Here is a 72,089-nt window from a genome sequence, read left to right on the forward strand (position 1 = left end):
TACACACTGGTCACAACAGCCCGAAAGCTCCATCTATATTTCGAAGCTCATACAGTCGCAATCCTCACGAACAAGCCTTAGAGACAAGTCCTACTCACACCCGAGGTATCTGGAAGATAAACGAAGTGGGCCATTGAACTCAGTGAATACGACCTCCAGTACAAGCCTTGGACGGCGATTAAGGCCCAAGCCTTAGTCAACTTTGTAGCAGAATGTACCTTCAGCACCGCAGGCCCCGAACTGACTGAGCTTGAACACAAAGAGGAGGCTTCGACCAGTGCGAAACCAGCCCCGGTTAAAGCAAGGCCAACTTGGGACAAGGAGCCCTGGATCCTCCATGTAGACAGCTCATCCAATCAACAAGGAAGCGAAGCCGGCGCTGTTTTGCATGGGCCGAGCGTGGTGAAATTGGAGTATGCACTTCGGTTTGAGTTCACGACATCCAATAACGAAGCAGTGTATGAAGCATTGCTAGCTGGGCTCACACTAGCGAAAGAAGTACAAGCGAAACACATCATCATCTGCAGTGATTCCCAGCTCATGGTCAACCAGGTCACCGGCAACTACGAAGCTTGCGACCCCACCATGGCCACTTATTTAGCCAAGGTCAGGGAAGTTCTACGCAACTTCCAATCATACTTCATCAGGCAGATTCCAAGGTCTGAGAACATTGAGGTCGATGCCCTGTCTCGATTAGCCAGCACAAGCAGCAACACCATGGGGACCGTGTACATAGAGAACCTGCCTCAGCCCAGCATTCTCGGGGGGGTGGGCAAAAGAGGTTGCTCCTGTTGCACAAACAGAGTCGAGTTGGATTGACCCACTTGCGAGTTACCTACTTCACGGAACCCGACCTATAGATCACAATGCGGCCAGAAGGGTAGAACGACAGGCAGCCAAGTACGTCATGATAGACGGATGACTGTACCGAAGATCCTACACGCTCCCCTACTTGTGTTGTTTGTGACCTTCAGAGGCTGAGCTCGTTCTCCACAACACTCATGAAGGCTTGTGCAGAGGGCACTTAGGGGGCAGGGCTCTCGCCCAGAAAGCACTACGGCAAGGATACTACTGGCCTACGATGAAGGCAGGCGCACTCGAGCTCATCAAGAAATGCGACAAATGCCAGATGTACGCCAACATCCATCACCAACCTACTGCCGACCTGAAGTACCTCACCAGCCCATGACCCTTCGCACAGTGGGGAATCGACATTCTTGGACCATTCCCATCAGCGACAGGACAGAGGAAATTCTTAGTAGTTGTAGTGGATTACTTTACGAAGTGGGTAGAAGCGGAACCCCTAGCAACAATCACGGCTCGAACTGTACATAACTTCTTTTGGAAGAGCATAGTATGTCGCTTCGGATTGCCTTGAATGCTCATTTATGACAACGGTAAGTAGTTCGAAGATATCAAGTTCCAGAACTGGTGTGCTGAGATGGGAATACAATAGAACTTCACTTCGGTAGCACACCCCCAGGCGAACGGGCAGACAAAAGTCACGAACAGATCCATAATCCGCGGACTGAAAGCTCGCTTAGCCCGAGCTAAGGGGCTATGGGTAGACGAGTTGCCTAGCGTACTATGGGCTTACCGAACTACCGTCAAGACCGCCACAGGTGAAACCCCCTTCAACCTCACCTATGGCACGGTAGCGGTAATCCCAACCAAGATCAAGGTACCTACATTACGCCTGGAAGCCTACGACGAAGAAGGAAATGGTGACGAGCTCCGCACCAACCTCGACCTGGTAGAAGAGGTACGAGACCTCGCATATATCCTGACCACAACATACCAGCAAAGAATAGCTCGGTATTATAACGCCCGGGTCAGGAAGCGACACTTCCGTGTTGGGGACCTGGTCCTTCAGAAAGTTATGGTACCTGAGCCCGGTGTAGGTAAGCTTAGACCAAACTGGGAAGGTCCCTACCGAGTAAAGCAGATACTTGGGGAAGGTACGTATGAGCTCAAAACCCTAGAAGAAAAGCAAGTACCTCGAGCAAGGAATATCAGCAATCTAAGTCGATACTACCTCTGATTATGAACTGTAAAGGCACCAACCCCAGAAACAAGTAAACAGGTTCTAGCACTCATATTTTGATTTCTAGCTCACAGTCTACCATGAGAGTACTAACTTAGCCATTGGAGTAACCTCATCGGGTTAGCCACCCTAGGTCCTCTGACATTTAGTTCCTTGCAGGTCTCTAAAGAGCAACGAAGCTCATCAATCCAGCTCGGCACCTCACAGGCAGAGACATCGACACTACATAAGACCTAGTTGCCTCTTCGGCATGGGCAAAGCTTGGGAGTGGATTACAAGTTGCTCTCAAGGGCCACAACAAGACCTAGTTGCCTCTTCTACATGGGCAAATTTTAGGAGTGGACTACAAGTCACTCCCAAAGCCTAAGGGCCACAACAAGACCCAATTGCCTCTTCGGCATGGGCAAATTTCAAGAGTGGACTACAAGTCGCTCTCAAAGCCTAAGGGCCACAACAACACACAGTTGCCTCTTCGACGTGGGCAAAGTTCAGGAGTGGACTACAAGTCACTCCCAAAGCCTAAGGGCCACCACAAGACCCAGTTGCCTCTTCGGCGTGGGCAAAGTTTAGGAGTGGACTACATGTCGCTCCCAGAGCCTAAGGGCCAAAAATGCCAAACTGACAGAGACCTAGGTGCTACATAAGACCTGGTTACCCCATTGGCATAAGAAAGTTACTTCGAGAACTTGAGGCATAGACAGCTTGGGCATAAGCCCTATGGCATCTAGCCCATTGCGGCACATAAAGCAGATCGGACCCGTAAGGGACAACCGACATCCAAATAAGTAGCATGTGTGTGGACAGGTCAGGTATACGCCCCACGATGTCGCTCACCTCGATGAACGTACGTGGAGTTACCCTTACTAAGCCTTCACAGACAGTTCGGGGTAACAGACACTTAGAAAATTTTCTATTACGATTATCTTACTTATTGACCAACTCGGTAGCTCGACAGTTTAGGTAATCTGCACATTTGTTGCATAGATCGGAAGCTATCTAAGAACATCTTTGACGCAAAAGATTACTCAAAAGTTGGTATTTTATTCACAAAAGTAGCAGGTACAGATCTTGTTCTAACCCGAGCTCAGCGGCTTCGGGACGTACATTCGATACAAGAAAAGAAAAAGGTCATGGTTCATGAGGATCGGTCTCCATATGATCCTCCGCGACCTCTTGGTTCGAAGGACACTCCTCAACCTCGTCGTCACTCCCTTCCTCTGATGAGCTGGGCTCCGCGTTGTTTTGATTTGGATATGGCTCTGAGATCGAGGCCGGGGAACTTCTTCTTCATCACATACTTACACAATTTGAAGCCGGAATGATAGGAGCTTGAACCATACTCAACTTGGAGGTCGTGGAACTCTAAAGACTACTTGAATTGCTCCACGGCCTGGCTTTGTGCCTCTTCCACAACGGCCTCGAAGATCTGAGTTCACTCTTGAACCATCACATGGAAATCTTCAACTTCTCGTCGAAGCGTCGAATTCTCCCCGGTCAACGTAGAGATTTGCTCCTACTGTCTCCTCTCCTCCTCGGTCAAAATAGAGATATGCTTCTGCTGTCTCCTCTTCTCCTCGGCCAGCGAAGATCTGCTCCTGCTGCTTCTCCTTTTCCTCGATTAGAGACAGAATCAGCTCTTTCTGACCTTGAGCCACCTTCTTGGCCCAGAGCACCTCGCCTTGAGCTTTATCAAGCTCGCGATGCAATTTATGCACCTCCTCCTTGGCTTTCTCGAACTCCTGCAAACAGATTTGCGACTGGCACATCAGTGCGTGAATGGAGGAGTTCACCTGGCAAAGAAAGAACCGAGGTAAGAACTTTTTTCAAAAAGATCACAAAAACGAAAGTGCAAGGTAAAAGCGCTTACTGCCATGCAGAGACCAGTAGCCCGACCCCCAAGCCGATGCATAGGCATCTTGGCCCACTCTGAGACCTCCTCGGAAAAGACGGCCTCCTCGCACTTGCGAATACTGAACTTGTAAGTCAAGATACTCATTTTCGGAGGCTCGCCTCGGGGTCTGGAAGTGCTCGCCGACTCGGGCAACTGAGCAACTTCCGACTGGGGTGCTGGGGTGCTCCCTGGTTCCTCCTGTCGAGCACTCCCCTCTTCTTCCAAATTCACCATAGGAGGGGGAGGGCGAACTTCCTCCTGAGGGAGCTCGGTGGAGATCGGCTCCGCGGAATGGGCCTCGGGCAGGATAGGGGTTGAAGGGCTAACCTCCCGGCGAGGCTTCTTCACTTTCCTCTTCTTCCCCCTCTGACCACTGTTGAGAAGGTTCCTGGCATCGACATCCGGCATGATGGCTACAAAAATAGAAGGTTAGCCACAAACTAATCAGAGCATTAATATGTAAAAAACCAAAGCGACCTACCAGGACTCAAGTCGGCCTGCACGAGCTTATCTTCGGCAAGATAGTCACTATAGAGGAAATCGAGCTCCGTCCAAGACTGGAGCGTCTCCCTTGTCTTCAGGTCCAGCCTAACACAGGAGTCCTGAATGGCAGCTCTCTAATGAGTAGGGAACGACTACCCCTCGGGATTACGGACCACGAAGTAGTTTCGTTTCCATGCAGGGATCCTATTGGGTAGTTTGTGCAAAAGTTTATAGCCCGGGCAGGGAGACAGATAGTAGGTCTGCCTATGCTCGGGGAGGACACAAGAAGATTTCTTCTTGATAGACAAGATAGAAGAAAAAATGACGAGGTCAAGAGGAAGACAATACTCGTGAAAAAGGGAAAAGATTTCTACTACATTTCGGATAGATTTCGGGTGTAGCTGATCTATGGTGATGTTGAAAAACTTTAGGACCTCTATAATTAGGGGGTACAAAGACAAGCGAAGACCAGCCACGAGCTGTTCTTCAAAGATTACGATCTCATTGTGATCGTGTTCCCAAGGAAAATTGCTTACTAGGAGATTATAGGAGAGCTCGCCCGGGAGGTTGTACCGATGAACCTAGTCTCGAAGCCTGTCCACAGTCATAATAGAAGGGCCAAAGTGATCTGGCACCCGAGCTTGGAAAGAAGTGGATGCCAGGTTGCCCGAAGCCTCCCACGCATCCCAGGGTGACTGCGCCTCGGGAAGGTCCCAGACTCCCCCTGGATTCGAAACAGCCTCATCTCGGCTATCTACCTGGGCCGAGGTACCCTCCTCGGCCTCATCTAAGAGGCTATCAAAGCTAAAGGAAGACATTGACAACCAGACTAAAGGAAAAAGCTAAACCGAACTAAAAAGAAGCTAAGGAAGACTCACCAAAGAAGGGTGATCAAACTGGAAAAAAGTAGCGAACTAGAAAACCCGAGCTAAAGAAGCTAAGTGTGACCTCATATTGAAGGCTAGTAAGCTTGTGGCGAAGAAAATGAGCCTCGGGTCCCCCTATTTATAGCCACTGTACCGGAAAAGCAACGATCGATATCAAAGCAATCCAATGGCTCCTAAGAAAACTGGTTGCACGACCCTCGAGGACGAAAACAGTTTAGCGCATTCTTTGGTGTCCGCGGAGTCTATAAATCATTTGATGTCTGCGTGTGAACCGCACACGACCTATCTGATAGAGCAGTCGGACTTCGGGCCAAATCCACTTGTCACATCGTGAACTCCTCAAACCAGGTCAAGACCCCTAGCTCGAGGAGTGGGGGGCAATTGATGAAGGGGAATTTGGCCCGACCTCGTGACAGGGAGACACGTGGACATGACTCGGCACAAGCGACAACTCAACATGATCAGATCGGCACGTGGATATAACTTGGCACAGGTGACAGCTCAGCATGATAAGTTCGCTTCAAAGTGACTTCGGGTACCTTGATACCCAGAACTAAGGACACCCCGAGCTAAGAGCATCCCAAACTAAGATTGTCTCGATACCAAGTTGCGACCAGGATAACGGAACCGAGTTCACTACAGATCAAACCCGAACAGATGAACCACCTCGGTCAAGACTACCTCGACACAAGATCAAACTAAGACCACCTTGGTCCAAGGGCACTTCAGCATTCGTATAAGAATGGACGTAAAGAGTACGAGCTCGGGAAGCTCGCCACTAGTCAGCTCGCCATTAGGCAGCCCGGTACCTTATAGGCAGCTCGCCTCCCATTCAAAATGACCTCCACATGACAACCCCGAGGATCTCACCACCGTGTTCCGCATCTTATGGGATCGTACCTCATAACGGCTATATTAGCTCACCCACTCCCCGGTTCAGAGGGCAGTCTTACCGGTTGGTAAAATTTTGCCGACCTAACACGCAAGCGGATCCCATCACATCGAGGATCCAGGAACCGCTCCACCAACCCACAGAGACTCTGGTATATAAAGACTTCACCCCCCAGGGGCGAAGGTATGTTCATTTTTATTGTTTCGTGTAATCTTTGCTCTCTAGCTCTCTAACTCAATGTTATCATTTTCAAGCTCTCTACTATCACTGTGTTCTAACTTAACCATCGGAGTGTCCTTATCGGGTGAGCCACCCCGAGATCTCTAACTCCTCTCTTACAGACTATCCAGTTCACGTCGTTGCTGGCAGCCAGATCATCTCCAGCAGGGAGCAGCCGGATTACGCTACATCAATTACCTATGGAAGTTGAAACTTCGTCTTCATACCCTCGCTGTATACTATTCTTTCCTATGGTCACCGAGCTGAACCATAAAGCCAATGGAAGAAGCCTCTGAGAATGAGAGAGGGAGAGCTGAGAGATTTGTGCCGAGAGAGAGAGAGAGAGAGAGAGAGAGAGAGAGAGAGAAGCCTTTGTACTGAATATATCGACCTCCATGATATTATTTTCTTCAGCTGAAGCAGCAGACATGACCGCACAGAATGAAGACTCTCAGGCAGATCAAAGAAGAAGACTTTCCCTGACTTCTTCTCAGCTGGAATTCCGCTAAATTTGATTGGAGCAAATTACTTCAGGAGTTTAGGGGAGAGATATCAGTACTCTCTTATATGACGAAGAAATTTCTTGTGTTTTTATCTTTTGACTTCTGAGCTTAAATGGAACTTTCCATCTCACACGCCCTTGAAAATCCGTGAAAACTACTCCAGTTCAAATGCCACCCTTTCAATTTATTTTGCTTCTCTCTCCGTAGTCTTACTCTCTTCTTTGGTGTACTCCTCCCTCTATCGAACTCTGCATCTCGAGATCCTTTTGAACAGAGAAAGAAGAAAAACTCCAGAAGTAGAAAGGGTATTAGTGTCATTTTGTCAAAAGATAAGTCACGTTGACGTGGTGTTACATGTGAGCGGATTGTAACGGAACTCTAACAACAGGGGAGTAATTAGTCAATTGTTAAGAAACTTAGGGGTTAGTGTGTGCTTACTATCACTAGTTACTAAGGAAGCTTCTTATTTTTATTTTTTTTTATGGCAGCAAGAAAGAGGGGAAAATGAAATCCATTGATTAGAACACATGATGCATGGAAATGAAATTGGGGTAATGGGAAATGACATTTATTATTTTTTTCATCTTTAAATAACGACATTCTACAGCAGATGGCACATACAAACGTGGGCTCCCACCCCCCACCCAAAAAAGAGGAAAAAAAAAAAAGAACACAAGAAACAAAAAGATGGGTGGAATACTAAACCCAGTAAAAGAAACGGAACAGATAGCTTTTCCCTCTGTGGAAGATATTTCTTCTTTTTTTTTTTTGACAAATTAGGACATCTATGGTACACCCGCCACCTATGTGAAGATGGTGTTGGAAATTAGGAATAAAGAAAGATCAATCAAAGAATCGCATCATCGGAGCCTCAGGATGGATCAATATTCTGACTCCAACCATCAGAGGTTGGAGGAAAATGGTTAGCGACGAGAGCGACTCTGCCAAGTGAACTCCAATCCAATGCACATGCTCAATATGAAGATATACCAACCTCATGACTGCTATCAAGCAACGCGCTTCAAACTTCTGATAATTCCTCCCAAGCCTTTCCAGAAGATCTGCAAGCTTCACCCATATGAAAATGTTCAATTGCTTTTATGTCCAAACAGATTTCTCAGGCCTCGGAGGCAATATATCATCTCATTTTCGCTCTCGGAAGTTCCCCCCGGATGCCTAGTCATATGTACAGATGATTATCCCGTGTTCCCTGCAACCTCAGCAGCTCGCTGTCTCATCATCTCCATTACTGCAGCTCTCCGCCGTGAATCAGACTGCTGCTGCAATCTCCTTAAATGCTCTTTGAGATCCCTGGACAGCAACAAATAGGTCGTTGACATTTACAAAAAGATCACAAAAGAAATTAAGCATTATTCACACAATTTCAATAGGGAAAATTTGTAATACGCACTTGCAACGTGGTACATGGCATTCAGATTCTTTGCAAGCTCGTGCATGCAGTTGGAGTAGATACCACATTTTCTTACAGAGCAAACAACCTCCAGAAGCACGGGTTTTGCATTGTATACCATGGCGGAAGAGTCCTTTAACCTTGCGGCAATTAGGATACTGACAATGTGCAGATCGACATTGAGAAGCATGTACAAGAAGATCAAGCATTTTCCTTAGCTGCAATAGCATGCAACCACAAACGTAAGTGCATGCATAATAAAGTTTTATTATATGTAAATCATGTGGTCCAATTAGAAGAAAGCAAGATGGTATATCAGCACTAGTAGATAAACTTTATGGGGTAGGGTGGGGGGTGCGAGGGACAACAACCACTTTTCGAGCAAGGCCTTCTAGGATTTTTTTGCTAGCAATCCAACCCTATTGTAACCACAGAAAGATGACCTGCCGGATCCAAAATGTGCACTGAGGAATTTGGATATGCCACGTCTACCATTGTCATCCTTATATCGACCAATAAGAATTTAATTTTCCGCATGGGAGCCAACGAAAACAAAATTTTCTACCAAAAGAGAAGGCAAACAATTGTCACATTGAGTAGGTTTGAAAGTTGTGGATCAGCAGGGCAACAATAACAAGAGCACCTCAAGATGAACCATCACATCTCATCATCATCCAACCTTGTCCCAACTATATGGGCTTGGCTATGTAAATCTTGTTCAGCCATTCTGTGCTGTCCGGTACCATATCTATTGTTAAATATTGGGCCTTCAAAATCATTTCCCATTACCCCCCTCCCCCTCAGCTTGTCCCTGAGCCTAACTTTGAGCTTTTGTTAAATTTTGATGGGAGTTATTGAGCAAATTCCAATGGTCAGAGATCGGCAGAGATTGGTAGCCTCATCACTATTTCAACTGGGGCAGTCTTATGGGCTTATTACAATGGACCGATTGGTACTGCAAATGCTTGGGTTAAAACTGGTTGTCTGCATTCAGGCTACCACTTTAGTAGTTGAGGGTGACTTGAGATTCAAGACAAGAAACTTATTTGGTGGGCCTCAAACCTGGATGCAGGGCCTTGGAGAATGGCCCATCTGGTGAATGAAATCCGAGATCTCTCAGGCTTCTCTCTTGCTTATACAGATGTATTTCCAGGGAACTGAATGTAAAGGCTTATTCCTTTGCTAAATCGGGGGTGGATAGGATTTTTTTGTATACGCTAACGCCATGTCTTCGAAATTGAGATCCATTTAGATATTTTTTATTTGTATATCCTCTCATGCATGCCTCTCCCCCTGCTGCATATTAATGGATGTTACCTTCTCTCAAAGAATAAAAAAAAAAAAAAAAAAAACCTTCCTGCCCTTTTAACTTGCAACTGATCACTTCTTACCAATGCTGTAAATGGTCTCTGCACATGCCCAAACCATCTTTGAAGTTATTTTATCACCTATTGGAGCTACTCCTAAATTCTTTCAAATAAGTTCATTTTTTATCCATCCTATATGGTTTTCTAACTCATCCATCTCAACATTAACATCTCTACCCTACTCGTTTTTTCTGGACATGTTTCTTGATTGCCCAACACTCCATCTGGTATTGTTCACCTTCTACCCATTTAATAAGTTTTTCCTTTTAGACAAAGTGTTGTTCTCCCATCACATAAAACTCCAGGCGCACCTCCTCCATTTTTCCCAGCCTGTTCTAATTCTAGGGCAGCATCCTCCTTAATCCCTCCCTTGTTATGGATTAGCAAACTAAGGTTATGGAAGATGAACTATCATATCTATAACACCATAAACATGTAATAGTCACAGTTATCCCATAGAGATCATGGCATACAAAACATGATCAAGATCAAGCAAGAGCTATAAGCACCATATATAGAAGGGGATTTATGAATTGAAGGCAGCAAAATCTCCATTGCCAAAAAACCAAAACAAACAACCATCTTTTTGGTAAAAGAAGGTGTGAGGAACTAAACCAGACAATAATTTTTAAGAAAAAGAAAAATACCTGTAAAACACGTTTCTGCCGAGCTTCTTTGTTTTGTGCATCACGATCAGCCATTGATGGATGATTAGTCAACTTATGAGGATGGCTAATACCTTCATCTTTTTGGTAACAAGTATTGCATACATCATAATCAGGGCAGATTTCACAGCGCCATCCTTGACCAGCCTCAATGTCATGATGGCAGATGTTGCATGTAGTAACAAAAGCAGGAGCAGTTGGATTGTGAAGATGATATAGGACCATCATAGAGGAATGCTTGGCTCGGCGTAGAGTATCATACTGATAATGGTTTCCTTGACAAAGACTCAGGAATGCCTGCCTGGTATCAAAGAATTCACTCTCAAGAATTTCATCTTTATCTTTCGTATCTGCAGGTACATCATTCACTTCCACCTGCATAAATTTCTCAAATCAGAGATAATTCTAGCCAATGCCACAATTTTCACCTTGTTTTGAATTAGGAACAAAAAAAATATTAGGAGTTCCTTGTATATTATCAACTTCAACCAAAGTATGATATTAGAAGTCCAGTGCAACTGAAATAGTAGGGTAGATCTTAACAATAAAATAGAAGTATTTATAGATTTTTAACATTTATCCAAGAATAAAATTTTCATCTAGAAACTCACAGGGTAAAGTGTGTGTTTCTCCCTACTATTACTAGGATGTCTATCCCTCTCTTCAAGTTTTTGTTCTGCATCATGACACCTACAATGAAGCGTAAAAAAAAAACATTAGATCCCACATTTAATCCACATGAAAACAAATCCGGTAAATATGGCATCTTTTTCTCAATCTCTATAAAGATGATGGCAGAACACGACCTTGATGATCAAAAGGTGAACCAATAAGCATTTATCAAGCAACAAAAATATGCTTTACCAGTTACTAGTGCACATATAAAATTATAAACTTAACAGGACTACTTGAAATAAAATGTTGGATGTATAACTTCAGTTAAAATCATTCCTGGATTGCTATGAGATGAAATGTGAAGAAAAGAGAAAATGCCTACTGTGACATAGAAATAAACTAGACAAAAAAAATAGTAGTATCTAATATTGTATATTATTTATAGCAACAGGTTTGACATAGTGTCAGCAGTATGGGAGTGGTGTTGAGATTTGTCCAGCATTTCATCATCATCATCATCAAAGCATTGCTCTGCCATTCTATTCCACCCAGTGTCATATCCACTGTTAAACTATGTGCCCCCAGACCATTTCTCACTACTATTTGTCTAACATCTCTACACCAAATATTTCCTAATTCCATAGAAAACGCATTGCTTCATCTCAAACCATCTATGTTGTTCTCTCATAGATTCCTTCTTAATCTGTATCTCCTCTTTTTTAAGCATATTGATTCCAATCAAGTGGAAGGACCAAAAAGGCTTCTTCCTTTCAAGATGGTCGCAAGTGTTAATTCTTCCCAAGACTATTTCCCAGCACAGCGACCCAACACTTGGCAGAACCGGTTCCCCCATACTTCCTTAACCGGGAAAGAAGTTCCAGGACTAGTAGTAGGTTGTAGGAGGGCATTGAAGGAGGCACATGTAAAGGAACTAGAAGATAGGGCCCATATCCGAGAATCCAACTTGGTTGAATCCAAGACAACTTTTTGAAGAACTTGATTCAAAGTCAAAACATTGTCCACATCTGATCCTCCGACTCCCTTCTAAAACCCAAGTCCCAATCAAGTTCAGGCCCAAGACCAGGGGAAGATAGGAAAGTGGATATAGGCTTTCTTTTATGAATAATTTAAGTTTTATTAATACTTTATGTAATCTTTACAAGCATCCCTTTGAGAGGCACGAGCTGCTACCTCTCATACAAAAAGAAAAAACACATTACAATATGCCCTGAATAACATAGATCTATTCACCCCTTGCTTAGACTCAAGATACTTTAGCCATTCTACCACCACTTTTCGAGTCCCCTTCAATCACCACATTTGTCAAGTTTGGCTCACTGACTATCTACACCCCTTGAATTGCAGAAAGCAGTTCCACTTTGAGGGAGTCACCCATACCAGCAGGGCCAGAACATAGTGTTATGGGTTTACCTTCTCCATCTCTCAAAACCCCTCCAATTGCATAAGTGCCTGGATTACCTCGGCTACTCCCATAAAAATTCAGTTTAACAAAACCTTCAATTGGTGGTACCCAGACCATCTCCACTTTGCCCTTAGTCTTAAGAGCTCTTAGCAACTACTTCCCAATTCCTCCAGATATCATCAAAGGAGAACTGGCAAAACAGCTCCAAAGTCTTAATCCAGTGGATCACCCTAACCATCACACAAGTCCTGATTCCTTCCTTGCTTCTCTCCTTCTCTGAGAACATTCAAGCATTCTTCTCTTCCCGGATAGGCTTATTTTTGTATCTGGAAAGGGAAAATAATGATGAAATTTGATTTTTAAGTGGTAAGTCCCCTACCCACACATGTTCCCAAAACCTTTACCAAGTTCCCAGAGCACACGGTATACCTAACAAAGGGTAGAAAAAAAAAAAAAAACAAAAGGATAGCATGAATAGGTTTCCAAGGTACCACACTAGTTGCATAATTTGAGACTCCCGCATCCCAGCCATCAGCTGCCAGCCCATGGATGCTTAAGATCACTTTTTCCACAGTTTATCCTTACCCCTTGGCAATCTCCAAGACCATTTTCCTAACAACAACATATTCCTCCTTTGGATGTTCCCAATCCCTAAGCCACCATATTTCTTGCTTCTACTAACCACTTCCCAATGATCTAACGCTATGGTCCTTCCTCTCCTCTCTGAGTTCCCACAAGAAGTCCCTCATTAACTCTATAGACTTCTACAAATCCTAACAGGAATCTTAAAAACTAACAAAAAATAGATGGGAAAATTAGCCAAAGTTGACTTGATCAATGTTATTCTTCCCCCTAGTGAGAGATAGTTCCTTTCCAAGAGGCTAAATCTTTTTGTAAACCTGTCCACCACCGGGTTCCAAAAAGCCACATTTCTCGGGTTCCCTCCCCCAATGTAATCTCAGATAATTCATTGGCCATTGGAAAACATCACAGCCCAAAATATCTTTGGTTCTTGCATTGCCAGTTTGAAGTGGTTTCAGGTTTGGAAGTCAATTTCTCTACAATTGAGATAATAGCAATTGGGAAGTTCCTAATTTACAGGTCTTAGCAGAAATTTTGGGATGCAAAACAGGTAGCTTCCCTTCAAAATATTTTGGATTACCTTTAGGAGTAAAGTGCAACTGAAGAAGCATATGGAATCCTATTCGTGGAAAGCTAGATATCTTTCCAAAAGGTGGAAAGATGATTTTAGTTAAGAGTGTGTTGGCCAGTCTTCCATCTTTTTACATGCCCCTCTTCTTAATGCTTTCAGAGGTGACAATGAAAATAGAAAAGAAGATGAGGGATTTTCTGTGGCTAAGATGGAAGGATTCCTCTAAATACCATATGGTGAATTGGGATGAGATCTCTAAACCTAATTCTCAAGGTGGGCTGGGATCAAAAAGGTGAAATTGTTCAACAGCTCTTCTAGGGAGGCTGGTTCTGGAGATTTTCTAATGAACCACAGGAGTTAAGGAGAAGAATAATTGCTGAAAAATAGGGTTTCAGAAACAATGGATGGGATGCAGTGGTTCACTTTTGTCTTATGGGTGCAGCATTTGGAAAGGAATTTACAGGGCATATCCCCATTTCATCAAGGGTATTTCTTATAAAATTGGAAATGGAAGCAGGTTGAGGTTTTGGTTCAACCCATGCTGTGGTGACATTTTCTTATCAGTAAGAGAGATTTTATTAATATCAATATCAAGTATTACAAAGGTGGAAGTTCCACCCTAGAGACACTCTATAGAAATTATAATTTTTCCCAGAACATTTGGTGTCTCACTGCCCCTTGTTTGGCCAGTACATCTGCCATCCCATTTCCGATCTTCTCACCAACTGAAGACAACATTCAGCTCCCGTGATATGCTTACTATCAGTGTTTTAAAAGCGCAAGGCGCAAAAAAGGCACAGGGGTCAATTTGCGCCTGAGGCGCAAGGCAAGGCGCACGCCTTTTTTAAGCAAGGCGGAAAAATTTGCTAAAAAATAAAAAAATAATAAAAATTGTCAAAAAATGCAAAAAAATAAAAATATATATATTAAACATAATATTAATAAAAATGTAAAATTTAATTTTAAAATATTTTTAAAAAAAAAAACATATTATCTAATATTAAAATACATAAATATAACATGTAAGGCATATTCAAATGAAAATTTAAAAAGAAAATCAAATATATATATAACATTTTCAAGCATATAAAACCCACAATCTCTTTTTTTCTCAATTGCACTACTTCAAGTAGTTAATGTGATATAAAACATATTACATTCCTGATTCTACGAGCCACCTTTGTACCACGCCCCTTGAGCAAGGCGAGGCGCACGCCTTTTTTAAGCAAGGCGCAAAAAAATGCTAAAACATAAAAAAAATAATCAAAAATGTCAAAAAATGCAAAAAATCAAAAAAAAATATTAAACATAATATTAATAAAAATGTAAAATTTAATTTTAAAATAAATTTTTTATAAAACATATTATCTAATATTAAAATACATAAATATAACATGTAAGGCATATTCAAATGAGAATTTAAAAATAAAATCAAATATATATATAACATTTTCAAGCATATAAAACCCACAATCTCTTTTTTTCTCAATTGCATTACTTCAAGTAGCTAATGCGATTGAGGCAAGCCCAAACAAGTCCACGTTAGGTCTTAAATTCTTAGTTCTCACACAAAAAATAATGATTTTATAGTTTTAATTGCTTTTTAAAAAGACATTTTGCTAGGATGAATGAATGAACAACATTACCAACATATTACATTCAAGAACTCCCTATTTGGTAATGTTGTTCATTCACTCATCCTAATAAAATGTCTTCTTAAAAAGCAATTAAAACTATAAAATCATTATTTTTTGTGTGAGAACTAAGAATTTATAACCTAATGAGGACTTGTTTGGGCTTGCCTCGAGGGGTGTGGCACAGGGGTCCAAGGGTGGAGCCCCCAACCCAGCCGCTAGACACAAAAAAAGCAAAAAAACGTCAAAGTTTCAAAAGGCGCATGCCTAGGCTGAGGCACAAGGCGCACCAGGTGCACTAGGCGTGCACCTTTTGAAGGTGCCAGGACCTGGGTGAGGCGCCTACCCTGAAATGCGCCTCACCTAGGCGCGCCTTTTAAATCATTGCTTGCTATTTCCTAAAAAGTGTCTCTATAAACCAATGGAACTTGGGAGCTACCTCTTGTCCAAGAAATGACCACCCGAGTCCCCTTCCACCTCCAAGTTGTGGAAACCGAATTGCTTTGCAAATTTTAGCCCATGGAGCAATCCAAACAACTCTGCTTTCAATGTATTACCATCTGTTAATGATCCTGAGTACAAAGCTAGTACCTTTCATTCTGAGTCCCTGAAAACCCCTCCCATCCCTGCCACAACCTGACTGCCAATGTAACTCCCATCAAAATTGAGTTTGACAAAGCTGATTGTTGGTGGCTTGATCCACTCCATATTTACTCTTTCCTTCGCTTGGGCTGAAGAAGCCACTTCCTTCCAGGTTCTCAATATGTCATTTGTTGAGAAACCATGGAAATTCTCCATGGTTTTCACCCAGTGTACAACTTTAATTTTTACCACCTCCACGACTTCCATTTCTGACCTATTTTTTCCATGATGTGGTGACATTCCATTAAAGAAGGGTTGCCCTTATCTATTACGGCTGAAGATATTCAGGCTTCTGTCGCTGATTGCTTTGAACAGGAGGACTGACTGGCTGAGGGCAACAAATAATTTAGTCTCCTGTTTTCAGGAGAAATTTCAATGATAGGGAGTTGGACCAGGTGGTAGAACTCCTTTATTTGCTTCAAAACCAACACCTACGCTTGAGGGCTGAGGACTCTAGATGCTGGAAGTGAGCAAATTCTGGTAGCTTCTCAGTTAGAACCTGCTATTTGGGTCTCCTTGGAGCTGTTCAGCAGCTATTCTCCTTCAAGGCCATTTGGAGAGTACATCTCTTCTAAAAGTCAAGTTCTCTTGGGTGGTTGCTAAGGAGATGTGTCTCACCAACAAAATGCTGCTGAGAAGAGGTTTTACCTTACTCGACTTGCTTTGTCCTTTGTGCAATCTGGAAATTGAATCTTCGAATTAGCTGTTCATTCATTGCAATTTCTTGGTCGAGGTTTGGCAGCATTTTCTCAAGGCAATTAATCTAAGCTGGTGCTGGCCAGAGACAGCCATGGAGTTGTAGTAGCATTGTTTTTTAGTCCTATTCCGTGTGGGACTTTACAAGAGCAGAGTTGTTAGCAGTCCTAAATGGAATCAGGATGGCAAAAGGTGATTCTCGTACAATAGCAAGCCGGCTTAGAAATGTAGGCAAAGGTACTTGGTAATAGACACACCTTGAGGGAAATCAAGAATAAGGCAATGGAGGTGGTTATCTCAATCACATGGATACCTACATCAGCAAACTCCTTGACTGATCCACTTGCAAAATAAGGGGCAAGAAGGGAGGAAATATATTGGGTATTACAAATGAAAATTAGTTTGTAGCAAGTATAAATAGTGATAGAGGGAGGGCAGATGAACCAGCCTTATAAAAGAAAAACATATTTGTACATAACTTTATATAGTACACTTTGATCATCAATAATGTAAATGTTATAAATAAAATAAATTTTAGCAAATTGAATGAAATGACTAATGAATTGACTAAACTATGAATTAACAGGGATCAACTTCTCTTGTTAAAACATAATGTATAGTAGTAAGGGATAGGAAGAGATCCATCCTTTATATTGGATTTTTTAATCAGTGTACCATATTACTCTTTTTAACTAACAGCAATAAAGAATTACGGTTACCTACTAAGGAAAAAAAAAGTCCTGTGGACAATAGGCCTAAGTTTTCCTAGAAAAGGTGGACCAAGGCACAGGCTATCTTTGGGCTTTGACTATAATCTTATATATAGGACTGAAAAAAGCATGTATTATTTGAATAATATGTTCAATGTACATGCACACATATAATACATTTTTTTAAACATGTCCAGAAATCCTCATTAGCCAAGCTTGTCAAGTCAGACTCCTGAACATGCATCAGATTCTGATTTTGCTGTCCAAGTCAATGCAGCACTAATTGGCAACCAGGCAGCCAGAAGAATGCCATGGAATATAAATATGTAATTAATAACTATTATGAGGCAATTTCTATGATGCCAAAAACGTATGATACCAGAAGAACTTTGACAAGAAACTCCCTACTGATTTTTTATGAATACCAGTTGATATGAGTTTTGATTTGTAATGAGCTTTTCAAGTATCATGCCCTTTCAGTATCATAGTGAGATTCCTGTAATTAACATCAATAGATATCCCAAGAAATTGGAGCGTGGAAAAAAATATAGGTAAGATGAAAGAACGCTTACTTATCACAAAGCTGAAAATTTTTGCATTGACTGCAAACCCAACGATTTCCAGATACCATTAAATGACAACAACGAGTGCATGCATGCTGCAGATGAACCATTATAAAATCTTCCTTCATTGGACAGATTGTTTCCCCAAGCTGTGGAAATGACAAAATTGCATTAGTGAAACAGTAGTAAACTACATCTGAACAAACAAAAGTTTGTAATTGTAATCAAGTAATGAAGTGAAGTCAATCCAGATCAAAAAGAAAATAACAATTATCAAACATAAACAACTTATTAATATAACATGGATGAAATTATATTAAAGGAGTTCCAAGAGAGAGAGAGAGAGAGAGAGAGAGCATGGATAACAAAATTACTTTTTGCATTAGTAAAAGATCCTTAGAGGCATTGGCTGAAAGATCAGATTGGCCAGCAGCTTTCAAAGCCCTTTTTGTTATAGTCTTTTTGGTTTTTCCTTTCTTCTGCTGCTTGCCATCCTCTTCCTGACGGAGCTGATTGATCATATCCTCCGCAGCACCAGGCCAGTAGTCACCATCAAAATATGGTAGACGAGCTGCCGTTACCTTAGCTTTACATTCACCCATTTGTACAAAGAAATGGTCATATAAATTAGTGAGGTCAACCACAATGTTTTCCTTCGCAGCTTTCCTCAACATTGCTAAATACCTGAGAAAAGGTAGCCATGAATCAGTTCAGGAAAACTAAAATAATAACACTCGTAGTTTTGGATAATCAGATTTTGGGTTATCGAACATACCATTCCCTAAGTTTATCAGATTTTGGTGTTTTCTGAATTTCAGGATGGCAATATAAAATATAATCTTCACCCTTCAAAGGAGGGCAAGCCCAAATATAGCAGCTTGTGAAACCACGCTTCTTGCAATATTCAAGGTATCCTATCTGCAAGAGAAATACATAACATCAAAAAGAACCCAACAAAAACTAGCCATATGCAAACTAATTAAGCTACCAATATTCAGTAAAATTAATTGAAGGCCAAAGGGCCAGAACTTACAAGAATTTCATGGTAAACAAATGTTCGAAGAGCCTCCCCAGTAACTGTTTTAACTTCAGGCCGGAAGTACTTGACAGAATCTAGATAGGAAAGATAAACACGACGCTGATTTGGCAACTGGCATTCTGAACCAAATTCCTGGACATACATTCCAAAAAGGCATACTTCTACACCTTCGATCTTCTGAAACAACAGAATTACCTGGAAGAAGAATTTGTAAGTTCATAATCTTTAAAGATTTTCAATGATGGACAAAGTAGCTAGTGACATGATTGTTGATAAAGAAAAAAAAAAAGATGAATTAAAAAAAAAAAAACAATTGAAGGGCAATGCCATGAGTTTCCAGATACCACCAATCAGGTCATTTTCTGCATTGGAGCAGAATTTGGTAAGTGCATATTTTAAACCATCTATTTCTGCATTATTTTCTGAACTACAAAATTCCACAGGGGTTGGTCACTTAGAATACTGGAGAATGAGTTAGTGGTGTAACAAAATTCCCCATGATTATATGCAGCCATAGCAGAAAAAGTACAAATACTTAATCCACTATCAAAGCATAGGAGAGACCAAGAGACAATAAGTTGCCGGGCTTAATAGAACATTTCATGATATATAAGAGGGTGTTATAACACCATAACACCATCAATGTTGTATGGACTACAATGTGGAAACTCAAGTAACAACATGGACAAAAAATGATCGTGGAAGAATACAACTTCTTATCGTATTAGGTTTTAATGAAATTCTTTGAGTTGCTGATCCAAAAAAAAAAAAAAAGATTGATGAGTGAAGGGAAAAAAATGGAAAGTACAGTGTAAAAAACAAAATCATTTGAAGGAACCTAGGAGTAGCTCTAATAAGTGATAAAATGAGAGAAAGTAGACTAAGATGGCTGGTCACGTCTAGAGCTGTAAAACAGGTCGTGTTGGGCCGACATTTGCATGGGCCGTGCCTCCCTCCCCTGGGATATTTTGGGAGGTCGGCATGGCACGGCCCACGACTCAAGCCCATGCGTGTCCGTGCTATGCCATGGGCCGAGCCTTAGGCCAAGTCAGGTCGTGGATTGGACCAAAGCTATTATTTAAAATAATTGAAAAAAATATTAAATTTTTTATTTTATATGAATTTTGATGTATACAATTGCTTATTTTATTAATATATTATATACTATATATTATTATATAATTATAATTTATATTAATATATAAATATATATATGGGTCGGGCCGGCTCAAAATCGTGTTGGGAGTGACACGGCCCGATTTACACCTCTAGTCACGTCCAGAGGTCATCTACAGTTCCTATAAAAAGTACTACTAACAAGGCTTAGATGATGATAATGGTAATGATGAGAAAGATAACATTGGAAATCCCCCCACCCTTTTTGAGTAAACATGAAGTAAAATTTATTGATGGAAATGGGTAGCAATAGAACACCACTAACAGGAGCTCAAAGCAACAGAGCCCCCATATTGATACTGCAAAAAAGTGATTTCCTATGGTCTCCTCCAAGTAGGCCATCTATCAAGGAGTTTGCTGATCTAGAGATGCAAAATAAGTTATGGTAAATTATTTACATCTAAATCTAAGAAAACTAGACAAATAATATTCCCTTACTTCATGACTAAAACCAATGTTTTAATAACCAACCCAGAGGCCAAACCGTTTTTGCCTCATGGTCGCAGGTCACCAGTTTGACCATCCAAGTCGAACTGGTCAGACCATGACACATCAGCATGTGTATATAAAGAGCAGCCCAGGCCCAAATGCACAAGGCTCCTACCAATGCAAGGTCTGCAGAGGGACAGATTACACAGCCTTACCATTGCACATACAAAGAGGTTGTTTCCAAGATCTGAACCCTGGTTACCCAAGTCGCAATGGATGTACGTGTATGCGTATAGGTCACAAATCTTGGTCACCCTAGTCACCCAAGTCGCAAGCATGTGTATACAATATATATAATTACCTATATACATGTATTATGTATATGTATGAGTATGTATAGGCATGTACTATATCAATAAAAACAACGTATAATTATATTCAATGTTTTAACACACAGAGGCGTGACGTGAGGTGTTTCACTACCTAGAGGTGTGAGGCGTAGTTCAGAACATAAGAGGCATAAGCCTCCTTAAGAGGAGTGGGATGAGGAGGAAGGGGAAGAGGAAGAAGAGGAAGGATGATCTCTTTTTTTTTTTTTTTTAAATCTTTTATATTAAAAAGAATGAATATAAATAGCACTAGTAGAACCAAGAAATCCCCGGCCCACTTTCTTTCCCCATATCTATTCCTCCCTTCCCTTTCATTTTCTTTTCTTTCTTTTTCTCTTTTTTTTTTCCTCTCTTCCTTTCTTTTTCCTTCCCTTCCCTTCCCTTCCCTTTTTTCTTTTTTTGGGTCTTTTTTTATGAGGTCTACAACTGTGCATGAGGCATACGCCTCATGAAAAAAACGTTTGAGGTGTACGCCACCCACGCCTTTTAAAACACTGATTATATATTCTACACAAAATAAATGTGTATATTAAGTACTATTTTATGTTTTCTCAGTTCTATTTTTAATTTTTTTTATTTGTAAAAATGCTAAAAATTGCTATTTGAAGCCAAAAAGGGTTTTCTAGAGAAAATAGCAAGGCAAGATGCCTTTGGTGCCTTGGATGCATAGATCTTGAAAAGCTACCCAAAATAAATTAAAAAAAAAAAAAAAGATAACCCCAAATTTCCAATCGGACATCAGATCACAAGGTTATACATTTAATGTGCAACACTTGACCCAGTAATTGGGTCGATGGTTCAACCACCCGGGTCAGATGGTTTGTGGCCTAGTCAATGGTTTTGACCAAATTCTAGGTTATAGGGAAACCGGACCCAGAATCATGGCAGGATGATGGTTTGACCGTCCACGCTAACAGCAAGTTGAAAACATTGACTAAAACAAGCAAACCCAAGTACCTTTGATTTGTATGGAAATTCAGTTGGATAATTATCTTCCTGGAAGATCTCTAGAAAGCGTGGCTTCACTTCCAATTTTTTGTCAACTGACGATACAACTCTGATAACAAGTGCTTCAGCTCCTGGAACCTGGCAATGCCAAACAACAATCACCTTAATACACTAAACAAGGAGAAATCAAAATGTAATACCTTAAAAAAATCACAGGAATCCTTCAAATGATAAGCCCATGCTACTGTCATGTGTAAATTTTTTATTGCTGATGGATATGTAGCAGCAGAAATTGCCAAATGTGAACACGAAAAGGGAACAAATCAACTGAAGAATCCAATTAAAATTTTCAACTAGAACAAGCTGCGTACAAGAAAGAGGAATACCAATCTAAACCTCTTACCAGGAGAGAACAAAAGAAGAAACCCTTATAGCATTTACCCATATAACAAAAATACATATATAGACAAAAAGGCAGACCTCTCTTAACACAAGAAACCAGAAAACATGGCAACATGGCAAGTCTATTAGCCTACTTATTGAAGCAGCAAACATCAGTAAGAAGTATGCATGGCATTACCATTCTCCTCAGTAATACATCCCAAAAATACTCAACAAAAGCAAGACCAGGCACCAAGACTTGGCACAAGTTGTAAACAAGTGTCACACACATAACACACAACAACTATATGGGGTTCGCTACATGAATCCTGTTTCACCATTCTGTCCTGTTTAATGTCATATCCATTGTTGAATTATGAACGCTTTAATCATTTATTACTACTTAAACCCATGTCCTTCTTGGTCTACCCTAGCCCTTTTTTTATCAATAGTCCCCTTCTAGTCCCTTCAACATGCAATAGATCACTTCTTACAGGTGTTGTCAATGGTCTTCTATGCACATGAATGAACCATCTTAGTCTACTTTCCTCATTTTATTACCTATTGGAGCCACTCCTATGTTCCTTCAAATGACTTCATTTCTGACCCTATCCCCCCTAGTTTTTTCCATTCATCCATCTCAGTATATGTATTTCTACCACACTAATTATTTTTTTGGAAATGATCCTTGACTTCCCAACATTGATCCTATCACTGACCTTAAAACTGTTTATATCATCATCATCATATAAGCCTTGTCAGAACCATATGGATCGCCCACAAGAATCCTGGTTCACCATTCCATTGTGTTCAGTGCCATATCCATCATTATACATACACAAACACACATGCACCCACACAGATTTCCACTGTTGCGCATACTGAACCATCATCAAATTATTGTCTGAAAGCTTCATTCCCACTTCCACCTCTTATCAGGCTCCCCTTCTCATGAGTCATGACCAAGCAATCACTTAGGCTCAGTTTGGAAGGAGTACAAATGCAAATTTTTTGCACTCTACAAATTTGCATTTGTACTCCTTCCAAACTGAGCCTTAGTGGAAAAGGAATCGAACAAGCAGTGACAACCAGGAGGTGGGCTTGGAAGCAGCCATCTTTGAAGAAAGCATGACAGCTCACCGGTCTAGCTCCATGACACTGAAAATGTATCAGAGCTCAAACCATTGGCAACAAACCTTGACCTCAATTCCAATACAACCACCCTAATCACTGTACCCCCTACCACTGCTTCTTCCATCCTTGTATATATTTTGATCAATAAGTGTGAAATTTCATTAATATAGATAGATATAGATGATAGATAATTAGATATATGCAGAGCATGCAAGATCTATGCAATAATAAACAGATCAAATTGGAACTTGAAATTGAACAAAACAGATACCATTGCAACCTTGAGGAAAAAGCATGCAAAATCTATGCAGAGAATCAGGGCCCAACAAAAAGTAAAAAGAAGCACATAAAAGTGGCAAACAAAAAAAATGGCCACATCTAACACCTCATACAATGCGAACTACCAACTATTACCAAAAAAACAAGGAAAACTGTCTTACTTTTTCTTCCCTTTTGGATAGAGATAAAAGACCCAATCATTAGTTACAAACTTAATAACTATAATACCAAAGAAGTCTTAACTAAGAAAACACCACAGAAGATTAACAATAATAAATCAAGCTGAGAAATAACCTCATCAAAATTCTTCCCCAAAAGCCTTGCTCTCTCTTGTCTCTCCTGCTTTAGTCGCCTGAAGAGTCGCTGTTCTATGTGGTCACTAAGGATTGTTCTAGGTAAATCTTTTGCACCAAGAACAGCACTTTGTGGTAAAGGTTTACGTTCTCCCTTTTCAATCTCTCCTATGTAGCAATTAGGACAGGTATATTCAGCCTGCCCTCCATCATTCCTTCGACCATTAAAAAGAGCACAGATTTGATGTTGCCAAGCTTCACACTTATCACATTGAACCCACTGCAGGTAAAGATAAAAGGTTATAAATCTGTGTAATAAATAAAAATCAAACAAGAGAATGCACAGGATTTAACCATTCTTCATTTCTTTTTTGTTTTTTTTTTCTGTGAAAGAGTAACAAAAACATAGAGAAATAAAAAGGATTTACCCATTCTTCAGTTTCTTCATCGTTTCTCTTCTTCTCTAGCTTTGCCTTCAGAATAGGAGTCCCATCAACATCAATAGTGTCACCACGGGCCTCATTATAGCATGGAATACAGAAGTAATGGCGTGTATCACCAGTTCCCACAGTATAATACATTGCATTTCGTTTGATGCGAGCACCACAGGGAGTGCAATATATAGGTGGAGGTTCAAAAGTAAGTTTCTCCACTGCACATAACTGGCAAGAATTCTCACTCATAGAATGTTCCATTGCCTGGTTTTTCTCAGCCTTTGCTTTACTCTGAGAAAGAGAATTTGAACAAGCATTAGCCATCATTACAGGGACATATACTAAAGCAGGCAAAAAACCTTTTTATCAATATGGTAGGAAAAATATAAGTCTGGCAAAGTACCATATGCATGCCTAGCAAGTAGCAACTGATTAAAATATATAGTGAAGAACAAAGACCGTCCTGTTAATATATATTATGGACTTGTGAGGGGTGGGGAAGGCAATATCTGCCAGGGAGTACCATAACTAGCTTTAGTGCATTTATTTGGGTGAGAAATATGATAAAACCATAAATGTCAGCAAGCATACAAAGGTGAAGAAGCATCAAAAGAACTGGCTTGAGTCTTGCCCCTAATGACAGGAACAATGAATATAAACTCAGAATTACGGAATAAGCATTCCAACAAAAAAGATAATAACACAGATCATAGGAACGAACCACTCTTAGGACCAGGGCAAGGCTTGCCTAAAGTGCCAATGCACTTTGCAATTGATTAAATTTGAAAGATAACAAGGTTGTGGAACAAATAAAGAGTGTATTTGGGAAATGCCTAGTTTTGGGGCTCTATTATAATATACTTTTATAATTGTTATATTGTTAGTAGGTTGAGCTTGTGACTGGTTTGTAATGGCCATGGCTGTCTATCCTGGACAGTTTTGGGTTTTTCCATGGCACTCAAAAAATATATCGTTACTTATCAAAAAAGAAGAACAAGGTTGTGGAACTCCCTCCAATTGTAAGCTCGCTCACCATGTGAGATGTGACACGCAACAAATAAATAAATTTTTATTAAAACAAACAATATGTGCCATGTCTAAGAAAGGTCACTACCCAATGCTGGTACTATTATGGACCTTGGGAGGGGTGGACTAAATAAAAACCTAACCTCTGCCATTTTTAGCATGAAGTGACCACTCTTAGACTCAAACCTGCATTATCATGTTTGTCCGCCTGAGATTTTACCACCACACAAAGCAATGGCCCCTGATCTGTGTCATGTATCTTCCTAAAAAAGTGTATGCATTAAACAAATGCCCCCAAAAGCTTCCTTCTTAAAAAATAAAAAATTAAAAAAAAAATCAACAATGTATATCATGCATTTGCCTCACTAAATGTTGGCTATAAATGTAGCTAGAAAAAATGAGAGCAAATGATAGAAGCAACTTGGCATTAGGAGCCCATATGCTTACCTGGCCAACCCACTGTCTAAGACCTATAATATGCTCCCGGACCTGCTCCGGAGTAAAGAGTTCAGTCAATGATACCCCCTTTATTTTTGGTTTCCCTGACTTGGTTCCAGCCACATTTTCAGACGTTACTGTAGAAGATTCCTGCTTAACTTGATTGGTTTCTTTCTCAACATCCATGTTTTCTGTCTTAGTAAGACCAACGGGTTCATCAATAATGACAGGTCCAACATCTGACTTAATATTGTAGCAATCATCTGAATTATCTTTTTTTATCTCACACAAATTAGGAGAACATCCTTGTCCAGAACTTAGAGATGAATCCATCTTCATTTCTATGATCTCAGATTTAACAGGAATAGAATTGTCAACTTGTTGCCAAACTTGGGGTTGTGAATCCTGTGGAACAAGTAGTTGGCTCATTGGAGACACTGGCCGTGGGGAACCTTCACCCTTGGGTGCAACAGATGGAGAGTGATGCTCCATCTTCATTCGTTTAATTGATGACTGTAAATCTTCTGAAATTTCACCGGCCAATGAGCTAGTCTTTGCAGTCAATCCAGCAGCATCTCCATATGCTTTGCAAGAGCCATTTATCTGATTAGATAAACAAGTATCTGACAAAGGGCGAGATCGTGCCTTACGATATGATCGTAAATAATTGTTGACAGGAACACAAACAGGACAATCAGGTCCCTTGCAACTTTTGAAATGTTGAACCAATCCCTTGGTAGGATGGCAGCGAGGATATGAGCATTGATGTATATTGCATTTCACCATATGCCTCCACAACTTTTGTGCAGTAATGCAATGAACTTCTTGGCATTTTCCTTCAGGAGCTGAACATCCACGTGCATGCCACAAGAATAGCAACCACCTCTGTTGATTCCACCACTGTCGTTCAATGGTCGCATTCCCTGGTTTGCAGGAACCACCTAAAGCAGGGCGTATTGTCGTGCCCTTAGGAAAAATTGTTTGACCAGTAATACTTCCTTCTGTAGATGGATGAGGTCGCTGAGCTTCATCTTGTCCTATTAGACGTTGATGGAACTCCTCTTGGATATGCTGCTCATGTGAGGAGTTTTCAGTCATGTGGGACTTCTGTGACTGAGAATGCCACTGGCCCTGCAGTTGTGGTTCTACATGTGGTCCAGCAGAAAGACAACTAAAATCATTTTGTGTCTCTGCAACTTGCTGGTTTGGATGCAACATTCGTGGCATTAGCTGTGAACTATTTGACAAGGATGAGTAGCAATCTGTTGGTCCAGATGTATTGGGGAGAAACTGATCAGATCTGGAACTGTCTTCAGAAGCATTATGCTGAAATTGAATCTGTAGCTCACCAAGTTGCAAATGCTCAGTAACTTGTGAGCGAAGAACTTCATTGTGGATTTCCATTCCATTTTCAGTCATCACTTGACCACCCAAGTTGGATGCTAGTTGAGACTGCCTAAAAGCATCATTCTTTGGCAAAACCTGCTGGTGTTGCTGACTTTGCTGCTTTTGTTGATGTTGATGTTGAGTAAATTGTTGCGGTTGGAATTGAAGTGGTTGTTGCTGAAACTTCTGCAGCTGCTGATTCGATTGTAATAAATGATCTCGCATAGGATGGGAAGACTGGAAATTCATCCTTGGTGGTTGATCAATATTTTGAGGTTTCACAAGTGCAGTTGATTGCATTGCCGACAAGTTAGATTGATTAGCTATCAAGGGAGAACTGACTTTTGCTTTAGACTGCAAGTTAAGTGTGTTGATATTCTGGCTATTCATTGTAGATCCAACAGCTGATGTAGGAGCATAAAAATTTCCTGATCCAGTCAGATCAGCAGTGATCATTCCATATCCATCACCTCCTGAAGGATTCGTTGGCTGCGATAATGCTGTTGCAAGGGAGGAAAGAAAAGGACAAGAAAATATATCTCTAAGATCCAATGAAAGAAATTGGGATAAGGTACTCCCATGTGTGTATTGAGTATGTATGCATGAGCATATAAGTGGATATCTGTGTTTCAGTGTGACTGTGTGCACACTTGGGTGAGCTAAGGAATTTAGGGTTTAGGATGCATGTATATGTGTTTGAATGTGCATGCATATTCAAGTGTGTGTGTGTGTGTATGTGTGTGTGTGTGTGAGAGAGAGAGAGAGACCACTTTGCAACAATTGTTGCTGACGATGTGGATCAAAGTGCTGATGCAAATGCTTCGGTGAACTACCATAGGGTGAAGAAGTCAGATAGCCCTCAGATGTTGCAGGCCCATTTATCAACTGCATATTGCTCCCTATCACCCCTGTCCCACTATTTAGAGCTCCGTTTGAGAAGGGATAAGACGAAGGCTTCTGCTGCAAGCTAGATCTCATGGCAATGCCTATTTGCCCTCCAAGATTTTGCAATATGCGACTGTTTTGGCCACCAATATATTGCTTTGACTGCTGCAGTTGTGGTACCAGTGTCGATTCAACACCAGAAAACCCAGAACCATTAATAGAAGATTCAGAATTCATTGACGACTGGGTCTTAATTAATCCAGGTGTAGGAATCATTTGACTTTGAATTCTTTGCACACCCATTGATGACATCATATTATTTCCACCAGATCCAATGGAGACACTTGCAGGTGAATGCTGATATCCATTGAGTAGGGATCCTGCACAAGCAGAAAATGTTACTGGGGAAAAAACGCTAACTGCATTTTAATCTATGGAATCATAGAACTGTAAGTACCATCAGATGCATTGAAGGAACCGCCATGTATGCCAACAGCTGATCCATTGGCTATTGGAAGCATGCTCCCTGTGTTGACAGTATTGGTTGTGATGCTACTACAAGCACCGACAGAAATCAAGGAATTGTCCACAGAAGATGCAATCATCAAGTTTGAACTTCCACTTTGCGGCATACCAGGGGTTGGTATCATTGTACCAACAGAGGAGGAGGAAGAAGTGTGCTTTAACTGTTGATCATGGTTACCAGTAGGTTTACGTTTAATCACAGTTTGCAAGCGGTGTTCTAATGTATCCATGTTCATATATTCCTCCTGATGTTACAAAGAAACATACCAGTCAGGCAAGATACACATAGAGACAGTGGCTGGTGGCTACTGACTCCTAAGGAACCACAATGCACGCCCCCCCCCCAAAAAAAATAAAAAGAAATTCAAAAAAGGGGAAAAAGGAAAAGAAATACGTGAACCTAAAATTCTAATGGTTTTGATCCAGAAGTCAGCTCTACCATATAACCAAAAACTGAAACCCATGTGCCCTCCACTAAGCTTTTATGTTCCTCAATAAATCAACTACAAGAAGCTATTAGAAAAACGACAATGCAATCATAATTGGAAAGCTCAATCCTCCTAAACCAAGAAATTTGAACATAGTACAGCAAACCTTTGAGGTAGCATTTTTCAATAGAAGCTCTTCCAAGCGCTTTGCAATACCCGGCATCCTTGTCTGCATTTCATGATTTGTTGGCCGCTGCAGGAGAATTTGACAACTGGGAAAAGCATAAGGAATAATAAAGCAAGTAAGCTTCATTATATAACATTATTGTCTTGTTGTTACTGTATTTCCAGTTCTGCTTTTTATGCTCTTTAGATTGAAAAAAAAGTAAAATAGACACAAGAAATATTTGTGAAAAAAATCAAAAAGCAAAACATCGTATTCTTTTAAAGAATACAATTTGGTGTGGGCTACCTGGTTAACCATGTATAGCAAGTGTCATTGTGTATGTCAGCCCATACCACACTATATATCCCCAAAAACAATAGCTAATGAGTTATTTTGATTTCTCAAATGGATAAGGGTAAAAAATGAGGGCCTTTTGGTACATGATGCATTTCCTGTTGACACTCCAGTGAGCAAAAAATCCCCCCCCCCCTTTTTTGTAATGGGCTACACAACAGGGGGAAGCCCTCCCCCAAACCCCTAGACCTCCCCAACCCAGGTGAAGGCAGGACTCAATCCCAGGTCTCCACTAAAACCAGCTAGAGACTTTACCAGCAGGCTAGGCTGACACCTTCAACAAAAAATTTTTTGGTAATCAATAAAAAGAAAAATTTATTCACCAAATACCAAAAAATATACAAAGAAAATTTTATTAATATAAATAAAAAACAGTACATCTGGAAGTGATGAGATATCACTGGAGTACAGCCTTCCAAGAAAGAGCACAAGAGGAAAAAAATACAAAGGAAGAACAGCAACAAAGATGCATAGGCCAAAAACAAAGAAACAAAGAAAAACAAAAAAACATATCAAGCCAGCTGCAATGTATTCCAAAATCCATATATAGAAGAAGTTTTATGCTACAATCATAATCTAAAAGTAACTACTATTCTCAATTTCTTATGGAAAATTTCTCAAAAGAAGTAAACTGTTCAATTACTAGCAAACTGAGACCACTTACATTCTATCTTGCACAAGTTTCCGTTCCCTCTCAAGATCAGGATCCACATTGCAAGTACCATGAAAACCAGCTAGATTTTGTATTGGAGAAGATAGAGAATTTCCGTTTTGCTGTGATATGCCAGACAACTGAGAACCACCTTGACTGGGTATCTGCCCCGAGATCATCCCCGAAATACGAGCCTGTACATTCATCTTTTCTCTGTATACTTCTAAATATGAAGTACATCAACACTTGGAATTTCACATCTCCCCTTGGGATATCCAACACCTTGCAAAGCTAGTAATGATATCAGAACAGTGTAATCCAAAACAAAAGGATAGAGACCAAACTAACAGCACCATTAAACCCACTTCAGATCACCAATAACCTTCACTGCTTCATCATCAACCAATGTTCCAGAGTACATACGGCTCCTTGAATTTGCAAATAATGAACCCTGTGGGGAATACATGGCAATAATCAAGTAAATATTTAGCCTAGAGCAGAAGATACTATCATCTTGCTGTCCTTGCTTGCTCTCATCCTTCTTTTTGGATTTTCTTTTTTTGTCATGTTTCCAAACTTCTGTAGAATTGCATTTTTCAATGAAGATACAATTATTGTTATTGAAATATGCAACTCTACAGCTGTTTGGAAACATGACAAGAAAATAAAAAAAAAAAGGATTATAGCAAGCAAAGACCGCAAGAAGATAAACAATATGAGCAAGTTGCTTAGGATTACATGTTCAACCAATCACATAACACAAATCACATGTATTTCAATTTTCACGATTGTGATCCAATCTGTATTATTAAATCCCACTCCAGAAGAAAATAGTCAGTCAACTCTAAACTCTGGATTTCAGAATTATAAAACTAAAAGTTTCAGAGTTGATCTTTTTTTTCTTTTGGGAAAGTAAACAACAATACTACCATAAGTTAATATCAGTACTATAAAGTCCAAATGAATTTAAGTGTTTTTACAGAAGCTTTTTACCTTTCCCATTGACCTAACCATCTATCAAGAGTCATTCAATTATGTGGATATTCAACATCCATGGATGTTTAACCAAGATCCACCTAAAATATATGATTTATAAGTTAGAATCTTCTTACGGGTCATTTGACAACAACAAAGTGGTTGAACTGGATAATTTATTGCTTTGCCTTTTGTGGATGAAACGATTGAATAATCCTAATCAAACATATAGTTATCAACCCAACTTCAGTTTCAGCAAGTTAGGAGCTCACAACCTCCTTAACAACTTATTCGATAAACGACAGAGCAATAACCCATTCAATTCAGCAAATTCAGATGTTATCAAATTTTAGTTCTTTCAGTTAAAGTCCTGTTAGTAGTTTGGGTTAAAAAATCTAAGAAATAATAGTTCTAGTGAATTATATGTTACCAAATGAATTTCAACTGCAATAAATAAAAATCTAATTTACAACAAATGAATGATCCAAAGCAATGAAACAACTACAACTTATAAAATCAAAGAGAAAAGTTAAATCCAACAATAGAGTGGAATACAGAATAGGGTTCTTCTAGTGACCCCTTTCTTGTGTCAAATATTAACAAAGGGCCATTCAGGGGAAATTTTGGTAGTCTGGTCAACAGCCTTAGGCTGTCAATAAGGCTCTCCATGCATAGCATGTCAGTTCACACAGACTACTTGCAACGGTATCAGTGCTAGATGCATTGTTGGGCAAACTAATGTGTCATGCAGGGAGAGCCCTGTTAACAGCCCAGGCTGTCAACCATAGACAGCCAAAGTTTTCTCCATTACCCAATGTTGGTCCAAGCTCTCCAGGGGTATTAGGAAGGGTGGATTACCTACCCTTTACATTCTTTGCACAAAGGGGCCACTCTCAGACTTGAAGCAATGTTCTCATGATTTTGGAACCATTGAGGTTGTTTATTCAAAGTCATCCGATTTTAGTGCAAATGAATCTGTTTCCCTTCAGGCCTCAAACAGCCTGGCATGAAGCCACTAGCAACGATGTCCTACTATTGGCTAGCCCATTCTAGTTAAATCAACCCAAGGTTCAGAAACCTGAATCATAACATAACTTCCACTAGTTAGCACTTCCTATGTAACAAAACGACCCTACCTGCTACCTTCCTATCAACTCCTCCATCTTCTCCCTCAAATCTACTCCAGAACATATATTTAGAAAATGAGCAACTTTTTTAACTATGGCAGTTTAAAACACATAAACGGTAAAATTTTCATAAACAGCGAGTTAAGATGACCATATCTTCATGATTACAATGTAACAGCCACATTTTCATGCTAACCTTGCATCCAAAATCTACATCCACCACCAATGGATGAGACAGATCCCAGAAAACAGCATCACGTCAATAGCATGAAGAAGAAAGAATGGTAACATTGTTTCACAAATCAAACTGCAACCGAACTGAATTCTCCATATTCACAACCAAACATAGAAGCCATAAACTCGTAAGTTACGAATTAGTAACACAAAATACCTGTGCCACTCGCCGTTCAAGGAAGCAATTGACTTAGGTTACTGCACTTCGACTCCGGCAACACTAACACTACAATTGGCCACAAAAATCAGTGCAAATCAAAAAAGCCGAACAAAGTCCAACAACGTCAATTAAATTCATTAAGATCACAATTGAAACTCTGCAGCAATTGGAACCTTTTTAGTGAAGGCATTAAAGCACGCAACCAGGCCGAATCCACGAGAAGCTCCGGATAGTAGGCTAGAGTTCAAGAAGAAGAAAGAAGCCCCAATTAAAGAATACCAAATTGACAGGAGAATCGAAACCCTAAGAGACCCTAGGTTATGATCGCAATGAATCAGAAACCCTAGGGTGCGAGAAAGGCACGAACCTGGTACGGCCGGAGAGACGAGAGCGTAACGGAGATTCGGTTGAGCTCGATGGCCGCGATCGAAGCTGGGGTTAGAAGAATTCAATACAAATCAGATGGGGGCGACCACTGCCCACTGCCCACCGCCCACCGCCACGAGCGAATTCGCGCGCACGGAATCGGAACGACGGAATCGATCGGAGGATATAGGAATCTGGGTCCTGTTAATTGTAATTACGAAAAGGGGGAAATTTTGAGTTCGAGCTCTGAAGTTGCAATTTTGAATCGAAAAAATAAACAGAATTGGGTCTGTAGCGGGTGGGTCGGGGGGAGGGGGGACGAGCCACCGCCGTTGGAAAAACACGTTAAAAAAAAAAAAAAAAAAATAGAAGGATAAAAATATGAAATTTTCTATTTTCTAATTCTTTGTGTATTTTTTTATTTATCCATGTCCCATATCTCTCTTGGCTTTGGCTTTGGGTTTTTCGGGTAAGAGAATGGATTTCTTGGAGACGAGGACGACGGGAGTAAACGGCGGATGTGTGTAGTTGCACCACAAAATTCTCACGAATTTACTAAATTACCCTTTCTTTAAGTCTAATTTTGCATATTCTGGTATCAATATTCAATGGTATATCTATATATATATGTTTCAAAGAAAAAGAGGTATCAAACTATCAATATATATCTTGGGTGGGTTGAAGTTTGAACAGAATCATCGGGATGATGATCTCTGATGTAAGTCCGCTCCGCTATAACTATTACGCCGGGAGCTAATTTCCTCAAAGTCAGAATCACCTCACTTTGGACCTATTGGTGGTTGGTCACTTGGTGCCCCGACCGGCTGTTGGCTCTTTTCGTCCATTTTAGCTTTCCTACATGGTAAAAATGAACTTTTGGGTATGAAAACCCTTGAACTTTATAAGAAAATTCATTTTGGCTGCTTGGTTGCATCGAAATCATAATGCAAATGCATGGGATGGGATGGGAGTGTAAATCTCAACCGGACAAATCTGGTCAATCAATAAAACAATTTTGCACTTGTTTGTTTGAGTTATAAAAAAACAAGTCAGGAAATAAAATGGAGAGCTTTGGTTCTTATTAACCTTTTTCTTCTTTTTTTTCCCTGCCAAGATATAGGTTGATATATGCATGTGTACCACATGTGGGACCAAAATCCACGCCAAAATGCATAGCCATCAATACATTTTATATGTGGGCCCCGCTTATAACACACATTTATTTAGTTTATAAAAACCGGTCTTGCAATCCTAACTTTATCCCTACTAAGATAGGATCCCTTATGCATATGTACCATGTTTAGAACCTACATATGCATCAAAGCATGGGGCCATGATAACATTTCAGTGTAGACCCCACCTATAAACCCAAGGAACTTATAGACAATATGGTTTTTATGTGGAAAATCAGTCATTTTGATGGATTTATACGTTTGTTGGTTGAAACTGCAAAACTGTTGAATTGGGGACCAAAGATGACCCCCTCCATATCTATTGGAGATGTACATAGCGAATTCGTTTGAGGTGGGATTGATATGACAAATGGTTTCTTAGCCATTATGAATGCATAGGATGAACATTCATGAACTGATGGTTTGTAAGACGAGTATGTTGGTTGAAATGGTGACCTAGTGTTTGTGGGTGTAGGTGTGGATGTTATGAGGGCTGGCAAGGACAAGGGTACGCCATATGGGGGTATGTGACAAGAGTTTGCCCCAACTTGAGATAATAGTTGATCCATCTTGAAATCCAAAACAACCATCATTTGCTTTAACTCTTCAAAATCTTGACGAGTTACAAACCGATCGTTAGCAGGAGTAATACATTTTTCTAAACAAAACACTAGGCCAAAGAAGTTGAACTTATAATGCAAGATGGATGGAAAAGGAGATTGTGAAACGATTATTTCATAACAAATGATTTTTTTAGCACAATTGAGTAACCTAACAAATGGTCACTTATGTTATTTTCATTAGAGAGCATTGACAGCATGTCCATAACCTTTGGCTTAACCTCATTTTGTTCTTTTCTTTCTTACATTCCCCTTTTTTATGTTTAATCTTAAGGAGCATAGAACCTCGAAGAATAGATACCGCATGCATGAAACAATATAAAAGGAAAACCTATGTATGTGTGTACTATTTATGGAGTGAATAAAATCCAAGAAAACATGCTATGAATGACATGGCTGATGTAGGGTAAGACCTATCAAGGAGACAACCTAGGGTTGTTTAGCAGGCACGAAGAAGTATAGAATTAAAAGGTGAGATCAATGAAATGATTATTATTTCACTTTATTAAGATACTTTTTTTTATTTTATTATCATAGTCGAACCCAAGCGCCACTGCCCAGGTTGCCTACGTACCCCATTGTGAAGGATCAAACTGAGCGTAATTTGGGTTATTTACAACTTCAAATATAAGCAAGAGGAAAATAAACACAAAAAACAAATGATCAAAACTCGCAGTATGTCATTAAGGCTAAAAGATTCCACTGTCGATAAGATTATTGATTGCAAGTTAGAGATGAACACACTTATCGGTAGGATGTCCTGGCATTTGATGAAAATCGTAGAAGTAACTGAGAAAGTGGCATCGGGAGAGGAGTAAACATTATCTTAACCCTTTAATTTGATTGAGAAGGAGAAGTAGGATGCTTACGACCTAAATGTTCAACTTGTTGATAATTACCAATGGCAGCTTGTACTTCATTCACTTCCTAATATAGTGGAGGGCTTATAGTCGGACCACAACTTCTTGATTGAAAGCCATGCTCAATTTTCTTCCCAACAATGACTATGCCCTTAAAATCATCGAAATCTTGATATTTCATGAATGTAAAGAAAGGTGGCTCTAAGGTGAGCAACAATGAATTTTCTCGGTGTGCATATTCTACAAAACTTTATTTGGGTGTCTTTCGCATGCCTTATATTGTCTCACTCGTTGAAGCCAGATCTATGCCATAATCAAACCACTCCAAAAAAGTTGTAGCCACTTAGTTCCAAGTCTTCTTATTATCTAATTAAAGCGATGCAAACCATGTTGTAGGTACATGTTGATCACCACAACTGTAGTAACTCAGAAGGTACTAAACCAATACCACAAAGGTACTTGTGATGATTTCAGGACTTAGCATAAACATGCAATGAGCTTTGAGTCTGCACAAGTTTGCGATGAACTCTTAGTCTAAAACAAACCAGCGATAAGCACAAAGCCACCGTGAGGCTGCGATGAGCTTAGATTCATCACACATACGTGATGAGCATGAGCCGTCGCGAAGTTACAATGAATATAAAGCCCTCACAAACCTACAATTAGCTTAAATTCATCGTAGGTTAGAAATGAGCAAAGAAACATGTGCATCATTAATGACGCACATGACAAAATGCTTGGTGGATTAGAAAAGACACATGAGGTAAGTATTGACGTTACTTTCGCCATGTTAGTCTAAAAGACTCGCAAAAGGAAGTCACACACATGTATTATGAGAATCATTGGACGAAAGGAAAAATCATCCTTGACATATCTCATAAGACACGTGGTCCTTGACAAATGAAACCGAATCCAAGATTCCCTTCTCTAATGGGAATCAAACACTTTTAGCTCATTCATTTCGGGACCTCGGGATCTCTCCCTATAAATAAAGGTCTAATTCATAACGAGAACATTATTATATCATTCTATTCACCATAGCCATTAGCCTATCATTTGCTCTAGACTTTCCTTTGTCTTTTAAGAAGACCCATGTACGTTGCCTTACCACCCTACTCATACATGCTAATGCTTCACCCTCCAAAATCCATTGGAAAAGTTGAACAAGGACTCTCTCATCTGCCCCAAGCTGAAACACGTCTCCACAATATGTGCTTAGATGCATTATAGGACAACCCCTTCCATTATATTTCTCAACATTTGGGATTCTAATACCTTTTGGTAGCTCTAACATCGGGTGGCATAGGAGGGGACTGAATATGCTTTAATTTCCCTAGATATTGCTTTAATTTGATTATATCTTCACAAATGGGAACTACGCTTAGTGGCAATGTTGTGCTTGCTGGATGTTGGTGCTGATCACCTTCTTCAATGTAAGATTCAATGGGACTATCTGATTTTGATAACATGATATCCATTGTATCGGATGTCTTAACTCTCTTGGAATTGGATGATATGGTCCTAAAGAAACTCTTTTGGTTCAACAATGGTGGTTTGCATTTTTTTTATCATTTGTTTTTTGCCCTTTTTGGCTTTTATTAAAAACTAGACAACTAAAGGGAATGAGAAAACTGCTAAAGTGCTATATAGTGAGAGGTTTTGCCTAATACCACTAAGGTGGGATGTGCAAAATGCTAAATGTATGTGAAAACCATGCAATGACAACAAAATACTGAGAAAATAATGGTAAAAATGGCTTGTCCCTAGTTCGAAACCAAATGGAGTGAACACTCGAGTAGATAAAGAAATATGCATAAAGATGGGAGTGGTCCAGCTCCCTGCGAAGATGGTAGGCTGCTATGAATTGGCTATCTAATAAAAGAGTCTAGGGGTATTAATGAAAAGGTGGGTTTTAAGGAGTTGAGTGTGATGGATGTTAGTTTACTAGGCTATGTTTGCGTTAGAACGGGAATGAACAAAATAGGAATGGTAAGGAGAAGCAGTTTAGGATGGTGTTTCAAGATTGCTCTATGGCTAGAAAAGCCACTAATGTCTCTATAGCCGACTATGTTGAAGGAAATGCAAAATGTAGTACAATGCAAACAAAGTGGACCTCTATCGTAAAAAGCACAAAAATTAGGGAAGTACTTTCAAAACATATCAGAAAAACTAAGGAAAAACATTATTCATATTAAAATACTTGCATTAAGAAGTCTATTTGGATTACCACTAGTTTGAGAGGAAAAACTCATATTATTATTTCAATTCCAACTTTAAGGAAGAACACAGTCATTCAACAATAACTAGCACACATATTTTTTTTAACAACCCATAACAACATATTTGCATTATTTTATCTATATTCACTTCAGACATTCATACTACCTTTCATTGTCATTATTTTTTTTCTTTCTTTTCTTTCATCTTCAATATTTTTCATTCTTTATTTCTTTATCATCTTTTTATTTGATTTTTTTTTATTTTTTCCCTTTTTTATATTTATCTTTGCTATTTATTATTTTAAATCTCCCTTACTCCTTCCCTCTTTCTTTTCTTTCCCTCTCTCTCTCTCTCTTTGTTTTTTTTTATAATTTTATCCTTTTCTTTTCTTATCTTCTCTTCTTTTTTATTTTTTTCATTGATTTTTTTATTTATTTTCTCAACAATAAAACAAAACAAAATAAAATGAGAAAGACTAGTATTCAAAACAAATGCAACTAGCAAACTAATCAATGAGATAAGAGCCTTGGATAGGGAATTAGAAGTTAACTCTCCATTACACAGATCAACAAACAATTTGATAGATGCACTATCTAAACAAAGGATAAATGGGATAAACTATTCAGGCCTTTTGGGGACTAGTGAGACATGAGATGTAGTTGGAAAAAAGCATGGGTTTAGTGGCAAATGCTATCCTAAAAGAGATACTTGGCATGCTTTTGCATATACCAATTTTCTAGTATCTAATTAAATTTAACATTTATCAATCAAGCTAGGAAGGAATTATTCATTGTGCATTGAACTTACTCAACTGTGGGTCACATACTTACAGTTTTACTAGTTAACTGAGCAATTAGCCTATTTAAACCAATGAAGACCATCATTTAACCAATACCCAAAAAGGTGACTAGGCTACCAAGTCAGTGGTCAAACCATCAGATCCAAATCTCATAACATAAGACAAAGTCTTGCCCTATAATTAATTGTTGCTTGTTCACATGGACACTTAGTTTACCAACAACTTAGTTGACTCTCTTGAAAAGGCAGGGGTAAATAGAGAGGAGCTGATTTGGAGGACACCAAGACTTGGACTGGATTTATAACTGCATTTTTTGTGGTGTACTTTTCTTTATAATAAACACAATGACTGTGTTTCCCGTCTTTTATTGCTAGTTTTGAGTAGATATGTAACTCAAATATGTTAAGCAATATATGGGTTTTGCAACTTGGTAACTCAAAATTATGTTAGATTGTCCATTATTAATAGATAAAGGGTTGGTATTGGCATTTTGAAGTTACCACTTAATTATCCTAAAAAATAAGAACTCTTATTTACTTGAGAGACAAGAATCCCATATTAAAACAACTGCCAAGTGGTTTTGGAGATTCAGTCCTCATCTTCAGCTTCTTTGGATATAGATAATTGCAGAAAAATTTTGAGTTAGGAATTCCAGCTGACAGAGAACAGAGAAACAAGAGGCATTGATTCTTATGATTTCTTTGTTTAATTTGCTCAACATGTCTCTCCGAAGGCCTAATATAGAGGATTCAAAGAACTAGAAGTGGAAAAATTCTGGAATATTCTTCGTCAAGTCCCTATACAAGCAATTGACTCATAGCAACACCTTTGTTTTCCATCATAAAGAGGTCTGACTCCCCCACATCCCTTCCAAGTTGGCTTTCTTATTGTGGGTGGTTGTGCTGGATAGGTGCTTAACTAGAGACTGTTTGTACAATTTGTTTAGAAGAGGCGTGACATTTAATCTGATGCTTGTGTGTTCTGTGGAAGTAATAAATAAACTTTAAAGCATTTATTCTTGCACTGCATAGAGGTGTCCAAGATTTATTATTATTTTTTGTGGTTTGCTGAATATCTCTTGGTACATGCCATAGAGTTTATTAAAACATTTATTCTCATGGAAAGTGAAAGGTTTAAATGAGAAGGGTAGAAAATTGTGGAGTAATATTCCAATTGTAGTGTCTTGATGTATTTGGAAGGAGATGAATCAAAGTATATTTCAAAATTGGAGCAGCTCACTTCATGATGTTGAAGTATTTCTCAGGCAATACTTCAAACAATAACTCAGGGAACATCATGATGTTGATTTTCTCATCAATACCTAAGATAAATAGTTAGCAACATCATGCATTTCATAGGTGTGATGCAAAACCAACATGGACAAGAAAAATAGTATAGAAAGCATGTGATGTACCATTGATGTGTAGTTTGGAGATGATCACATTTATCATATCAGCTCTAAATTTCCTATTTCTAATAGGGGAATTTTTGCCCCTATATCATTCTGCCCCAAATATCCAAAGACAACATTAAGAGCATCGTTTGTAAATGTTAATGTTGACTATGTGTGCATGTTAATGTTGACTATGTGTGCATGTTACTTCCATCACCTTCATCATCCTCACACTCATCATCATCATCTTCATCATCTTCAATCATTTCCAATCTAGTTTGTGCCATATTATTTGTGGCTTGGTCATTTCCCAAAACCACTTGCATCAAGTCATGCATTTCCATTACTCACCCCTTAACATCAACAACACTAGGATTTTCCTATATAAAAGCAAAAAAAATGGCAATTTTAATAACATGAACTAGAGAAAAATCACAATGTATTCTAGTTACATGAATAAGACAAAACCCACTTATGCCTTGATGAGTTAACTAGTCCATTGGATCAACTCGCATTATATGGTTATGTAGAATGTAACATGCTACAATAATCTTTGTTTATATAGGGAAGTCAAAATGTCAGGTGGAGTTAAGGATTGCCCAATGCTTCTTAAACACCCCAAAGGCATACTCAACTACATTCCTTAGAGATGAATGTCTATGATTGAAGATCTCCCTTGGTGATTCTGGTAAATGCCCGTGTATTTCATTAAGATGATACCTTTGAAGGGATGAGAGATCCATCACATGGCCACCCAAAGATTGCGGAATAAGGGGCGAATTTCAAAAATTTTTTCCTCTCCCTTCAACTGGGAATCACATTCCCTATTTAGAAAATCATATTTTCAATGATAAATCTTGAACCTTAAACTGAACCAGATCTGAACCAAAAGGAATGGGAGAGAATAATACCTGATACAGAGAAGTAATATCTCCCAACGAAAGTGTTCACGCTCAAGGAAGAATCCAAAGACTGCTCCCACTGAAGATGGCGCAGTGTAGGATGGAGTAGAATCAGCAGTGTTATTCCCCAAGAACTCTGTCATTCGCAAGAAACAGTAAAATGGAACGTGAGCACAACTTCCTTTTCAATCATTTCTCAAAGAACTGATGTCAAGATCTAATCTTGACTTCTCCCACAGCTGGAGATCGAACTGGCAAACAGGGCGACAAGAGCAGGGAGGCGGCAAGAGAGTATTCGCAGGCTGCAGAATTCTCTCTTCTTGATTTCAGCACTAAAGAGGATCTGATGTGTTTCTTGTTGGTCTCTCTCAAGGCTGCCGCCCCCTCCTTCTTTTTGTTAACTTAAAAGATCAGCTCCTAATCCCATTAGGAGGTGCTTATCCAAATCATATTTGGATCAGCCTTCTCTTCTAGTGATAAGGATAAACCCTTATCTTATCAGCAAATTAAATTAGCTTTATCCTAATCCCATTAGGAGGTTTCTAGATCTGAATCACATTCAGATTTGGACTCTCTGAGTGGATAGGATTAAGACCCTATCCTATCTGCTAATCCATCTCAGAATTCGCCCCTTTAATTAACTAAATAAATAGCCCAGTTCGAAATGGGCTTTAGGCCCATCAAGCTTATGTGCTCACTTAACCTTCCTATCTGCTGCCCAGTTGGGCTTCCTTGTATGGCGTGGGACCCAAGCATTGATCTACACATCAGCCACATGGGTTCGGCCTAGCTTTGTTACAAGGCCTAGTCAAATACACTGTTAAAGACAGTGAACCCCCTAAAACCCATCGAATGGGCTCTATAGGCCCAACACTTACCCTAAGTGGTCCCTGGGCCAAGCCACCTTGTAACACCCAGGGACTGTGGGTAGATGCAAGATTAGCCCATTAGGTATTATCCTCAATGGTCTTACACTTAACCTCTCAGCCCTTAATGATCATACACTGCCCGACAAGAGATGACCTCTCCCTCGGCTGCAAGGAACAGTGTTGTACTCTCCACTTATATGGATCCCGGGAATTAAAACATTTTGCAAACATTTTAGAAACCATAATATATATACTTTTATATCTCATATAAAATATACTTTGCAAAATAAATCTCAACGGTTGAAATCGGCTGCCGACAGTCTTGGTTTCCAACAGTGAGAGCGCATCCCCGATCATTACCTTTGTCCGACAAAGGGGCTAATCATGTCACTATGATCACCCACTCAGATGAATTCTCAGATTGTCCCAACATACCTAGGTTTTGACCCCCGCTAAGTACCTCACTGATTGGTACATCAAAGACACCCCGATCCGACACCTAGTGCAGTATCATAATCGAGTCTAGGGGTCGGGTGTAACTTTCCAGTTTTTCCCATCAATCTCCAAGGTCCATGGCAATACTGGAAATCTGGTCCAGTTCAAAGATTCAATTAATCCCACACTGTATGTGCCTGGGGTCTCACCCCGGTAGCTGAGACAAGCCACCTCAACCGACTTGATGGCACCACAGTGTTAGCCTTGTCAGGATAGGTCTCCCCAGACCGACCCACTGGCTGTGAACTTTCTAAACTAACACGAGTCTCAATAAGTGTCCAGTTTAAGGGTATTACATAGAAACATACCAAGGGAACATGAATCAAATATGCACTTTTATTCATTTACAATAAACTCATAAAGTACATCAATTTTGATTGAAGCTAAGGGCATACAAAACTGTCTAACAACCTTGTGCTACGATATGAGTATAAGAACCCTGACATGTTTCTATATCCGACATCTACAAGATAATACTTTCCTACATATAGATAAATCCAGACAAAATGATTTTAATATATTAACATGCATGTGTTCAAACATATAAACATAAGTACCTTGCATGGTATGCCCAGCCAAAACATAAGTGAACTTTAAGTCAAATGTGAAATCAACCATCACATTTTGGGTTGGTTTGCCCTTCCTTCCACGAAACCTGCCTTGGTCAATAGGTACTTTGCATGATATGTGAGTTCCATCAATTGCTCCAATGCAATCCTATGCCACCATTACATAGTTGGTGACTCACTAAAGTTTTAAGTCCTTAAAATATGGCATAAAATGATGATCAGTTTGAATCCCATGAAGGATTTGTCAACCAATAGGTTGCACAACAAGGAGGGGGTAAAGTCGAAGCTTATATTTGACCTGACAATTTACAAAATTTAAAGTAAAATATTATAATAAGGAGTCTATTTTTCACATCACAACAACCATTGTAGAAAATGACTATAACTATACTAAGAGAAGCTTATATTGCTTTCGCCCTTTAATCTTTAATAATTAAAAAAACAGGCATGTATACCTTATTTTTTCTTCATATTTTTTTTCTTTTATCATTCTTTGTAGCATGTAACCAATCACAAGAGTCCCCCTCTCTTCTGACCTATTTCAGTTCCATGAACTCACACTTTTTCTTTTTCACTTTGTTTCTCCTTGAAAATTGTCTTCTATTCTCTTCTTCCCAAAATCTAGTCTCTTATGTTGGATATATCATTTTACTTATTTTACTACTTATGAAATTATGTGCATCCATGCAGATGCATGAAATTTGGGGAATAAAAAACAACTATGAAGGGATGTGTAAGTGTAGATCCAATATATGCGAGTAGAGATCTAGGTTTTAACTATGACTTACCTCAAAACTAAGCTTAACAAACCTCAACAGTGATGTTAAAGACCTCAACAACGATGTTAAAGCTATGTATTTCATGACATGATGAACAAAAAGTGAAAAAATAATTGTTGTATCACACAAAGGGTAAAAATCCATGGGAAATGACAAAAACTAGAAAAAATGACGAGAATTGACCTAATCTTTACCTTCTTGTAGTTGGAAAGTTGATTATTGCCTAAAACTTCGACCTCTGGAATACTGCTACAAGTTTGATTCCCACCGAGATCAAAAGGAGATAGGATGTACTTACATGTCTTATTTTCGCTCCCCTTTTATTGATGCAAATTTTTTATCCGCACGAAATGCAAAAAGCCGATGGAAATTCAATTTTGCTATTCCAAGGATGACAAATTAAATATTTAAATAGACGACTTCAAACTTGAACCAGGTACAAATTATGCATTAAGTCAAGATTTGCAATGCAACCAAACACAACATTTAGATTTGTTTTTTTTTTTTTTTAATTTAAAAGGCCATTTTTACCCTCAAAGTAGGATGAAAACGCCACCACTTAAAGGCATAAACAAAAAATGTTAGAGATGTCATTGATAAATTCGTTAAACAATGAGTCAAATAATAATGCATGCTTCTGTGGCACTATTCAAGTTTGAAAAAAGCCAAGTTAATAAGTTAAATAAGTAAATTACTTTTAGGGTTTATGATGGTATAAAGTTAGTTAAGAAATTTAAATAAATTATGCTAATTAAGATCATTAGGTAAATTAAGCCAACTATGTAAGTTAAACAATTGAAAAAGTAAATTAAATTAATCAAAGAAATTAAGTTAATTAAGTAAATTAAATAAATAAAGCTAATAGATCTAAATAAGCAAATTAAGTCAATTAAACAAGGTTTTAAAAATAACAAAAAATGGAACCATTTTAGCCATTGGTTTTTGGGTCAATGGTTTGATCATTTGGTTTAAACAGGTCAACTTGTGACATTATGAAAAATAAAAAAATAATTCAAATAAAAATGAGCAAAAAAAGTCACTGGTTCAATAATTTAATGGTTTAATAATTAAGGTCAACGGTTTGCTGACAAAGTCAACATTTTGTCTTTAAAAAAATTACGAGCCAAGTATCAAATAGTTGACTTATTCCTAGGTCAAATAGTTTGACCACTTAAGTCAACGACAATAGTTTGACCACTAATATATTTTACAAGTGTTCTATTTCATCATGAATTAAGAGCGCAACCTCATTTTTTCAAAAAAATATATAAAAAAATTATTAAGGAAAGATGTACGCTGATTATGTGTTTAAAGTGCTTTGATTTTATTTTTATAATATTTTCATTATGACAAGTGTATGACTAAGTCCCAACAACTGGTTCTAATAGTTATTGTAGCCATCAAGAACATCTCGCCATGCATGACAAAGGAGAAGTTCTCAATGCATGATTGCAATGGTGTTGAGACTAGATCCAAATTTATATGTGACATGTGAGTACGGCTATCATTTTCAAATCTCAATGTGCCACATCACCTTATAAAGGTGATTCAAGAAAATGCCATTTTGATGGTTTAAGAAACCCCCTGTGATGAATCCAAGATGCATTCATTGCATCAAAATTTTTTAGAGAAAACTTGCCAAATGTGATTAAATAGAAATTTTCATTTTCTTACATGAGAAGCTAGTGAAATGAAACATTTGTGCCAAACACCCACTATAACATGGTGGATCCATTAACTAAGACATTCACACAAAAAGTGTTTGAGAAACATATCGATAGTATGAGATGACGGCTTAATACTTAATTGGACATGAGTACAAGTGGGAGCTATTAAATAATATATGGCATCAATTCTAAACAAACTAATGTAATAAATCTTTATTAGTCAATGAAATCAAATCATTATTATTTCATGTGTATTTTGGTATGTTTATGTGAATTGCCCGACATTTTATGAGACTTATATGTTAGTTTAAAATTTTCTCAGCCATTTGATAAACTTTGAAAGTTTATGTCAATGTTTCACCATTGTATTACCAAATTGATAGGGTAGTTTGATTTTTTTTTTTTTGAATAAAACCCAAAAGCACTACACACAATTGGGCAAGGGCGGTAATGCATCCCAAAAAATCAGTAAAACAAGTAATGAGAAGAGAAGAGGGAAGGGAAGACAAGTTAAAAGATAAAAGGTCTGAAGAAGAAATCTGAGCTTCGTGATCTATCCAATCCACAACTTGGTTTGCCTTTCGATAGATATGGTGAAAGGTAAGTCTTCTAGTAAAGGAGTTCCTCATCCTAGTGCAGCTCTCAATTGTGGTTCTCATCTTCCATGTAGGCTTCACCTTGTGGTTAGGATGCGAGATCACCAACTTCGAGTCACTTTCAATAATGATTGGAAATTGACAAAATTTGAGTGCCATCTTAATGGCTTCCCTCTTTTAGTGCAATTTGTTTCAATTGTTAGAGTAATACCTAAGGTACAATGAATGGGTGTTTGGTAAAATACTAAATAGTGACCATTTCTAGTTATACGGTAGACCTTCGATAAATGGGTAAAACTGAAAAGTTGCACTTAATCTTTAACTTAATAATGATATTGCACTAGTATTGTACTAAACAATTTTTTATATGCCAACTAGTGAGATTCACTAAGGGTCAAATACCTATGTATAATTGAGTAGTCTAAAATATCACTTTGTTAGATAAAGAGAATATTCTAGTTTACACTCTTTTTGATGAAAACCAAAAACTGTCAGTAGTGAATTTCAACTTGTTTTTTGAGATTAATTTGCAAAATGTATTTATATCCACAAATAGTTTATTTTATAAAAAGGGTTTGCCAAAGTTATCTTGGGATCCATCTAAGTAGAGGGTATGACACTACATCTTCTTATTAGGGAAGATGTCCTTCCCTACAGGCAATGTACTATTATTATTGGTTGAGAGGTTGAGAGTAGATGTCTATTTAGGTTGAAACCTGATGGGCTTTTTCTTAGGTTAAACAATTGGATTTCGGTTAATACGATGGCTTAAACTTAAATCCCACTTGTAATAAAGTGTTGGGGGTCGAATTTAATCCAATTGATTTTCGGGGCAATTTACTAAGGTGGCGTTTGATAGCACTTTTCAAACCTCTGAAGTTTGAAAATGTTGCTTTTTAGATGCCACCTACGTTTGGGTTTGAGTTTGATTAGTATATCTAAAACCCAATTTTAGATCTAAATAAAAAAGAGTGAGACTAGGTGCTTAATGCCCTAAGAGGCATTTCAGACCTAGGTGAAAGACAAAAAATGCCCTCATACAAATTTTAAATGACATGGAATCCCTTTTTATATGCCAACAAATTAGGTCATTTGATTCTTCCCTTGATTCGAGAAAAGAGATCTACTGTAGTGGGTTCTATTCACAGGTATGTTCTTTGACTCATTAGGTCCCATTTTTCTTATATTTTTCTAAGGTTTGTAGCATTCCAAGATTTTATGCTTATTTGTTTTTTTCTCCATTTCCGCTATGGTTTCAGGTAGCATTCCGACTAGTGAACTCTAACCAATGTTGAAGTAGCGACAAAGTTGAGTATTTTGGCTGTGTTTTTTTTTTTTTTTTTTTGTTTCATATAGCATTTGTTATCTAGGGTTTTGACTTGTAATTTGTCTATTTTTTTCCTCTGTTGTTTCATGTATCATTTGTTATCTAAGGTTTCAACTTGGTAACATGTCTCTTTTTTTTTTTCTCTCTATTGTTTCATATAGCATTTATTATCTAGGGTTTTGATTTGTAATCTATCTCATTTTTTTTCTCTATTGTTTCATATAGTATTTATTTTACTTTGGTTTGTTCTTTTTCTTATTCAATGGTAATATGTCTCTTTGTTTTTCAATGGGATGCAAGGCAAGGCCTCCATACAGATCTTTCTGCATAGCTCTGGCCATCCGTCTCAATCAAATCACCAGCTAGCTCTATCCTTTTGTTCTCACATTTTCTTCCCTGTTCTCACATTTTCTTATCCAAGTATAAGATAATAAAAGACACTACCATATATCGAAAAAACAAAGCTTTTTCTCTATAGCTACTAAGAGCAGAAAATAGGGAATTATTCAAGATGTCTTCTATACTATTTGTTGGTGGAAATTTTGTGTTTTTAATTAGTTCATTTATATGCTTGAGATCTTTTCCTTCTTTGCGGAAACCCTCACACTTCTCATCAGCATCACATATGGTAAAGAGTAATAAATTTACAAAGGTGGCATCACTAATATCAAGATCAATCATTTCAACAATCTCCAAGCACCACGTGCAAAAAACAAAATCCAAAGGGGGATTGTAAAAGACAAGAAATACACGTTAAGGACATTCCCTACTTGAAGATATTCAAGTTTAGGTGTTTCTATGAGTTTTATATACAAACAATCTTAACTATTTAAAGCTTCTAAAAAGTAGACTTTCAGATTTTAAACACAAATAATATATTTTTAACTTTTCAGATTTTTCAAACACCACCTAACCACTTACTTAATTCAACTCATGTGTTTCAACATATATGCCGAACCCATGTGGTACAACTTAGAAGCTTGGTGGGTCTCACGCCATACAAGGAAGAGGCCAAAGAAGCTGATTGACCATGAGACAATAAATAACCACTTGAGATTCTTGGTAATATTCATTTGATTAGTAATTTACCTACTTAGACTAGGAGGTTAAGTTGTTAGGATTCTTGGGCTGAATTAGGAAACAACTTTATTCTCTCTAAATCCTAATTAAATTAAGATCTTATCCTAGTTAGAAACTCTCCAAAACAGTTGGAAATCATTGGGAAATTCCTTTAGGACTTCAGTAATCCAGCTCTATATAAGATAGTGTGTAGGAAAGTTTGGAGATAATGTGCTTGTTTGGCAAGTCTTTTCCAGAAGATCTATTACAAGATCTGATAGTTAAAAGACAGGGTAAGCTTTTCCAAATAGATATTGGAAGACCAATGACTCTTTGGTTGAAATATTTTTCATAGATCTCATGAAAGACCATAAAAGCTAGAAGACCGTTTGGTAATATGATGAAAATATGTGTGTTATGCATATATGAGTGTCTTGTGTGTGGACCAACGAACATTTCATTTAACATGTGTGACTCATATACATCTTCTAAGGTAGACCCTACACACCATTGGTGGACATGCATATGGGGTCCATGTGGAAATGTATGTGGGCCCCACATACATTTTTCAAGGTGGGCCCCACATACCATTGGTGGACATGCATATGGGGTCCATGTATGTGGGGTCTACATACATTTTACAAGGTGAGCCCCACATACCATTGACGGGCATGCATGTGGGGTCCATGTGTGGATATGTATGTGGGGCCCACATAGATTTTACAAGGTGGGCCCTACATACTATTGGTTAACATGCATGTGGGGTCCGTGCGTGAACATGTATGTAGGGCCTACATACACATTGGTGGACATGCATGTAGAGTCCATGTGTGGGCATGTACGTGGGGTCCATTTGTGGACATGCATGTGGGGCCACATGCATTTTTTAATGTGGGTTCTGATAATACCTAATGCGGGCCCCATATACATTTTTCAAAGTGGGCCCACATACCACTGGTAGGCCCTACTTACACATTCAAATAGTTTTTTGTGAAAAGATAACTAATTTTCTCCCAAGCATGTGCATCGTGCCACACGTTCGAAAAAGACGAGAGGCATTAAAAGATTATAAAAACTTCATTTGAAGCTTCCTGAAAAAACTCAAATTCGGGTGTTGACGTCTTTTATGGACTAGAGCTTTTCCCAATAGATTTTTCTATTGTCAAACAGAAAAAGCATAGAATTTAGGCTTCCGAGCTTCTATACAATCCGAAACCTATACAAAAAGACATGCCAAATGCGGCCAATATTCTCAAGAATAGTTCTCCCTAAACTCTAGTTCGAACGAGGCTGAAAGGAGATTCATTTTCTCTTTTCTTTAGAGTTTTTCCAGCAAAAACCTTAGTCTCTCAAGTGGTTAAAAGCTCTAAACCATTAGAGATTTGATTAGTCCATTGGAATGTAAATCAGTAAGGTTTGACTCCTAGAACGTTTGACCTACATCTAGTTATTGAATTGTGTTGCACCATCTTTATCTTGGAGCTCAAGTTTGCTTGATTTCTTGGGCGTGTCACACTATATTGGGAGTTGCGTATGTAGCATCTGCATCAGGTAGACAGGTAACATTCTTCTAATGTTTTGGAAATCAAATTAGTTAATTATCCTAGATCGATCCATATAGAAAATTGTTTTCTCCTTGAAATTCAATTTTAACTTGATTAGGCTAAAATAATTTTTGAAATTACACGCTTTTCACTATGAGCATCAGAAAACGGCTCATTTATCACTTGAACTGGATTTGGAATCGTCACTCATCAAAACTACGAAGACAAGAGGGACGTCACACTTAAGCTAGAATCGATGATAGAGTAACGCACCACCGTTGCCGTATCTCAGTCTCATCGGCGACAATGGTGGTAAGACGGCCAACGTTTGGAGAGGAAGATGGAGGAGAGAAAGAAGGAAAGGGAGATGCGGGCGACTGTTTATGGCACCAGGGGGTGTTTTTGTATGTTCTGGAAAATTAGAGGGGTATTTTGTAACTTTAGGAATTCAGATCTAAAATGGTTAAGGGGGTGGTCAAATCGGGGTTTTGGTTCAAAGATGGGGTTTGGGTCAGCTGACAGAGGGCTAAAGTGGGTCTGACCGTAAATAAGGATTTTGTTAGTGTGGGCCAGTGAGATTGGCTGAAATGGAATCTTTTCGGATGGAAGAGTAAATGAGGGTATTTTGACTCAAATTTGGCAGGATGGGGTTTTCATACATTTTGAGTTGGTTGGTAGGGTTGGATTGGCCCAACTGGGCCCGGATCGAATAGATCTCGAAAGGGTCTGATTCAACTAATTTGGAGCCTCAGAATAAAATCTGTGTGATCCAGGGGTAAACAAGGTCAGTTTTGGGTGAAATTTCATAGAGTAGGGTTTTTGGGAAGTTTGAGGTGATTGGTAAGGTTATATTAGGCTAATTAGGCCCAGATAGGGCAGACTTAGAATTCGTTCAATTTAGGACCTCGAAACATAATCTAGGTGTGATGGATGGGTAGACGAAGGTGTTTTGGGATGAAAGTTCAAAGGTGGGTGTTTGGGGTGTCCGGGATCTGATGATGAGATCCACTTAGTCTTAGAGGGTCAAGATTCATAGGAATTTGGGTTAATGAGACGTTTCGAAACAGAATCTAGGTTTAATGGAAGGGCAAATGAGGAAATCTAGGGTTAAAACTTTATAGGGTCCCGAGTGTTTAGGAAAACGAGAGGCGTCAGAATGGAATTTTAGTTTGATGAACGGGTGAACGGAGGAATCTTGAGTTCCAATTTCATGGGTAGGTGTTTTGGGATGTATTGGGTCTGATTTGAGGGTCAAAGCGCATATAGGGGTTGATTAGGACCATTGGATAGGTATCGAGCAGGTTTAACAGTAGACCTGAGGGATTAGGCTACAAGTTGGGTTTTGGGGGGGGGTTTCGGATGGATCAGAAGGGTCTGATTTGGGATTTGGGGTGAATTAGAGGTTCAAGCAATGGACCGAGCAAAAATCAAGTGCTAACATCCATCATCAATGTTTGACTTATAAAGATATGTTACTTCAATTCAATAAGGAGATAGAAAGCACAAAGTTCCATGAGTTTTAGTGTTTTATCAGGTTCTTGATGTAATCATTTTCTTGAGTGCACAACACATCTCAGCACAACAATACCAAATTAAGTTGAACCAATCTTATAAACCAATGGTTAGAATAGGTTTGGTTCATAGGCTTTCCAAAACTTAGAAAACAATATTTAAAATGTTAAAAATCATTATTAAAGGTTAAAGGAAAGATCTCCAAACCTTTGGACTAAAGTTTCCAAGGTTTTTATGTGTTGAAGCTGTCATTAGTCAACTAGTAGGAAACCTATGGTCGACTACCCTTGGCCACGGAGGGCAATGCCAACCTGTAGTCAACTACCCAATTTAGCATAGTCAATACTCTTGATAACCGAGTCACAAACATGACTAATTAGCACTATTTAGTAGTCAACTAGCCATTTTGATATAGTTAACTACCCTTCATAATCGAAACAATTAACTTGAACCAATTGACTACGAGGAGGATGTAGTCAACGAAAGGAGAAAGAATGTTCCCTCCCTTCATTATGCAGTTGAGCTATTCTAGTTGATTAATTCGATTAAAATTTAATCGTTAGAGGTCATATACTTCTTCTAGTTGACTACCTTTTATCTTGTTGGTAACATGTTTAAACATTTTTTATTATTAGTAAATAAGCATGTGCATTTGCATGTGAAAATTTTTTCTTCATATTAATTACTTGAATTTTATATATATCATAGTTAAGATAGAAATTAAAAATTTACAAAAGTAACAATATGATTAAAAATAAACTTAAATATTTGTAGTAAATGTCCACGTGCATTGCATGTGGAAATTTTAAATTATAATAACAAATTATTATTATTATTATTATATTTAAATTTTATATTCCATTTCTGTCATAAATAAAAAAAAATATTTAATATGATGAATATATAACATTAGAAATGTTCTCAAATGTTTTTTGACAAAATTTTGTATTTTTCATTTTTGTGTTTCAGATTTTTTTAAATACTTTTTATTCAATTATGGTTTCATGAGTCTTTTGAAAAGTTGGATCATTGACCCGCCATCTAAATAAGAAAATAGCTTTGTTTTTGAATCAGATGTAAATTATATATTTTACCTATATTATATAAATAAATTTTAATTATCGCACTTAATTTTTGTTTGACATATTAATATATAATTTTTTTTATATATTCTTTTGATTATTTATACTTTTTTATTTTTTAATGGTTTAGTATTTAACCGTCATACCATTGATTAATCTGTTTGACCCAAACCACTAACCCACCACTCAAAAAGGAAAATGTTTTGATTTTTAGGCTGACATTAAACTTTGTATTACATTTTCATCATTGATAAAATGATTTCTTATGTATAAAACTTATTTTTGTTCAATATAATGAATTTTATAATATTAGAGATGTATCCAATATTTTATTTTTATAAACATATAGCATTAGATATGTGTCGAAATTCTTCTCTATTTTTTTTGTGATTCTTTGTATTTTCTATTTTTAAAATTTTATTATTTGATTGACATCATTTTATTTTTATGTTGATTTTAAATTTAACATTCCATATTTCCATTTTCATGGTTAATAAAAATACTTCTTACATTACATACTTATTGTTGTTTAGTATAATGAATATACAATATTAGAGATATCCCAATTTTTTTTTGTATTATATATTTTATATATTTGATTTTTTATTATTTAATTATAGTATTGTTTATTAACCCATTTGACCCAAATGGTTGAATTGCTTACCCACCATTGAGAGGGAAGAAAATGGTTTTATTTTTAAAGTACTTTTCAAAATATTTATTTTTATACTATTAAAATTAATGTTATGGATTTAATTAATAGAATTTAATGATGAGAAAAATATATCTTAAATATAGGATTTAATGAAAGAATATACCTTAGATATAAGATTTAATGGGAAAGAATAAGAAAATAGTTTTATTTCCAATTGGTTTTAATTTTATATTCTATTTTCATCATTAATAAAAACATTTCTTATTTATCATACTTATTATTGTTTAATATGTCAAACATACGATGTCAAAAATATTCATTTTTTTTATTTTTATATTTTTTTGCATTTTATCTATTTTAATTTTGAATTTTATTATTTAATTGTGGCAACATGGATTGACTTATTTGTCCCAAAATGGTTTAATTTCTTACCACCACCTAGATGAAAACACTATTTTTTTCTAGGTAGATTTTGAAATATAAGTTTTTATGTTATTAGAATTATTAATTTATTATGTATGGATTTAACTAATAGAATTTAATGATGAGAAGAAACAAGAATATTTTAAATATATGATTTAATGAAGGTGAATTCAAGTTAATGCCTTAAATGTTGAATTTAATGAGAGGGAATTGAATGCATTTAATAACTTAGAATTACCTCTTTTTAACTTATTTAATATCAATAACTGATTACCCTATTTGCCCTCATTTTTTATCAATAAATTTAAATATAAAGGGGTAAATTTTGTCCTCAAAAAATTGCAAAAATATTCTAGAGGCTATTCATGCTTTTTAAAATAGTATAGATAGACTCAAGTTTTCCTAATGGATAAAAAATGGTCACTTGCTCTCAACCTCTATAAGTATAAGTAAGAGGTTTTGGTTTGAAACCAAACAACAAGAACAAGAGCTTTGATTGTATATACTGCATACCTTTTGAGAACAAGTTTTTTGCAAGAGTTATTTCTTTCTTGAAGTGAGTTAAGTATATAGGTTGAGATATTTCTTGCATTTGTACTTGATTGATATATTGAAAATTGAAAGCTGAAAACACTCCCTTGGAGTAAGAATGTAAGCAAAGCAAGGCAAGCCAACTCGCAAGCTACTTGGTCTTAACTTGCTAAATACTCAACCTTAGCTCAAAGGTTATCGACTTGAGTCTAGCTTGACTCGAGTTAAGTTGTTAGTCTAGCTGAGTTTAAGCTTTGTAATACTTGGTTTGAATATCTTGTAAGCCTAATTGATCTTTTAATAAAATATTAGTTTTCAATATATTTTTATTTATAACATAAATGAATATCATTTTTTGATATAATCAAGTTTCATAAAGTATTTTTATTTATATTGTTTGATAATATTGATTTATTTATAATTTTAATACATAGTCAAGTTTTCTAATATATTTTTTATTTATAAAATTTTAAATGTTAATTTATTTATAATTGATTCAAGCCAAGTCAAGCTTGAGTTGCTCGTGAGTATCAACTTGAGTTGAGTTTGAGTAAGAAGCTCAAAAGTCGATCGAGCTTTGTATCAAGTTTTGAACTCTAAGTTTTTGACGGTTTGAGCTCTAGCCACCCAAAACTTGATTTGACTCGGCTCGATTACACCCTACCTTGGAGAAACAAGCACATACAATTACCCAAATAGACTCCACCAAACAAAAATCGACATTTTATGTAAATGTCCCTAAAACACCCTTTGGTTTATGTTTCTAGTAGAAACATTTTATGAACATTTTAACTCAAAATAGACTCCACCAAACAGAAAATTGACATTAAATTCAAAATGCCTATGTAGTGCTGATGTGGCAATGTTTCAAGTAGAAACAGCCATGGTACCAAAAATTACCTAAATCCATTAAATCCAATTAACGTTGGGGATGTTTGGTACCATTTGGTATCATGGTTGTTTCTACTTGAAATGCTACCATATCAGCACCACCTATGCATTTTGAGTTTAATGGTAAGTTTTCTATTTGGTTGAGACTATTTTGAGTGAGAACAGTCCTGAAATGTTTCTACTTGAAAGTTAAATTACGGAATGTTTCAAGAAGAATCAATTTGATGTTTCTTGTTTTGGGAGGTGAAGTCTTAACACTCTACACTCTAATGTGGTGATGACATGGTGCTGAGATGAATGAAAAACACATATTTCTCACCAAACAAGATTCAAGTACAAACCGTGGTATTTGTGTTTTAGATATAAATGAAATTTCAGCTGAAAACAGGGTTGGACGTTGGTACCATTGGTGTTTCCTCATGAAATATTTGGGGTTGATCAGTAGAAATTGATGTTAAGATATGTGTTGTTATGTTAGATAATCAGAAATGTTTTGAGTTGATCAATGCAAATTACTTCTGTTACTTTTGCAAAACAAGCGTGCCGAGTAACTCCAAACTTAGCTAGTAAACACACAGCTCATTACACAAATGTGGATCATGTTGTCAAAGGCAAGCAATGAAAGATCACAAGCCCAAGCCCAACATAAATTTATGGGTCCGCTTGGGAGGGTTGAGCTGAAGATTCAGCTAAGCTGGAATAGATGATTTGAAGCAATTCAGATCTCCTATCCACAAGAATCTTACTCACACCTACCCACATGATACTACAGCTGTATATTGGGAACATCTCTCCATGAATAATAATATGCAAATATAGGAGATATTCTCAATGTACAACTGTAGTGAGGCATGGGTAAGAGATCCAAACTGGATTTGAATCACTCCGGATAAACAACTAACTGACAATGGATTATGGATCTCTAGAATTTCATTTAATGGATTATGGATCTCTAGAATTTCATTTAATCGTAACTTATAACGTACACTCTGGATCTCCTACCCACACATTTTCTACACCTTTACTCACGAGATAAGGCTGCCGATTGCCGTGTATTGGGAACATCTTTCCATGAGTGACAAGGGAGATATTCCCAATGTGCACCTGTAGTGTCCTGTGGGTAGAAATGTTTGTAAGAGTTTGTGGGAAAGAGATCCAAGCTCAACATATAAGCTGTCCATGTGGAGCCCCTCTTGAAAAGGTTGGACTGGCTGGTTCAGGCTTCTGGTAGCATAAACCCAAGCTCAAAATGATCCAAGAATAGGCAAGATATTTCAAACTGAAGTAAGTAACTCAAGTCCTAGAACCCAAGCCCACTCTGTGCAAAAGGAATAGGTAGAAAAGTGCCCAGCCTGAGTTGGCTCCCACCCAAATTGCAGCCTATACTATGTAACATAACCAATTTTCAATCACAGTAGAAGTGGCTTAACTGAATGGCTTATTGCTTATTGTCTTAAGGAGGTTGTGAACTGTTGGATTGATTACTATATCCTCAAATATTTTGATTATTTAATTATTTAATTTATTAAAAGACAAACCAATAGGTCGATCATTCAATTCAGCCGCTTGTGCTTTATTATTAAAAGGAGTCAGGTCAATACAGCAACCATCCCAAAATGTTAATGAACATTTTATGTTATATGGCATGAATAATTAAGGGTCTGTTTGGTTGGTAAATAGAATCAGAATTGGAACTAGAATAATCTATTCCCATAGCCTGTTTAGTTCAGATAAGAATGGAATGAGATTTTATTTCCAGGATAGGGAGAGGGAATAGCCATTCTCTCAATTCAAATGGGGAATGCCATTCCACCGGGAATAGAAATAAGATTTCGATCCTGCTCAATCAAACAGTTAGAATTGAAATGGCCTTCAGTTTCAATTCCAGACCCTTATTCGTAAACGAAACCTTAATAATCCATCTAAACATTATGCATGAATTATGAGACATATCAACAGTCAAGGTCAAGAATGAAAATTCAAGGCTTCTGAATAGGCATCCTATATATTTTTTTTCTCCATGATTCAGGGAGGAGTAATGGAGCAATTGAGCAACTAACGGGCATGAGCACAAGATATTACATGTTTAGCTAAAACATAGACAACACCGTTACGCAAGATTTTTTTTGATTCCACAATAATAATGAAGGATCAACAAGGTGAATCAATGGAGTCAAGATATTCAAGTTGTGCATTAGGGGTACAACCTCGATGGGCTCGGGTTGGCCTTTTGTCAAATTTTGAATGGACCGAGATTGAAGGCTTGAGCTCAAAACAGTGTAAGATGTTAATTTAAGCCAATTCAAGTTGTACCCCTATTGTGCATCTCTTTCAAAATGGAAAAATGGAAACCCATATCAACTTAAAACTGTTAATGGGTCGGATCTATTTGATAGAACCAAGCTAATTGAACCAACTATGTTGGTTATGGTTTTATGGTTTTGTCATGATTAAGAATTAGGTCGGAACTAGTTCTTGTTCCAAACCGATTCAGACTTGAACCGGTTATATGGTTAAGATTTAAGACTTAATAAACAAATTTGATTTATTTTATGCCTAAAAGGGTAAATTTCAGCATATAAACAATTTTGTACTTTATTGTCAGATTTATTAATATTTTATTATCAAAACGAGGTTCTAAGTTTCCATTATGATTGTTAATTTTAGATACCAAGAAATCTGATTGTCCATGGTGTTTGGTATCAATGAGATTTTTCGGAGCAATGATGCCAGTTCAACACAGTATAGATGTTTAATAGAAAAATGCCGGATTTATTGTTTGATCGATCCACTTATCAGATAAATGTTTCTCTTAATTTTCATTTTGAGGGGTGATTTTTAGGCTCAATTTGGAAGGAGAATAAATACAAATATATAGAATACAAAACCCTTGTATTTTTGCATTATTTTGTATGTATTGCACTGTATATATTTATATTTTTAGGCTCAGTTTTTGCTTTTTGTTTTTCTTTGTAGCTGGTCCTCCACCTAGAGTAAATTTAGAGCTAAAAAGTGCTTTTTATAAATGCTTCAAGTGTCAAATCAATTGATAGAAAACATGAAATTGTATTTCGTTAGATTATTGGTTTAGCTATCAAACCTAGGTGTGATTTTGGTCCAGACCAAGCTGCCCTGTTGGGCCAACAAGTTTTGGGCCTATGCTTGGACTGTTATATATGGTCCTGCTTCAAGTCCTAGCTAAGGTGGGCTTAGATAGAAAATGTAAACAATAGAAGAGGAAGCTAACAAGTTCTATGAAAGATGAAATCACTTGGAAATCTTATAAAATGGTTGGATTTATGGGCCTACACAGTCTACCTCACTTCTACTTAAAACCTTTAAATTCTACTTCATTGCTATATTATTATTTGGATTATTTGGAAGGCCCGTTGTAAAGTGGTAATGGAAAATGCTGATTTTGACCCAATCCTGAATTCTATTGAACCCACTTATTTGACTCGCATAACATAGATAATTCTATCATTGCATTCAAGCCAAGTTTAATTAGCTGAGAGTTAACTTTGATGGTGCAGTCTTTAAGGCTATGCTTGGTTTGAAGGAAATTGCAGGAAAAGGAAAGGAAATGTAGGGAAACCTTTACAAACTTCATATAGGTTTTTCCGTATTTCCTTTCCTTTCCTTACCTTTTTCCTTCAAACCAAATATAACCTAATAGTAAGGTTGGTATAGATATTGTAATTAGGGATCATGGTGGGTCCTTGGTGGTAGCTAGGGTTGTTCCCCTTCCCATTTGCTCTTTGGTGGAAAGTGAGGCTAGGTCTCTACTTGAATCCTCAAGTTAATCGTGGAAATAAATCTAAACTACATTATTTTTCAAGGAGATGCATTGCAAGTGATATCTTCTTTATTGGTGGAAATTCTTTTCCTCCTTGGTGGATTTCTACTATCCTTGCCGATTGCAAATAACTGATAAGATCTGTCTCCCATAGTGGTTCGTCACTATCAAGGTTTAAAGTATTGACATGTATTGGGAGTTTTCCGATACGTTCTTACAGAGGATGTATTGGGGTTTTGACTGATTCAGGGGGTGGACGGACCGAACCTTAAACAAGTCCCTCTGAATCAGATTTAAAATAACTAAGTAAAAAATAAAAAACTATTGATACTGTCCAATACGCCTCTACAGCTGTATTGATATTTTTAATCTTGCTCCAAAGATATATAAATAGCAAAAATGATGCTATTGATATTGACCCATTTGAGCATGCATTTAATAAATTGGTTCCAAAGACCCATCTTAGTACTCACTTTAAATAGGACTTTCTTGTTTTATTTTATTTTGTAGAGACTTGATTGATTTATGATAAAGAGTAACAAGTTGAATTATGGATATTTTCTTATAGGAGGCAAAAGACCGAAAGAGTGTAGACATAGGTTATATGAGAGTAAATAGCAATTGATTTGAATTTATTTACATAATTAGTATTATGTTCTTATTTTGGCTTAAGCTTTTTTCTTCATGGATTTTTTTTGAACGACGTGAACTGAGTTGTTTTTTAGCTGCTCCAACCAAGAAATTTGCTAGCCACATATGGGCAGGCCTTCCAATATTGGCTAAAAATTGCCACCCCTGCTCAGAGGGATAAGAGTTTATGACACCCCAAGAGAAGGAAAAAATATTAAAATATTATATCTTAACCAAATTCATTAGGTCTTATACAAAAAGATCTAATTTTATCATATGGAATTTGACAAAAAGAATAAGGCCAAGTTTGAGAGTGTTTATTTGAAAAATAAGTGATTAAAAACAAGTATTTATTTTAATAAATATTTATGAGTGTTTGGTGAAAAAAATACTTATAGACATTTTAAAAATGACGTGGTGAATCAAGATAGTCCAAAAAGAAAATAAACACTTATTAAATAAGCACTTAAGAATAAGCCCAAAATTTGAACTTCTCAAATAATGCTTATTGTCAAAATAAACACTTATTTTGGGTTTATTTCCCAAACGCAAATAAATACTATGGTCCCAGCCCAAAATAAGTGCTTAAGCACTCCCAAATTTAACCTAAAAAAATGAAGAAAAAAAAGACGAGCAGAATATACTTCGCATAAAGAAGGTTCAAGCTCAAATGTTAGCAAATTGAGAACACATAAATTATCGATTGCAAAGGAATCAAGCTGAGTTGTATATACCTGATGTTAAACTAAGGTGGCATTCGATAGTGTGTAAATATCGTGGACGGGAACGTTTTGGTCATGTCCACGATAAGATATGGTGTTCTACTATGTGTGGACGATCCCCATCCACAAAATAGTGTGGACAGGGACGAACCACACCTCAATTTATCATCCATAGTATTTTCTCATGGATGGTTCACACTATGGTGTTGACAGTTTGTGAGAAGGTTTTAGTATAATACATCTATGTTACATGGGTCCAATTACTCTTATTTTATTTAATATTTTAATAATCTTTAAATTTTAAAATTTTAATATTTTATCACTAAAATAATATTTTCTAATATTAATTCTAGCACAAGTCCGATGGTTCTCCTTTTCCACTATTTTTCATTATTTAAATATTAAATATTAAATAATATTTTTAATTATTTTAAAAATGCAATTGTTGCCTATATATTAATTTATTGATGCATTTTTTTTTATTTACTTATCATATAAAATGCAAAAATTAGATATGTGTAGATCTCCCATAAAATATATATAAGATACATGGAATCAAAAAGTGTGGTGTGGACTAGCACACTTATAGAACACCACCCTAAGTGTGGACTGGTCTGGTCTATATAATTTATCGATGGTTCAGAACAGTTGTGGGTTATGATGTGGTGTGAATAGGTCTTTGCCACAAGGTGTGGTGCAGAATAATTCACACCCACCAATTTCTCATCCACACTACAACACACCCCCTAAATTTGACGATTTGAATGGAATCTTATTTGTTTGGTTCGGGTTCACATGAATTTGGATATTAAATTAGCAATAGTTAAATATTCTGTATTATATAAATTAAATTAAAAAGAACTTTTATAAAGTTTCGAGCTTATAAATGTTTTCTCACCAAAATAAATAGATGGGCCGATTGGCGAATGCCCTTTAATAGGATAGGATTTCAACAGTTAGAATTAGGTTGAGCCGTCTGTCGTTTTACATGTAATTTTGGACCCTTACTCCGGTTCTTGTTCCTGTTGGTTGGTTGGGCCCACTCTGAATCTACAATCCTGTGAAACTAACAAAACAGAAATTTAAAAAATCAGATGAATCCCATCGAAAAGAGTTTTGTCCCTTTTCCTCTCGAGGTAAACGACTACAAAAAGTCTACCAGATTTCCTTTTTGTTCCGACCCTTGATTCAAGCTAGACTGAACCCTGCAAAACAGACTTTTGACCGTTGATTTATCATAGCTGAACGCTGGGGGGAGTGATATCGAAGATCGAGGCCATCCATTGGGTCCCACTTGAGGGCTTCCACGTCAATACACATGGCAAAATGAAAACACTTTATTTTTTTTAATACACTAAAAACTTGGCCTCGTCAAATTTCTTTATCCACCACCATTGCCATCGGCCAGTGCCCAGTGGCCTCCCCACCCATTTGCTTGAAGTTGAAGACGTCGCCGATTTCTTCCATCGCCGCCGTCGCTTTGGTGTCGATAATCTGGTACAACGGATCGACTTCTGCGAGTGCTGTCATCGTTTTTACGTCGCCAGCCTGGTACTGTGGCACACGTAATGCAACAATCTCTCAGCCTTAGGAATGAAGCAGAACCTTTTTATTATTTTCCTCTTCATTCTCCCTCTCTCATTGATTTCAGTGTTTTGATTTGTCATCAAATCCTCTTTAGCTAGGTTATTTATGAATCACATTATGGACTTTGAAGTTGGGTTTTAAACTTTTAATTGATCAGTCTCGTTTTTGATGGATAATTACCAATTACCACCACTGTTATACTATCCCCAAATTTACTCTGTTATAAATCTTTCAATATCTTGATTGATTTAATCGCCGCTTGCTGCATGCGCTTCTTCTTTTTCAGATGTAGGATCTATTCCCTCTTTTTATCTATCATCCTTTCGTGTAATGAAACATTTCATTTATATATTTACGTTTTTCGATACTAATATTTTTTGTTCTCGTTTATGCCTTGAATGGAAATTGATTCGTCCGATTCATGATTTTTCAGTTTGACGAATCGATTCATTTCTCTGGTTTTCCATTCATTTACACAAAACCAGAAAGTGAGAGAGAGAAGCAGGCAGACAGGCTGGGTGGCTTACATAGGAGGAGGAGGAGTGAGGGAGGGAGGGAGACGCCAAGGCAGCTGATTCTGATTGAAGCTGCTGCCGATGTGTTAAAATGCGCAACTTTCGCCACCACCACGGATCCACGCGGCGACGCCGCTTCATCTCCCTCTCCTCTATCGTTCTTACTCCAATTCCCGAAGCCTAGCCCAAAACCTACTGCATACACATCCTATGATCCTACTACCCATTTACATTAGCAAGGCAGACTTTTCTTTAGTGACAAACATACCCTTGTCTTCTCTCTCAATCATCCCACTGTACCTATGTCATTCCCGAGGATAGAGGCCGAGTCTGTTCGCTATTAAAGACAAAAAAAAGACTCATGGGCAGAATCGTCTTTCAACGCATGCATAGTCCAACCAAGACGAACCTACCTATTCCCAGCCGCTCTCCACCATGTTTTCAGAGACGTTTCTGCACCAAAAACAATACGCATGTCAAGCTCGCATTTATGTTTGACTCTCTCTCTCTCTCTCTCTCTCTCTCTCTCTTCTCCCGCCTCCCGTAAGTAAAAGCAAGGCAAAACAGATTATAAAGGGACATGCACGAAGTAGCGGCTTCCACCCAGCTTCCTTCTTTTCCCTTCTATCTCTCTGCTCAACCCTAAACCCAGCAATACAAAGTGGAAATCCTGTAAAGTCTTGGGTTTCTGCAATCTCGCTGTCTCATGGAAGATAAGAGCGTGGAGTTGTTGGCTTCCGCTGGATCCCCCGCAAGTACAAGGTGGAATCCGACCAAGGAGCAGATTAGCATACTTGAAAGTTTGTACAGGCAAGGCATCAGGACTCCAACTGCTGAGCAGATACAACAGATCTCGAGCAGGCTTAGGATGTATGGTCACATCGAAGGGAAGAACGTCTTCTACTGGTTCCAGAACCACAAGGCAAGGCAGAGGCAGAAACAAAAGCAGGAGAGCATGGTTTATGCCAACCAGTTTTTTCATAAAGCTGCCCCAGTTTTGGTTCATTCCCCTCGTCCCTGTAACAATGGTTGCCTTCTGTCTTATCTTTCTCTCCTAGTTATTTACTGAAGATTGGGCATCACCCATGTTTTGTTTTATGTTCGACCTCTTGATTTCAATGTCACTGCGTGCCTCTACTAAGTCTTTCTCCATTCTCCTTGTATGGTTTTTTGTTCTGTACAACTTATTGTTTCTCTGCATGCATGTAGTTTCAGTGACAAACTTTAATCGAAAATTTTAGCCTGTATGTAGTTGTCTTTTCTATCATTTTTTTCTCGAGATCGTAGGGCCTGATTATGTAATGACAGTACTCGAAACTGCACTTTTAACGGTGTTTGGTGAATCCCGATTATTGTTAAATTGGTTGGTATGTACTTTTGTAAGCTGTTCGTCAATCTTACTCGTTTTCTTCTTATTTTATCTTTTGTAAATGTTGATCGTTTCCGGTTGCAATCTCTTGGTTTGCCTTTCAATGATTTTTCGTTTTTTCCTTTGCCATGATCGTCTCTTCCCAACTGCTATGCTTCCAGATGTTTATTTATCTTGGTTAAATAATTAAGAAGTGAGTTTCAGAGATTTTTTATTTTCTTTTTGTGTCCTCGTTTTCGCTTCAATCTATTTCTTGTTTTCCCTTCCATTTAAGTAAAATTAATTTATGGCCCATCTCTCTCTCTCTCATACACATTCGGAATGCTCTATTGTTGCATGCCATATTGTCTTTCTTGTGGTTTGTGGTGTATGTCTTCATAACCGCGTCAAACTTGTAAACTATTTCTCTTATATATAATGAGTTAGGTTCTTAATTTGGTTGTTCTTAATTTTTTTCAGTTGTTTGTGCTCCATTTTACATACCACAAACTGGAATTGGATTTTACCCTCGGCATCCCAAAGTTCTACTCCCTGGTGGTGTCAAGAGAAAGCCAAAGATGGACAAAATGGAGAACAGAAAAGGAACTGGAGGAGGCGGGGATGGCGTTAGTGCAGGAGCAGGTTACGAAGCAGTACAAGCTGGATTCTGTAACATGTACAAAGACGACGACAATGAGGGACTAGTTGGTACCACCGATGGTCATCAGGAAACATTGACGCTCTTTCCTTTGCATCCAACCGGGGTTTTAGAGGATAAAATCGAAAATCATTTCCCATCAACTTCAGCTGAGAATTCTAATGCTTCGACCTCTTCTGGATCAAACTCTGTTGAGGTGGTTTCTGCAGACCAACCCTTGATTGATTTCTTTGCTGAAAATGGATCCGTTGAGAGCTATTAAACGTTACGTTCTTGAATTTTGGTCTAACTTGCACCAGGTAGCGATTGAAGAAGTTTAACGTTCGTCTGTTGATAGATTTTGTATGTTGGTGCTTACAAAGAAAAGAAAAGGATGCGGTGGAGACATTGACTGGTTGGGTATTTTGATATGTGAATACCAGTCCATCTTAATTTGGGGCCTACCTTCTTCCTTGTTTAATTGTTATCGAATTCTTAAATAATATATTGAAGTAAGAAGATTAAATTAAGTAAATTAAAGAGGAAGGAAGAACAAATTAAACAAAGTCGAACAATATTGCGTAGAGATCGTAACTGGGCAAGTCGAAACCGGTCGATTGTATACTTAAGGGAGTCCTCAAGGGTCTAGGAAATCTTTCGTGGACTTTGCTTTGCTGCCGTCGATGATGGACTCATATCAGTGTTATTGGTCATGGCCATTGGCTTCTGCTTTGCGATTTTTTACTCCATTAGTTAATGAGTGAGTTATCTGATCGATGGAATGAAAAATATCGCTTTACATGAATAAATCAAACTCTTCGGTTTGAGTCGTTTGAACGACTTGTTATTTTACATGGGGTTCTTCTTCTCATCAGTTTCAATATCTGGGTTCTGACGCAATCCGGTTTGAGGCGTTTGACAATGTGGACCCAACACTGGTTTGTCCTGCCAAAACTCATTCGGGGTCTGAAACTGAACTGTCATCTTATTAACACATTACAGAGACTTACAAGTTACAGTGAAGAAATAATTGTTTAAAACTCACTATGATTTTTTAGCACTTTTCTTAAACTCACCACAACTTTGTAAAATGTCTAAAACTCATCATCTTATTAACTTCACGCTAAATAGATTATGGGTGTTAATATATTATCATTTTAATATTTCCTCTAACTTGCCATTCAAGGGTAATTTGGTCATGAAAATTATTATTTATGCTGACATGAACACCTCTGTTAAGACACATTAACGGTGCACTTGAGTTTTGAAAAATAAAAACTTCTGACGTGATGAATTATAGACATTTTAAAAAGTTGTGATGAATTTAAAGGAAATATTAAAAATTCATGATGAGTTTTAAACAATTTCCCTATATAATTTATTCATTAGGGGCAAATTAACTTGTATTGTAAAAGATCATATAGGTTTTTGAATTGAATGCAATATCATATCTTCAATTCGGCAATATGGTTGATTACTGCACTGGGCTGGGTCTGTGCCTTGCCAACCCCCGAAGCTAGCGCTACCTTGTGCTACTACTATTACTACAAGTATCGTAACAATTAGTTGGTTTGATGCCCATGGCCATGACCATGAAGCAACTGCTGGAAGCTTTCTACAGTGCGAGCTCTACAGCTACAGACCGTATGCAGATAGCAGACTATCTTTTAAATTTGGCCCCTGTTTGAGAGTGCTTATTGAGTTGTTTCTAAGCACTTGTTGAAAAAGTGATTTATTTTAGGCCGAGACCATACCAATAAGCACTTGTATGCTCAATAAGCACTTTCTAGCTCGTCTTAGCTTGCCACGTAATTTTCAAAATGCCTATACAAAATCGGTTAAAAGAGGCACATTTTCATCAAACACACTTATTTAAACAATAAGCACTCCCAAAAGACCACTCATATTAATTCAACTATCCAAATCTTCACATAGCAAAAAAAGAAAAACTATCCAAATCTTCTACTCTGGGCAGTATTGGAAGAGAAGCCCAACTTTGTGTCACAAGTGGCCCATTTCCACTCACTTGGCCAGCTAAGAAACCATATTCTTTAATACCAGAAAAACTTGGAACCAACCGACAGGTACCATAAAAATGGTAACCATTAACCTATCACGCGATATTGTGATAATTTACAAAGGGTTTTGATTTGTCAAAGTTCTCCCTGTAGCATACCTTTTCGGCATCATAGATTTACTTTTGAATTGTTTTTTAATTTTTGTCTTGAAATTTTTTTTTTCATTGTTCTCAAAGTTGACGTCCATTTGGCATTAGCCCAGTATTTGGCTTGACGTTATCACACAATGTGCAAAGAAATAGATACGCCGGGGGAAACTCAAATTGGGATCCTTGAGTCCGGTAATACTTGCTGGAAATTCTTTTACTTGTAACCAACGCAATCAGTACCAAGCCCCTGTTTGCGAGTGATTATAAGCAATTATGAGTATTTGATGAAAAAGCAATTCTATCAAAAGGTGTAGTATGGGTATTTGAAATTGTGGCGGGCCAAAATGGGCCAGAAATGCAATAAATGTTTCTTTTCAAGAAATGCTTTAAAAGGCAAAATTTATAATTTATTTAAAACAAGCTTATTTCCTAAAAAACATTTATTTGGATTTATTTCCCAAATACATATAAGAGTTTATTGGTGTAGCCCCGGCCTAAAATAAGTGTTTTTTTTTTTTTTTTTTCTAATATGCTTATAAGTACTTCCAAAGAAGAGGCAAAATGGGCCAATCTTTAGGAGGGGACAAATGCAGAGTTCCTTCCATGGAATATGTGAGGCTCGTTTGATTGCCGAGCGGCCATTAATGATTTAAATTAATCCAGTAATTACTGCTTGCTTCTAAATCTTGCATTCTTAGTATGCGAGGCTTTTCTTTGTAAAGATTGACAAGTAGTGCTATACGCCGTTGAAGTTATCAAATGTTGCTCATCCTTTGGCAGAGGCAGATCTGATTTCCATTGCACGATACGTTCTTTTTTTTTTTTTTTTTAAATTGCAGGATCCATTCACCATGGGACCCAATAAAAAAATGATTGATTTGTTGCTTGTTGGGATGACTTATCATGGATCACGGATACCCATACTAATCACTGTTATTAGTAAATTATCTTTACGCAGATTATTAAGATATTGTTTGCTTTGGTTGTTTTTAATTTATATTTTTGTCGCTATTTTGATGTGAGCGGTTTGATGTTGATCGAATTCTATCAACCAAGATTTGTAAAACTGAACCAGGCAAAGAATCGGTTTGGGTTCATTTTTTGGGTCGGTTTGATCGTTTAAACCGAATGGATGGCCTATTTTGACAAAAATAAATAATAAAATAAAAAAAACTAAAAACTTACCAAACCATTGAACGGTTCGACCATTCAGGTCAGCGGTTTGCTGACTAAATCAACAAATTTTAGGGAAATAACGGTTCTAGGAAAATATGGAATCGATCACCTGACCAGTTCCTAGTTTTTCTGATCCAACTGTCCGGTTTGGTCCAATTTTGCCCTATGTGGATTCGACGTGGCACCGTTTTTCAGAAAACGACCACACTTCCAAACATCCTCTATATTTCTCTTGTAATAAAAAAAGGGGTAAATTGCATATTATCACTATGTACTTTAGGAATAGTTTCCTGAACTTTCATTTACGACAAGAGCCCTTGGACTTTCAGATTTTAGCACTTTGTCCCCTTTTCCATTGATTGAATTGAAGGAAAAATTAATTTACTAAAGTGCGCTTTTAAGTTTTGTATGGGTGAAAGGATGAGATTTTGAAATGATAAAAATGGACAGGGAAAAGCAAGTTATTTCTTTATGCATGGCCTACTTTGTCCAATAAATTAAGGGTAGTTTGGGAATTTAGAAAGGTTAAACAAGCACATATTATTTAAATAGATATCCTTTTTTTTTTTGAAATTAACTAAGGAATACTATTGGAGGGGCAAAGTCTTAGAATATGAAAGTTTCATGTGCTAATTCACTATTGGAAAGAGTATACATGCAAATATGTAAAGTGTAAAATCTTGCATTTTGTATGTATATATACTGTATATATTTATACTTGTACTCTTTTCAAATTAAGCCTAAAGGTCAGTCTGGTAAATATGCTTTCTTTTCTTCATGTGGATAAATTGGGGTTTCCTCCTCAGAAAATTGGTTCTCACACCCTTTTGTAGATATGCATTGGGAATATGTCCCATGAATATAAGCATCCAATTACAAAGATATATATATATATATATTACCATGTGCCTTTGTAAGGGCTGTGTGGTGGGTGTGAGGACCGAATTTGTGAAGAAGAATGCCTATCTCTATATGGACATATTAGCTATTGAAAAGAACGTACTGACAAATATCATGTTCCACCATATAAAAGGCAGGCTTTTAGAGTATTTTAAGAAGAAGAAGAAGAAGAAGAAGAAGAAGAAGAAGAAAATTCTAGAACCTCATACCTTGAAACAGTAAAAGAAAGTGAAAAAAGTAATATTAATTAAATAAGCATTTAACTATAGTAACTTATAATTGATCATTAAGGTATGACCTAGTGCTGAGGTGTTTTTTGTAATGGCTTTCATCCCTTATAGTTGTGATGAGAACTAGAGGGTCCGTTTGGTTTGTAGGAATAGGGGTCTAAAATCGGAATCGGAATGAGTTATTTTGATTCCAACTGATTGGTTGGATGGAATCGGAATTGTCATTCTCATTCCTGCTGGAATGGTATTCCCCTATTTAAGGGAATGATCATTTTCTGCCCTTATCTTGGGAATGAAATCTCATTCCTGTTGATTTTAATTTCCATTCCCATTTCTATCTGAACCAAACAGACTATGGGAATTGACCATTCTAATTCCGATTTCAAAGTATTTCGATTCCAATTCTGATTCTAACTATAAACCAAACGGATCCTCTGTTTTTTGTTCTCAGTTAAGTTTAATTAAGACCACTCATCTATGTGGGGATTATGTTGATTTGAATGAACCAACATGTGTGGAATTGTTTGAGTGAAAGTAATTTCTTTTGAATCAATTTTTCTCTTCTTCTTTCTTTATTTTATACTGTTTTAGGTTCGGGCTTTTGGCTGAATCCATTTATAATTAATATGAAAATTCAGGAGAACTTTGATGATGTATCAGATCGCACATAATCAAAAACCACTAAAAAAACCTCAGCTTCCTCCCCTCCTCCAACGATGGTAGGAAGCTAAGGTGTTTCATTCCCAAAATTGTCCCACAGTTATTTATTTATTTATTTTCTGTCAAAACCGATTTCTCTTGGTTTGCTGACTTATTGCTGATGTAAATGAGCACAATCTTTGGGAAAACAAATTTCGTGGGGAGCAAATTATATAAACACATTGTTTAGAAATTAGAACTTACTTCACAAAATACGGCCCGCTGGAACCATCCGGAAGATCGCCCTTTGTGCACCCTCCCATGCCAAATGATTCGTAGCGGGCCTATATGGTCCACTCCATGTAATGGGTAGACAATACGAATCCATTTTAAACAAACATTTGCCATATACAAATGCAAATAAATATTGGAGTATAATGCTATTCAACTGTTAGAACACAAGGTGTATCTCATGATGAGATGAAACCATGTAATGTGAAGGGTTGCCTCCCTTTTGATAAATTAAATACACCATTTGGTAAGGAACATTGTGGCCCTGGCCGGCTGTCTAACAACCCAACCAATCAGAAATTTCAAAGAAAGTAAGCCCCTGTTTGGATTACAGCGACGGGACGGAAAAGAATTCCTGAATTCCTCTATAATTAATTGTTTACCCTCCCCCCCCCCCCCCAAAAAAAAAAAAAAAAATCCTCCATTAATTATTGAGCTCTGAAAAACAAGTGGCAGACTCCATGCCGCTTTGGAGGGATAACGAGGAGACTAGAGTCAGAGGGACTAGTCGTTCCATCATCCACTGAAACTGAATCATGGAATCTGCGCCCTTTCGGCCTTTCCCACTTCCACCCCTGCAATCCAATCACATCCTCAGCGCATTGTAACGTTAACATCAGCTTGTGTATGTCTTACATGCAAACATCATTATCTGATTTCTTGCACCAAATGCCAAATTATAAACAAATAAATAATAGAGACATTATAGGGAGAGAGAGAGAGAGAAGGTAGGTCGACGTGCCAACCATTGTCATAATGCTGTAGACCGTTCACCAAAATCCGGCATCCCCTGTGCATCCGGCAGTGGTAATATCTCGGATTCCGGCTGAGGCCTGATCACTATGTGGTTGCGGCAGAGTGGACAATTTGCATGGGAGTAGAGCCACATGTCGATACAAGGTACATGAAATGAATGCATACACTGAGGCAATATCCGAACCTCCTCACCCTCCATGAATTCGCATAGGCACACCGCACACGTCCCGTCTTCCCTCCGCGTAACCAACCTCACCTCTTTGGTATACCTTTGAGCCGGGATGATTTGTATCATACAACTCCCTACGCTATTAGTCGTCTCTTCTTGTTCTGCACCAAACACCTCTCGTCGCCGTTCTGAGCCTGCTGAAGTAGTACTCTGCCGCTGATTGCACCAACCGACAGTAATGCAATGGTAAATTATGAGCACGAGGATGGCCGATAGAATACCAACGATGGCAAGAGTAGCCGGAGAAAGATCAAAATCAATTTCTCGGGGTCGGGGATGGTTCTCATCCATCAGCTGGAAGACAGAACTGAAAACCGCCTTCAAAATACAGGCGAGGTTGGTGTTGAATTGCAAAGGGTTTGTGCTGTCTGCACTCTACATAAACAGAATTTAGAATAGGTGTATATGTGTATTATTTGGGAACTGGGGTCGATGAATTGGTGGCCCATGGAAGTTACGTTATATAACTTGATAGCAAGGACTAAACCAACCATTATTATTTATTACAAGTATATATCTATCAGTCTTCATTCACCAAACTCCGGCAACCTGGTTAGGGCGGAAGCCGGCCGGAGGGAACAGTGATGGCAGTGCGACATAAAGGGCAATTGGCGTGAGAAAAGAGCCACATATCGATACAAGGCACATGAAACGAGTGTCTGCACCCTGGCAAAACTCTAACATCCTCCCCATCCTTGAACTGACACAGGCACACAGCACATATGGCCTCTGTGTGTTGTTCTGCCTCCACGGTGTACCTAGAGATGGGGATGAGTTGTAGCATAGAATTTTCTAAGCCACCTGGTATCTTTGCCCACCGACGATAGCTCCGACCAAGGTTTGGCCTTGCTCTACAACAACCACGGACAATGCACTGATAGACTGTCAGGAACACAAGGAGAAGCATGAAGCACAACACCACAATGTAGAGAGGAGGGAAGATGGGTGCGTGCGGATGTCCTTGGCCCATCACCATGAGAGTGCAATTGAGAAGAAGATGGGCATCGCTAGCTCCCCACAAACAGGATCAAAGTTCGAAAGGATAATAGCGTGGATTAATAGAACCAAAGCCCAAAGGTAAGGTTTAATATCTAATTAATTAATTAATTTCTGAGCGCTTATTCATGCATGCTTGTGTAATTAATTAATAATGGGAAGGAATATGAATGACGACAAAACATTTGCCCATTTCTTCATTGTTAAGCGAAAGTCATGTATAGGAGTATATAATTGTTTTATGTTTTAATTTTTTAATAACTAATCGCATCAAATTTGATTTGAGTTGGTGGTTTATTATTAATTTTGATCACTTTTGGTTTAGTAATTTTTTAATTCAGTCAAATAAGGTTAGTTTTGATTTAGCTATTACTAATATTTTATATTTTAAATATATTTTAATATAAGAAAATATATTTAAATATATTAAGATTTATCTATTCCCACATTTCTTAGTTTAAAATACTTTATATCATAAATTTA

General features: G+C 37.8%; 2 protein-coding genes across 6 annotated transcripts; one reads left to right on the forward strand and one right to left on the reverse strand.

Moving 5' to 3' along the window:
* Positions 1-7,465: 7,465 nt before the first annotated feature.
* LOC148870067 (histone acetyltransferase HAC1-like) lies at positions 7,466-33,525 on the reverse strand. 5 transcript variants are annotated; one of them, XM_088973116.1, is made up of 20 exons: positions 33,024-33,202; positions 32,830-32,893; positions 32,654-32,722; positions 30,526-30,611; positions 30,173-30,442; positions 29,155-29,260; positions 28,493-28,805; positions 27,984-28,415; positions 25,774-27,650; positions 24,295-24,591; positions 23,868-24,146; positions 21,789-21,917; positions 18,832-19,032; positions 18,574-18,716; positions 18,173-18,482; positions 17,808-17,947; positions 10,974-11,052; positions 10,345-10,737; positions 8,331-8,548; positions 7,466-8,230 (listed from the first exon to the last, which is right to left on the reverse strand). In XM_088973116.1, exons 5-20 carry the CDS (start codon positions 30,364-30,366, stop codon positions 8,116-8,118), a joined length of 5,226 nt encoding a protein of 1,741 aa, XP_088829242.1. In that variant the 5' UTR covers positions 30,367-30,442; positions 30,526-30,611; positions 32,654-32,722; positions 32,830-32,893; positions 33,024-33,202; the 3' UTR covers positions 7,466-8,115. The 5 variants fall into 5 exon arrangements, with proteins under 5 accessions (XP_088829242.1, XP_088829239.1, XP_088829241.1 ...); XM_088973113.1 differs by having other exon boundaries at positions 27,918-28,415; XM_088973115.1 differs by having other exon boundaries at positions 30,173-30,611; positions 33,024-33,525.
* A 28,758-nt stretch (positions 33,526-62,283) lies between these two features.
* On the forward strand, positions 62,284-64,664 carry LOC148870068 (WUSCHEL-related homeobox 2-like). Its single transcript, XM_088967235.1, has 2 exons — positions 62,284-63,265; positions 64,066-64,664. Exons 1-2 carry the CDS (start codon positions 62,944-62,946, stop codon positions 64,503-64,505), a joined length of 762 nt encoding a protein of 253 aa, XP_088823361.1. The 5' UTR covers positions 62,284-62,943; the 3' UTR covers positions 64,506-64,664.
* The last annotated feature ends 7,425 nt before the right edge of the window (positions 64,665-72,089 follow it).

The sequence above is a fragment of the Nelumbo lutea genome, chromosome 2 (genome assembly GCF_056320005.1).
Source record: "Nelumbo lutea isolate HS-2025 chromosome 2, American lotus-T2T, whole genome shotgun sequence".
Classification (NCBI taxonomy): domain Eukaryota; kingdom Viridiplantae; phylum Streptophyta; class Magnoliopsida; order Proteales; family Nelumbonaceae; genus Nelumbo; species Nelumbo lutea.

Coding starts and splice junctions, on each gene's coding strand:
- LOC148870067 (XM_088973112.1), bottom strand. CDS start 30,366: ATGAATGTACAGGCTCGTATTTCGGGGATGATCTCGGGGCAGATACCC. Junction 28,416..28,492: donor TTCCTTCAATGCATCTGATG/GTACTTACAGTT, acceptor CTGCTTGTGCAG/GATCCCTACTCAATGGATAT. Junction 8,549..10,344: donor GGCAGAAACGTGTTTTACAG/GTATTTTTCTTT, acceptor ATGCTATTGCAG/CTAAGGAAAATGCTTGATCT.
- LOC148870068 (XM_088967235.1), top strand. CDS start 62,944: ATGGAAGATAAGAGCGTGGAGTTGTTGGCTTCCGCTGGATCCCCCGCA. Junction 63,266..64,065: donor CCCTCGTCCCTGTAACAATG/GTTGCCTTCTGT, acceptor AATTTTTTTCAG/TTGTTTGTGCTCCATTTTAC.